At 47.5% G+C, this 71811-nt stretch overlaps 1 protein-coding gene across 1 annotated transcript; it reads right to left on the bottom strand.

Moving 5' to 3' along the window:
* Positions 1-41187: 41187 nt before the first annotated feature.
* RPN1 (ribophorin I) lies at positions 41188-70488 on the bottom strand. Its single transcript, XM_041763559.1, has 10 exons — positions 70136-70488; positions 66736-66800; positions 61951-62257; positions 54633-54842; positions 53087-53279; positions 48243-48342; positions 46918-47056; positions 46538-46657; positions 42744-42989; positions 41188-41633 (listed from the first exon to the last, which is right to left on the bottom strand). The coding sequence occupies exons 1-10, from the start codon at positions 70394-70396 to the stop codon at positions 41451-41453; spliced, it is 1824 nt and encodes a 607-aa protein (XP_041619493.1). The 5' UTR covers positions 70397-70488; the 3' UTR covers positions 41188-41450.
* Between the last annotated feature and the right edge of the window lie 1323 nt (positions 70489-71811).

Here is a 71811-nt window from a genome sequence, read left to right as displayed (position 1 = left end):
CTCTCTCTCTCTCTCTCTCTCTCCCTCTGTGTGTGTCATGAATAAATGAATAAAATCTTTAAAAAAAAATACAATTCAAAGTCAGATGCATAAGGAGCTGAGCCACCCAGGCGCCCCCATGCTGTGGGGTTTTTGATGTATTATCTCATTTAGTGTTCAAAACTTCCTACTGTGCCCATCCCCCCCCCCCCTTGAACAAAGACAGGAAGTTCCCAATTTATGAACTAATTGTGTTCCTAAGACTCTTTTGTGAAGCTGTTGTTTGGATGATGGAACAGCTTTCCCACGTAAACAATGTTGGAGACAGCAGTGGGCACCCCAAGGAGCCCCAAGGAGCCTGGCTTGCCCATCGCACCCCAATGGACCATCAGGCATCTGCAGTGAAAGAACTGAGTAAGTTCAGTGACCGTGGCAGTCATTATTTAACACAGGGAAAAACTGATGTTGGGGAAAAAGATGTGTGTTCATCTTTCATGCCAGCTGCTTGAGGAAGCGCCGGCCTGGAAGCCGACAGCCAACTTTCCATGCTGGGCAGGCCTGGCCTGGGAACTGGCTTTAGAGCCAGTTCACCTCCTACGAATGGTGCCAGACATCGATGGCCCAAGAATTGCCCCTGGTGGTAGAGAAGGTGTGGAGCCCCGAGGAGTCGGCCAGGCTTCGCTTTGCCACTTCCTGCATGTGTGGCCCTGGACAAACTACCTGACATCTCTGAGGGTTCCAGGTGGAAAGTGGGGACACCACAGACCTTCCTGACAGGCAGTGATGCTTCGAAGAAATAATGTGTAGCATGTAGTAGGTGCTCAATAAATGCTCACTTAGACTGTTAAAAATCATCAAAGTTCTCCAAGATACCATGCCAGGAGGAGAAAAGAAGAAAGAAATCAAGCAAAGAGAAGCCCCACATATCCTGGGCCCTGGGCAGAGCCCATAATCTGAGGAGGCGGGTTTCTCTGATCTCAGAGCTTGCCCAGCAATGAGGTGAAAAAGAGACGTGGGTAAACCAGAACTGAAACAGAAGTCTCAGAGGGACTTGGGATTTTGGAGTAGGACAAGAGGTGCTCTTTGGTCAGCCAGGAGAGTCTGAAAGCCTGCTGGTAGCCTGAGAGACTAGCTGGTAACTTCAGACAGCCGCTGACATCACAGGCAGGCAGAAGCCTAACAGGAGCTTAGCCCAGTGTGTCTCAAACTGGGGCCAGCGGGCACAGGGTTCAGACTCTGCTAGTGCACCAAGAGCTTTTAGCTTCGGAAAGTCATTTCCATAATCATTTGCATGGCTGCCTTCTAATAAAGGGCAGCCACGTACCAGCAATGGGGTTTGTCATCTGCTGATAGTCATTGAGTACAACTTTATGGCCGTAGGATGCTAAGAACCAAGGCAGGCATGGGATGTAAAGGACTCATCTATGACAAGAGAAGGGCAAGCAGCATTTATGCGTGTCATAAAAAACTAAGGCTTTGCAATAGTACAAGTGAGAAAAGTGTAGGAAAATTGAGTCATCACAAGTGGCTAACGAACGTGCCAGATTTCACAGTCTGCACCGAGGGAGCCGACACCCTTTTCCTGTTCCAGCCAGGTTGCCCTGAGACAACATCATCCGCAGCTGGAAGGTAACGTTGTCCATTTGAATTTCATCAGTCTTGTCATGTTGACTGTATTTAAATACATACATTTATTTTGGTTTTATTGTTGTAGCGGTACACAGTACAGATGTTTAGTTTCAGGTGTGCACAATTTGATAATGCTAAAGTAAAGCTGAAGTCACAATGGCCAAGAGGTGGAAGGAACCCAAGTGTCTGTCAGTGACTGAATGGATGAAGTGTGGTCTATCCATACAATGGAATACTATTTGACCTTTAAAAAAAGAAGGAGGGACACCTGGGTGGCTCAGCGGTTTAGCGCCTGCCTTTGGCACCAGGACATGGTCCTGGTATCCCAGGATCGAGTCCCACATCGGGCTCCCTGCATAGAATCTGCTTCTCTCTCTGCCTATGTCTCTGCCTCTGTGTGTGTGTGTGTGTGTGTGTGTGTCTCATGAATAAATACATAAAATCTTTAAAATAAATAAATAAATAAATAAATAAATAAATAAAATAAAATAAAAAAGGAAGGAAATTCTGACGCATGTTACGACATGGTGGAACCGTGAAGGCATTACGCCTAGCGAAAGAAGCCAGAAGCAAAAGGACAAATCTTGCAGGATTCACTTACATGAGGTCCCTAGAGGAGTCAAATACACAGAGATAGAAAGTAGGGTGGTAGATGCCAGGGCCTGGGGGAGGGGGTGGGGAGTTTGTGTTTAATGGGGACAGAATCTCAGTTTGGGGAGATGAAAGGGTTCTGGAGATGGATGGTGGGGGTGGCTGCACAAAAATGTAAATGTACTTAATGGCACTGAGCTTCACTCTTAAATATGGTTAAGACAGCAAATTCTCCATTGGGTGTATTTCAGCACGTTAAGGATACATAAATAAAATAAAGCTAAAGTTAGCACTGGGAATGGGTGAGATTTTCTTCTATGGCTGTTAAAAGATGGCCTCATACATAAGATTTCTGGGGTTATCTCAGGGTAAGATAACCTGGGGCCCAGGGCTCATCCTTCCAGGGAGGATTTTGGGGACTAAAAAATAGATAAGTCTCCTACCACCATCTCTATCTCAGCCAGACCACACAAGAAAAGCAACTCTCCATGCCTATACCAGGGGAGCTAGTGGGGCAATGAATCACCCACCAGCAATTTACAGACGTGCCTGTGCACGGCCATCACCTGGACAACTGGCAGAATGAAGATTCTTGGACCCTGCCTGGGGGCCTGCTGAATCTGACTCTCCATAAGGCCTGGAATCTGTGTTTTCCACTAGCTCCCCAATGCCCCGTGAACACTCAGCCTGCTGGGGTGTCAGGTGGGGGCACAGAGAGGCCTAGAAGAATCCAGGTCTGTAGTCACCAAGTCCATGTGAGTTTGAGCAGGCCATCTAGCCTTCTGGGTCTCAGTGTCCCCCTCTGAGCTAGGCACAGTGATGCTTGTTGTGGAGGGCTCAGTCTGAGGGTTGGTGATAACATCGACAAGATACCTGGCACATAAGGGACGTTCAACAAATGGTAGTTACAGTTAGAACTCAAGAGCCAGGAGACACCGACCCAGTTGGCACCAGCAGAGAGGTGAGAGCTGAGAATAACCGAGCGGTTCAGCATTTTCCTCCAGGGCAGCTCCCTCACAGATGGCTCCATCCAAAACGCACATGTGTTTCCTGGAGAGGAGGGAGCACCTTTAACCGGGGATGTGGACATGGGTTGTCACTTTAGCTCTGAAAAAGGGACAGAAGTTGTCAAGGGGAAATTCCCTGTTAGAAATCAGAATAGTGCTGTGGGAAACCCCTCCACTCTTTCTCTCCCGCCACCCTCATCCCCGTTCCCAGAACTGGCTTGGCCTGAGCCTTACCTCCCAACTGCAGCCTCTCTCAGGAAAAGAAGAGCCACTCACCTGGCATGCAAATCCTGCTGTGTGTTTTGAGAAAATCACTTGCCCTCTCTGAGCCTGAGATCCTCATCTCTAACTATAGGGGGAGGAGGGTGACAACCATTCATCCATTCTGGAGATTTTTATTGAGCACCTACTAGGTTGGGCTTTTGACCAGGGGCAAGGAGACCACACTGAACACGAGACATGGCCCTGATCCTCGCAGCTGAGAGTCCAGTGGGAGAGCCAGACTTTACTCAAACCACCCACAAATATCTAATTGCAAAATAAAATCTCTGCCCTAGAAAGCCATGGTTAGGCAACCTTTCTTCAGGTAACTTTTTAGTGGCGGCACCTTTTGTTTAAATAAAGGCTCACACAAAAAGCAAGCAGGGAAAGTAGATCAAAGGGAAGCTCTCAGAGGTCTCTGAGAGTATCTCCAGGACCCTGGGGCATCAAGGAGCACAGCTAGAAAGCAGCACTTGGGAGGGATAGAGGAGGAAATGTCTGCAGGTGGCCGAGCAGACAGAGTCCCAGCCCACCGCAGGCACCCGAGAAATGGCAATTCCCATCCCTGATGTTGTCATCACCCTCTCTCTCTCTCTCTCTCTCTCTCTCTCTCGGAGACAAGAAGGCACCAATTCAAATGGTGGTAGGGGTGGAGGCAGTTGGGGCTGGGGCCAGGCTCCCGTGTCCTGTAGCCGCAGAGCCCCTGGCTTCACGGATCCCCTGTCTGTCCTGACTGAGGGTGCCCCAGGGCCTGCGAGTCCGGGGGGTCACTGGGAGGTGGGGACACAGTGATGCTGGGAGCGCTGACTCTGGAAACCAGCTCGCGGCAACGGCGATTATCTGATGGAACGCTTCCTTCATCAGTGCTAATATCCATGTACTGAAACAATGAAAGGGTTTCCTATCAGTTCCAAATAGGACGTGAAAAACTCTCAGTGCTAAGAGTAGAGGATGCTAGAATAGGGCAATGGGAAACGCCTGAGTCACCGGAGGGCCGCTTTGATTCCAACGGCCCAATCGTTGAAAAGGAAAAGAGAGAGAGAGAGAGAGTGGTTCATTAATGGTCAGAAGGAGGGGACAGGAAGGACTGGCCCTTCACACGGGACCTCCCCAGAGGGCTCTTGGCCTGGAGCAAGCTGGCTGTGAGGAGGACACCCAGAGAAATGAGCTCCCGGCTTCATCCACCCCATCCAGCCTCAGAGATCGTTCAGAAGCCTCACTCCATGGGCAGGTCTAATTTCCACAAATAGAAGCTTTTAAGGAAGAATTTTCGGGACGTATTTTCCTCCAAGTACCTGCTTACCGAGGAGCTGGACGGCCACAGAGCTGGCCCAGGACAAGGAAGCCTTCACCCCCTGCCTTGTCCTGGAGCTCCCAACAGATGTCCCACTCTCCCCTGAGACTCAGATTTTCTACAGGGAAAAACAGGAGAGACACATTGAGAGAGCTGCTTGCCCGACCTCTGCCCAAAGGCTTCGGGAGTGGCTCTCCAGCCCCCCTCAGGTTGGACGTGAGACCTTCCCTTTTTCCCTAAGAACACACTGGTCCATTATTCTATAAAAGAATCTGCACACACCCCGGGCAAAGCAGAATGGCCACTAACTTCACGGTAGCTGTGTGCGCTCATGCCCAGACTCCGAAAGTAAACTGTCCCTCACGGTCAAACCACGGCCCTGGCTACTGGCTTAGAAGGTAAGAAGGAGCCTTCTGTCCCTGAGCCTAGGGGAATCTCCTGGCCTTGCCCTTCACTCCAAGGACCCTACCTCCCCTGGAGCCTCTGTCAGCCCAGGGAATAATTCAGACCAGAGTCTCACTGACATAATGATGATCTTTGGGGTCAGAAATTATTGTAATTAATCACTTTCCTCATTGTCTTCACTCGCTGGCTATATTACACTGTGCCCATCTTTTTTTTTTTTTTCAAAGATTTTATTTTTATTCATGAGAGACACAGAGAGAGAGAGGCAGAGACACAGGCAGAGGGAGAAGCAGGCTCCATGCAGGGAGCCCGATGTGAGACTCGATCTCAGGACTCTGGAGTCACACCCTGAGCCGATGGCAGACGCTCAACCGCTGAGCCGCCCAGGTGTCCCCATTGTGCCCACCTTTAAGCTTCCCAAGTGACACCGGATGTTCGAACCTTCGAACCTCTGTGTGAGTATCACTCGGGTGCCTTTCCAGGCTCACAACCGGGAGCCACACGGGGAGGAGCACGATCGTGCTGTACTTTTGCTTAGTGTTAGACAACAGCTTTTAGGAAAAACCTTTTGATGACGTGCTGGTAATTGTATGGCTCTCTTGCATAGTAGGGGCTTTATAAATATGCATCAGATGAAACTGAACCTCAGGAAGCTTATTCAGCATGTGTCATCTGGGGGTCTCCTTCCCCAGGAAATGCATGTCTTGGGGAAGGTTCCTTGGGCTCAGTTCCAGAAAGAGCTGGAGGCTCCTGAGAGAAAGGGGCCCAGCTCAGCCCCAAGCTTAGAACAGTGCCAAGAGCTCAACACATCGCAGGTGTGTGTGTGCTGGGAACTTCTTCCTGGAGCCTCTGAGGTCAGGGGCTGGGGCCCAGAGGGCTAGCTGCATTTATTGTCCATTGTCCCGGGCAGGGACAGGAAGCACTTTCTGTTCCCAATTGCTTGGGTGGATTAATTTACAGTGGGGAGCTCAGGGTTGGCGTGCCAGCACCTGTTTTCCCCTCCAAGAGGCCAGCTTCCGGCCGCAGAGGGTTTTTAGGAGGGGTCCCCCTCTGCACAGACACAGCCTCCCCCAGAGCCCCTCGGGCTGCTGCTCCTGCCACGTTCCCCCATTGCCCTGTGGGGCACCAAACAGCAGCTGGGCTGCAGCTGAGGCCCTGGGAACCCAGAGGCCTGCCTGACTGGTGCACTGCCCGCTGAGCCGCCGCCCACTCTCAGGGGATGGGGAGATGTTTAGTCCCAGGGGGTACACACCACGCTGGTCTGATAAGGAATAATGACAACCAAACCTCAGCAACAGTGTCTTCCCTTTTATTGAGGATCCACTCTCTCCCCCCAGTTCAGTTAGGTGACATATGCAATGCTCCTCTCATTTTCATTTTGCTGGGGCTTGTGAGTCCCATTTACAGATAAAGAGACTGAGACTCAGAGAGGCTAGCTATATAGATCAAAAACAGCAGGGAGGGGTTCAAACTCAAGTGTGTTCCAGGTCCCAGAGGTGTCTCTCAAACACCAATGCCTGCAGGAGCCAGGCAAAGCACACAACCGGGAGATGCTGCTCTGCTCCAGCCTGCTCCAGCCTGCTCCAGCCTTGAAGGAAGATGGGCTCCGTGAGGCCAGGTTTCTACGTGGAATCTCCACATTTTTCCACATTACAAATTGTACAAATTTATAAACACTGGATAAGTGAGTGGAAGCCTGTCAGCAGGTAACACATCCCTGCAGGCCCTACTTGGCACTTCTGCTCTGTGTCATGATAGCAATAACAACAGGGAGCACCTTCTGCATACAGGCACTGCCAGGCCCTTCCCCCACAGTGGTCCATTCACTCTCTCTGTGTCCTCCCTCTGCAGCAGACACGACAAGGAGACTGGGGCCTTAAAGGGAAACCAGTAGGACAGCAGCACCTAGACACTCCCAGTTTGCTCACTGCATTCCTGCCTCCCTACATCAGATTCTTTTATTCTTTTTTTTTATGATTTTATTTATTTATTCATGAGAGACACACAGAGAGGGAGGCAGAGACACAGGCAGAGGGAGAAGCAGGCTCCCTGCGGGGAGCCTGATGTGAGACTCGATCCTGGGTCTCCAGGATCAGGCCCTGGGCCCAAGGTGGTGCTAAACCGCTGAGCCCCCCGGGCTGCCCTACATCAGATTCTCATCACTGTCCATCTAGGAGGCAGAGAAAGAGTTTTGGAGTCTGGTGGAGCATGGGGATGCTGGCTGGATTTCTGTAGGTCATTTTCATTCTCCTACGATGGCCCTGAGAGCATCACCCAGACACCCCCCACGCCCCCACCCCCCGTCCCATGCACACCAACTGCTAGCTAGCACTGCTTGGATTGGCCAGCTTGCTCCATTTCGCTCTGAGCATGATGCCATCACATTTTCCCAAAGTAAACTTGGCTCCCTGACCCAGGTGGCCCCAAATGGTTCCACATCCCCTCTCTCTGCCCCTCTGCCCTGCTGCCATTTGGAGGGCTGCAGCCACTCCACTTGGCCTGCTTCCTCCTACCCCAGGCGGGGTGGACACATTACTGCATGGCCCCAGATCCAGGTTTGCCTGCCGTCTCCCTGAGTGACAGGGCTGCCCTTTGTGGAGGGGGAGATTAGAGGCAGGCTGGGGGCCGCGCAGCCCTCGCCAGGATGACAGGAGACGTCAGCCCCGCACGCATGCAGCACAGCGCAGAGCGAGGAAAGCCTTGACAGGCCTGGAGGGGATCCAAGGGGGAGCGTGAAGGAGGGGGACACACTCCTCACACACAAAGGCCGGGCCTGTCTTCACACCTGCGGGATGAACAGAACCCAGGAGCTGAGGGAGAGGTGGGGGCCATGGGGGCATGAATAATTCGCTCTGAAAGAAGCATGTCACAGGGAGATAGCTCAGCCAGACACTTCAAATAAAGGCAAGCAGCCGCTGTGACAGGGGACATTCTTTGCCACCGATGCGCTGCTGGGACCTAAGTGCTGAGATGTCGTGAAAGAAAAGCGCCTTGAACCCTTCATAGTTATTTTTATTAAAAAAGAGAAGGGGGGGAGTACCACCACCGAAGCAGGGATGAGCCTGTGAGCCCTGAGAAAGGCCAGATAATGAATTCTGGCACCTTAATTTTACCTTTGTTAGGAAGACCAGTGCTTGCTGGACACCCTGAGGAGCGCCCAGGAACCAGGTCGGCCCGTTTTTCCTGCCTCTGCACCTTCAGCCACCTGGCTCCCCTGGCCTGGGTGCAAACCTCCAGAACCAGCTCTGATGACTTCCTCAGGTGCGGACCACCCCGGCCAGACCCCAAGTTCTAGCCCCCTCGTCCCCAAATTCCTGATTTGGTACTCAGCGAGTGACCTTACCTTTTGACATATTGACCCCATCTACCCAGCCAAACCTGCAGAGCAAGGGCCTTGTCCAGGTCTGGTCTATGTCACCCAGTGGAGCACAGCGTCCTACATACAGTGGCAACGCGCTCAATGTCGATGATGAGGACAATGACAGTAGGGTTTCCTCTTGGGAAGATGAAGCAATGAGGCTGCAAAAATATTCTAGTGAAAAACTCACACACATACACACCCCCAACAACCATCCATTCAAAAAGGAATAACTAAATACGCTAGGATAGAGGCCAATCTGGGACTCCTCTGGGGCCACTGGAAAGAGAGTGGCTGACCTGAGTGCTCAGGCAAATGCAGAGCCCAGAATTCGGAGGAAGAAGCTCCAGGATGGCAGAGAGAGCTCAGGAAAATGTGCAGAGCTTCTCCCCAACTGTGACCTGGGCCTACCTCCTCAGACTCTGGATAGAGATGGAAGAAGGAGGGCGGAAGGACTTTCACTTTTTTCAGTGTATATACTTGAGTTTATCTTCATTTTCTACATTGATTACGTCTTACTTTTGTGACTTAAGAGAATTCTTAATCCACAGGGTTTAGCCAGCGCTGAACCTCTCCCAGCGGGGCTCCAGGGCGGGTCTTTGCCCAGGGAAGAGAGCAGAGGGGTCGGAGAGGCCACCGGGGCTCCAGGACTCCGGGAGGTGGAAGACAGCGGGGTGGGCCAGAACCCTGGGGAAGCGGGCTGCTTACACTCCATCGTCAGAACAGGTGACGTGGTCCTGAGAGCTGCAGGGCAGGCTGGGAAGCTCATTTTGTAGCACAACAGTGTAGCTCTATTTATTTTCTCGTCTCCTTCCAAACTACAAGTCTTGCCCTCCCAGCACAGAGGTATTTTCCTGAATAAGGAGGGTCCCCCCCTAATAAGAGCTCTGGTGCTGGCTATCTATATTTACTATCTGTCTCCAGGCCCTTATTTTTCTCTCATAAGTACTGTAGTGCACTACATGGTTAGGGATCGAACATAAAGAACACAGTTCCTGAAACAAGAAATTAACCAATTTGATTGTGCAGGACAAATAAAAGCATAAATAAATAAATAAATAAATAATAAATAAATAAATAAATAAAATGCCTAATCTGAACGAATAGAAAGATTCATATACCAAAGCAGATCTCTGGGAAAATGTCACCAGTTTTATTCTCTTGGGCTTTCTCTGGCCAGCAGGAGACACAAAAATGACCTGGCCTCTGAACTTCTCACCTTCCTCTTAGTAAGCATTGAGACATTGAGACATTCAGACCAACTTACAAATCCTGTCCCTCCACTAAGGAAATCATGAATGGTGGTAATTAAAGGTAAGCTTCCAAACCTTGGAGAAATAAGGTTGAGAGCAAGAGTCATCTTAGTGAAAGATGGTGGAACTTCCTTGCCAGCCTCCTCCTCAGTTGACCTATGACGGCATTATGGACAGATGAAATCTGCAGGTCTGAGGCTGGAAACATCTATAGAGCATTGAGGAACTCTGAGGATATCCCAGGTGCCTTCTTGGGGATCTCCCCACCCACACTCCCACCCTAGCACCCCATCCAGCCCCTGCTCCACAGTGCACTCCTGTAATTTCTCAATCAGACAATAGCTTAATTTGGTTTTTCTGACTCCAGCTTCTCCCCTGCCCTCCCCCTCCACATGGCAGTAATGTTTCTAAAGCACAAATTTGATCCTGTTTAAAATACACAAATGAGGAGGGCCTGGGTGGCTCAGTCAGTTGAGCATCTGACTCTTGATTTTACCTCAGGTCATGATCTCAGGGTCCTGGGATCGAGCCCCATGTCAAGCTCTGTGCTCGGTAGAGAGTCTGCTTGAAATTCTCTCTCTCTCTAAAATAAATTAAATCTTTTTAAAAATTAAAAAAATATAATAAAATTCCCCAAAGAAACAAAGCCCCAAGACAAGTCACCTTCCTGACCTGCCTCCACCAACTCCCCAAGTCTCTTTGGTCTCAAAGTGCCCACTCTACAGTAGCCCCTGAATCCCTGCAGTCTTCCCACCTGGGCCACCCCAGATGCCAAAGTCACTGCTAAAGCACAATGTTCTTCAAGAGGTTCCTGCAGGGTCTTTCCTAAATCTTTTCATTTAAATGCTGCACCCATGCTTCATTCTCCCCTGATCTTGGATGCTTGTGTCCAACTCTAGCCATGTCATCTTATCATTCAACACAATCCACGGGCAGCTTGCCTTTTCACTTGCTCCAGGGGGCTTTCTGATGCCTCGTCTCATGCACAACAGAGACCCCTGACTCCCTGATAATACATTGCAATCATCTTGGGAACTTTTAAAGCTATCCTGGCTGAATTCCTCTGGGGTGGGGGTATTTTAGGAAACTCTCCAAGGTGATTCCACTGTGGGTACGGGGTGGAAGCCCCTGATGGAAGAGCAGGGTGTGCTCAGAGTGGCCCTCCAACCAGATCTACTGAACAGAACCTCTATTTTCACAAGATCCGCAGGTGACTGAAACACATTAAAGTCTGAGCATCCCTGCTCTGAACTTATAAATGCTGAAGATGAGCACGTATCTATTCCTTATTCTGGGTCAATACCGACAGGAGCAGGCAGGAGGGAGGTGGCCTGTGAGAGGCACTAAGGAGAGCTGGGGACTGTGGCTAATGAAAGGCACCACAGCTGTGCCCCCCACCCATTCTTGCCCATCAGGATCCAAACCCTGGGGACCGCCAGAGAGTCCTCTTCATCTGGAAAATCCTGAACTCCAGGTGAAACCCACTCCCCTTTCAATGTTTCCCTAGCACACATCCCTAACACAATTTCCTTACTTGCTGCGTTTATTGTTTCTTATCTACTCCCCTTCTAGAATGCAAGGATTGTCTCTTGTGCTTACTGTTGTGTCCCAGGGACTTAGAACTATCTCTGGCAGGGAGTAGGTGCCAACAAATAAATGTGGAAAGAATTTACTGCGCAGGTCAAGCCAGAGCACATCTGTGGCTGACATGTAGCTGGTCATTCCACAGCTTTGTGCAAAGGAAGCTAAGCCCTGGTCCTCTAGCAATGGCACCTGGGCTGGGAGGCCCTGAGGCCAAGAAGCTCATCCTCAGGAGGATCTAAAAAGCCAAGCTTCTCTCTTCTCCATGGGATCATAGTCATGGAAAAGGCTCTGGGAGGGAGGCCTATGAGAAGTCCCCCTATGAGCCTTGAGCCTCTGAAGAGTGCTCTTGTGAGAAACCAGCCAGATGAGCTCTGTGAGATGACCCAGAAGTGGTCATTTTATCTGACTTTCGCTGTCACCAAACAAAAACCTTACATTTAGACTTTTTGATATTATCTCCAAGTAAGGTCACACTTACAAAAGCCTTTTTTTCTTAAAGGTATTAGTCTATGCAATGCAAACACTTATAAGATCTCCCAGTTGCCACAATGCTGTTCTGTCTTGCCTTCATTGCTTAATATTCTAGAAGGTTCTCTCACTTCTGGAGGGAGGAACCCTGGATAGAGATCATAGGGCCCTTAGGGGACACTCTCTTCCTTGTAGCTCTATTCCCCCTGCTGAACAGTGTATCCCTGTCAGGGAACTCTTGGGCCTTCATGTTGTACCCCTGGGGCCGGGCCTGGAGCCCCTCAGAGAGCCTTGAGAGAACTGAATGCAAGCAAAGTCTCCTGTTGGAGGGAAGCCCATCCCCAAGCCACTCTTCCTTCAGAAGCCATCAGGCCTGCCCTGGACATACAGGATGGGGCCCAGCAGTATCCTCCAGGGCCTGAGCTCCTGGCCTGCAGCTGCACTGGAGCTGGGGCATCTCTTCCCTGAGCAGTGGCTGCCCCCGTGAGGGCAAAGACAGCAACCAGGCCTAGTCTTGTGCAGGGGAAGCTGGCCAAGGTGGGGGTGCCCGTAGAAGAGGAGAGGAGGAAGTCTGGGGTGGAGAGCTGTGTGCAGCCCACCAGGATGTGTGGGCCTCAGAGGTTCCTGCAGGATTTATGAAGGAAGACCCAGCCAGACTGCCTGTATGAAGGGAGGCCTGTAGTGGGAGAACGTGAGCCTTGGGGGCTCTACATGGGAGCATGGGGAAGGGGCCAAATCAGCTATGTGAGAAGTTTTACATCTTTGGTATTTGTTGCTCGTCTTTTTGTCTTTTACCCTTATTATAAAAAACCTCAAGCCTTTACAATAGTAAATAGTAAACCTCAAGCCTTTACAATAGTAAATAGTAAACTCCTTGCAGACCCATCAACCCAGGCCCAGTAATTATCAACCCAGGGCCAATGTTTTCTACCTCTTGTTGATCTGCACTTACCCGCCCCCCTTCAATATCACTGCACAGCAAATCATATACACCATAACATTTCATTTATAAGTATTTTAGTATCTTTCTCTGAAGGAAAATGAAACTTTTAGAACATAACCATAATACCTTCCTCATACCTTTAAAAAAAATGAACGCTATCTCCTTGATATTATCAAATATCAAGTGTTGGGTGTTAAATCCTATCCCCACCACCACCAAAAAATAAAAAGATATGCTGAAATCCTAGCTCAGAATGCCTCAGAATGTGACCTGACTTGGAGACAGGGTCTTCATAGAGATGATCAAGTTAAAATGAGGTCATTAAGGTGGGTCTTAATCCAATCTGACTGGTGTCCTTATGAGAAGAAGGAAGTCTGGTCACAAAGACAGACCAGCAAGGAGAAAACATCATGGGAGGAGATACAGAGAGAATGTCCTGTGAAAATTGGAGTTCTGTTGTCACAAGCCAAGGGCTGTCAGGTCAGGGGCTAAGGGAGCTGTAAGAAGCAAGGAAGAACCTTGCCCTGTTGCCTTCAGAGGGAGCGTGGCCCTGTCACCACCTTCATCTTGGGCTTCTAGCCTCCACAAGTGTGAGACAATGAATTTCTGTTATTCTAAGCCACCCAGTTTGCAGTACTTTGTTAAGGCAGCCCTAGAAAATTAATCTTGTCAATGTTTAAATTTCCAATTATCTCACAAATGTCACCATTTTTTTTAGTTTGTCTGTTGAAATCAAGATCCAAACAAGGATCACCAGTTGTGACCAGCTGATATGTCTCTTAAGACTTATAAGACGAGTTGACAATTTATTTGTTAAAGAAATTCATGTTGTTTGTCCCATGGAGTTCATGACATTGTGGCTTTTGCTGTTTGCGTCTCAGTGGTGTCACCTAGACCTCACTACTCATGGGGAGCATGTCTACAGGCCAGCAGGGTCTGCATCATCTGGGAACTTATTGGAAATGAGGAGGATCCCAGGCCCACCCCAGACCTGCTGGATCAGAACTTCATTTTCACAAGCTCACCAGTGATTTGTGCACACACCAGAGCCCAAGAAACAAACAATTCACATTCTTTTCTCTGCCCCATTTCCTAAAATTGTTGGTTAGAATTGGATGCTTGATCAGATTCAGGTTCAATTTTTTTTCACCAAGACTATGTCATAGGTAGTGATTGTTCTTCCATCAAGAGGTATATCATGCCTGGTTGTCTCTCAGTTATACTGTTAACGGAAGTTGACCATCAATGCCTAAATCCATTCATTCATTAGGGTTACAAAATGGTGGCATTTTATTTCCATTATTCCTCTTCATTCATTAGTAGGAATACACCCATAAAAGGAAAGCTTGATTACTTTCTACTATTTGATTACCCAGTGGTTGCCATGATGTAGGAAAGGAAGGATAAATGATAAATTCTTTCTCTCTTGTGTACCATTTTCAAAATGTTGAGTAGATTCCCAATGGGGATAGTGAGTTTTGTTATTTTGATTCTGCTTTTAGTATCAAACCCATGGATTTAAGCATAAGTGTTTACAATCCATTACCATTCTTTTTCTTTTTTTTTCTTTTTTACCATTCTTATTCTTATTGATACTCAGGTGATTGTCCAATCTTTGGCAAGTGGGCATCATTAGAACCAGCTCCTGAGTATTTTTAACAGAACCCTAGCATAACCCTAGATAACATAGCAGTCTTGTGCAACTGGGTGTTCCAAACTCATCTTGTGAGTCTCCTGTCCTAGAACCAGAATCAGTCATTTCTCCATGGACCTCTAGTATCATTCAGTGGAGAGGGGTGTTTAGAGACCACAATTTGAGCATAGGGGTGTTCACTGCTGTTATCCAACAACCAAGGTTGGCCTTGACTGGGGCCTTTTGTTGAATAAAACACATTTAACATTTTAACATAAAATACATGAATTCATGCTTCCAACCAAATTCAATATAATAGGATTTTTAACTTAAGCTTTTTAGTTTGGATAAGGATCTCCTTGCTCCCAAGCAACAAATCCAAGTTCACAGTGACATCAAGTATGATAGAATTAAGATACCCCATATTTGCTCATTTGCCTTGCCCCGCATGGCATGATCAGATGTGAAAGGATCTCCAGTCAGGGTGACACCTCAAGTGCTCCAGGAAGCAAGCTCTGTAGACTGGCTGGGAAGGGAGGCCTGCAGGATGACAGAATTGGCTGAGTTGGAACAAAATGACATGACGCCTTGAGGATCACAAAGGGAACAACAGAAGATGAAGTCCATCCCAGAACAGCACCAAATGAGAGGCTTAGGTAGGAGATGACAGGAAAGAGAAGAAGGCTTAAGGGGTGAAACACCACTGGCCTATGAAAGGGACTGAGGGTGGGGCCCTTCATACTTGAGTACCACCAGCACATAAAAAATTAAATGCCAAAACATGGTACCTAAATTAGAAGATATTTTAAGTGTTTCCACTTAACAAACCAAAGCTCTTATGAGAAAAGCTAGCCACAGTGTAATTATACTCACACAATATAATTAGGAGATTTATACAAATATGTATATATTAATCTGGAGCCTCTATAAAGAGTGAGAACAATTGTGAAACACAAATTTAAAGTCAAGTGAGGAATACCATCTTCTTTCCTTCAGCCATGTCAGTAAAGTTCAAACTTTCTAAAAAACAAAAACAAAAACAAAAACCTTTCTTTTTAAGGGCAGTTTTAGGTTCATAGCAAAATTGAGTGGAAAGCTTGGAAAGTTCCTTTATACTCCCTACCTCCACACATGCATAGCCTCTGCCACTGTCAGCATACCTTACCATAGTAGTGCATTCATTACACTCAATGAACCTACACTGACACATCGTTATCACCCAAAGTCCACAGTTTACACGAGGGCTCATTCTACTGGTGTTGACAAATGTATAAGGATATGCATCCACCATGATAGTATCTTAGTGAGTAGTTTCATTGTCCTGAAAATCCCCTATGCTCCACCTATTCATCTGTCCCTCCCCACAACCCCTGGCAACCACTGATCTTTTTATTTCTCCATAGTTTTGACTTTTCCAGAGTGTCATGTTGTTGGAATTATACACTACGTAGTCTTTTCTGATTGGCTTCATTCATTTAGTAATATGCACTTAAGCTTCCTCCATGTCTTTTCATGGCTTGGTAGCTCGTTTCTTTTCAGCACTGAATAATATCCCATGGTCTGGATGTGCTGCAATTTATCCATTCACCTACTAGGGGACATCTTGGTTGCTTCCAAGTTCTGGCAGCTATGAATAAAGCTGCTATAAACATCCATGTGTAGGTTTTCTGTGGGCATAAGTTTTCAACTCCTTTGGGAGAAGCATGATTGCTGGGTTGTATGGTAGGAGTATGTTTGGTTTGTAAAAAACCACCAAACTAGGGCATGAGGGTGGCTCAGTCAGTTGAGCGTCTGACTCTTGCTTTCAGCTCAGGTCATGATCTCAGGGTTACAATATCAAGCCCTGTGTTGGGCTCTGTGCTGGGTGTGGAGCCTGCTTTGGATTCTCTCTCTCCATCTGCCCCTTGCCCCTCCTCCTTTCTCTATCCCTCTCAATAAAATAAAACAAAATAAATCTCCTCAAGACAACTTGCACTTAAAAAAAAAAACACTAAACTGTCTTCAAAAGTGGCTGTACTATTTTGTCTTCCCATTAAGAATGAATGAAAGTTCATATTGCTCTATATCCTTGCCAACATTTGGTGTTGTCAGTATTCCAGATTTTGGTCATTCTAATAGGCATGAAATAGTATCTCATTTTAATTTCCATTTCTCTGATGACATATTATGTGGAGCATATTTCCACATGCTAATTTTCCATCTGCATACCTTCTTTTTTTTAAGATTTTATTTATTGATGAGATACACAGAGAGGCAGAGACATAGGCAGAAGGAGAAGCAGGCTCCCTGCAGGAAGCCCGATGTGGAACTCCATCCTAGGACCCCCAGAACATGCCCTGAGTCAAAGGCAGATGCTCAACCATGGAGCCACCCATCTGCATACCTTCTTTGGTGAGGTGTCTGTTCAGGTTCTTTTGCCCATTTTTTAGTTGGGTGGTTTGTTTTCTTACTGTTGAGTCTTAAGAATTCTTTGTATATTTCAGATAACAAGCCTTTATCAGATGTGTCTTTTGCAAAGATTTTATCTGTTTGTAGCTTGTGTTTTCATCCTCTTGCTGTTGACTTGCTTTAGGGAGAATGTTGAAGCTCTGAGTTTGAGACCTGCCCATGTGCAACATCAGGGTGACCTCCACCTCCACCTTCTCATGCCCCGTGGCCCCTTGGGGTGAGGAAAGGCCCATGAAGGAAAGAACTAGACCCCACAGGGAGCAGGTAAGGGGAGGCCTGCAGTTGGCAGAGTCTGTGGCAGGCTTGAAAGAGACATGGACGTGAGTGAAGCATGGATGAGAGCTGCATGTGAGGAGAGTCAGGGGCTCCCCTGAGAAAAACCTAAGTCCAAGGAGGAGGACGTTCAGAGGGTGGGGGAAGCCTCTTGGAGGCAGCCCAGGCACAGGCAGGGAGACCTGGTGCGAAACGGAGTTCAAGAAAAGTTGTTGTCCCAAGGCTGACACCACAGGGCATCCTGAAGGCAACTCCCCATGGACTTTCCTGTGACCAGGCAGGTGGACCCCAGAGCCAGCTAACCAGCAGGACCCGGGGCAGAGGCGGCACCGCTCCCACGCTGTCACCAGGGGTCCTTCTTGAGCCATTCGGAGAGTTCCTACTAGTGCGCTCTCAGCCCATTCCTCTCCTCCTCCACACCCCTCCCCCCATCCCCAGGCACTTTCAACAATCAGATCCTAAAAGGGCCAAATGCCAACGTCAAATTTTTCTATGTTCACCTACACTGCACATCCTGGAAAAACCCAGAATCCAAATCCAAACCATTCCTAGGGCCCCACGTGGGGGAGTTGCATTCCAGGGAGAACCTTCGTTTAAATATTCCCTGACTCGACAAAACGGGCCGCTTTAAGGGCATGTCCATGAAACTGTTGGCATTAGATTTCCTTTTTCAAAACCCACACCACCAAAAATAATCAAAGAGGTAAGCATGACACTAGGCTGCAGCCCAGCTGGTCTCTTCAGGCCTGAGCTGTTGCCAAGTTCACACAAATTCATCAACTGTCAAAGCAGAACTAGAGCTCTATCTCCACCGCCCCAGGAAGAGTAGAGGCTGTCACCATGCCCCTGATCATAAGATCACAAATAAGAAACCTTAGCCACATTTTCTCAGCTCCCATCTATCTGGAAATAATCCCAACAAAAAAAAAAAAACTAAATTCTAACAGTCCCAGTTCAGGATGACCTTTTCGACTGGTTAATGCCAGGAGATCTCCACAAGATCTCAGACTTGGTATGCCTTTTTGGGGTAGGAGGGCATGAGGCAGGGAGGCTAGAAAAAATGAAGGGTAGAAAGGAAGTAAGATTAACATTGAAGAGCATTCTGGGTCACCAACCTACAAATGTCACTGGTAGGAAATGTGCTGACACACACATCCCCGTGACAACTGGGCACAGAGATTCCCTGGGCCTCAAGGACACCCAACCTTTGGTGGGCACTTATGCTCCAAGGAGCGCCCAGGAGCCCCTGCCCCCAAATGCTTTCTCGGCACCTGTCACTGTGCCTGGCATGGCACCGTGAAACTTCTCACCCCCTACAGTATACACAGAGGACAACTGGAATCAGCCTAAGAAATAAGAGACTTTTCATAAGTTACAGCACATACATTGCAATGGAATACTATGCAGCTGTAAAAAGAGGAAAGAGAATCTATTCCAGAGAGACACTGTTCAGGGAGACAGATCAAGGTGCAGAACCCATTGATATTCAGCTGTAGAAGAAGAGGAAGAGGAAGAGGAAGAAGAAAGAAGGAAAGAAGAAAGAAAGAAAGAAAGAAAGAAAGAAAGAAAGAAAGAAGAGAGAGAGAGAGAGAGAGAGAGAGAGAGAAGAAAGAAAGAAAGAAAGAAAGAAAGAAAGAAAGAAAGAAAGAAAAGAAAGAAAGAAGAGAACGAAAAGAAGGAGGAGGAGGAGGAAGAGAAGGAAATCTTGCCATTTGTGACAATGTGGTTGGACCTTGAAGGCATTATGCTAAATGAGATAAGTCAGAGAGAGAAAGACAAATGCTGTATGGTCTACTTAAATGTGGAATCTAAAAGCAGAGAGAAACAAAAAACAAAAACCAAGCTCACAGATACAGAGAACAGGTTGATGGTTGCCAGGGGTGAGGGGCAGGGGGTGGGCAAAATAAGGTGAAGGGTGTCGATAGGTACAGACTTCCAGTTATAAAATAAACAAGTCCTGTGTGGCAAAATACAGCTAATAACACAGTATTGTATATTTGAAAGTTGCTAAGAGCATAGATCTTAAAAGGTCTCATCACAGAAAACAAATTCTGTGACTATGTGTGGGTGTGGTGGTGGATCAGTTTGTGATCTACACAAATATTAAACCATTATGTTGTTCACCTGCAACTAATATAATGGCGGTTATACCTCAATAAAAAGGTATTAAAAAGAAGGCGGGGGAGAATTTATATGCCAAATGCTTGTACGGGAAGGCCGTCTCTAGAAGGACTTCCAGGGAACAAAGAACACTGGCTGTGTCTACAGAGCGTATCTGGGTTAAGGACAGTGGAAGCAAAGGGCTTTCACTGTGTGCTCTTTCATACCTTTCAGATCTTGAATCACGTGAATGTATTATCTTTTAAGATACATTTAGATTTAGGGGCACAGAGTGGCTCAGTCGGTTAAGCATCTGCCTTCAGCTCAGGTCATGATCCCAGGTCCTGGGATCAAGCCCCACATGGGCCTCCCTGCTCATCAGGTAGTCTGCTTCTCCTTCTCCCTCTGCCCCTCCTCTTGTTTGTGCTCTTTCACTCTCTCTCACTCGCTCTCTTAAATAAATAAATAAATAAATAAATAAATAAATAAATAAATAAATAAATAAAATCTTTTTTTAAAAGATGCATTTAGATTTAAAAGAAGGGAATGAAAATGATCTATACGTAGATACCCAGAGAGATACACAAGATCATGATTAAATGAAGAACAGTTGCTAACAGGGGGTCTAGTATGAGTCAATCTGTGTGCTTTGGGGTTTTTTTTAATAAAAAGGAATATCACATATCGACTTGTAAATACATAGAAAAAGATATATACACCAGAAAACAGAGGTTCCCTTAGGGAGTCTGGAAAACCAGAGGGGTCTTACACTTCTCATTGTGTCCCCTTCTGTCCTGTTTGACCTTTTTGACCAAACATGGATGGCTGTTTTAATGATAATAATAGTAGGGGTGCCTGGGTGGCTCCATCAGTTAAGCAACTACCTTCAGCTCAGGTCATGATCTCAGGGTCCTGGGATTGAGCCCCTTGTCTGCTTCTCCCTCTTCCTCTGCCTCTCCACCCTGCTCTGCTCTCTCTCTCTCAAATAAATAAATAAAATCTTTTTTAAAATACTAGTAATAGCAATAATGTGATGGTCGAGGCAAAAGGAAAGGTATGTGGATGTAACACGGTCCTGAGCCGGTCCTGGTCCCACTGTCTCAGCAGTGGGATCGGGGCAAAGTCACTCCTTGGCGGGCCACCCGTACAGATCTCCAGGGCTGCCGAGAGGCTCAAATAAGGAGCTCAGTGCTGGGAAGGTCTCTATCTTCAGGAGCCCATCATGAAAATCTGTGCATGCAAGGCCAGCAGGTGGAAGAACTGTGATCCACATCGGCTGAATACAGATTTCCATTTTTAAAAGTGCACGTGCATCTTGCAGCTTCATAAGCTTAGGCTTGATTAGAAGAGAGTTTTTGAGTATTGAGGACAGAGCTGAGATGGGATTAAGGAGAAGAGCACCTGAAAGACGGGAGAGGACCATCAAGGTTTCACCACCCCTACGACATGCGCAGTGCCCTCCAAGGGGACCACGGAGGAGCTGTGGCGGTCTGCGCAGTGGGACAGGCGGCCTTCCCTGCCGCTGCACAGGGAGCCAGGACTGAGAAGCAGGCCTCAGTCGGGGAGGCAGACTTCAGCAGAACGGACCGCAGAAGGAGCTCTTTGCGACTTGGACTGGGGTGGACGTTTTGGGGTCTCCCACCTGAGAGGCAGGCCCAGCTGGAGCCGCAGCCAGTGCCTCCAGATAAGGGGCTTCTGCTCTCAGAGCCGGGGCCTCCTGCCTGTCTGATGGGGTGTGCGCGGGGACTGTGGCAGCGTGCTGGGGGGCGAGCAACACGCAGGGCTGACTACTCTAACAGTGTCTGGCGGGCAGTGGGTGCTCAGGAAATGTGGTTTCCTTCCCCTCGGAAAACCAAAGTGATGGAGCAGAGTTCTGTGGTCTTCTCAAGAACATCCCTCTCCTTTTCCTGGAGCCCCTTCCCTTCTGGCGGGAATCACTTGCAGAAAGCAAAACCGTGTTCACTGAAAAACACCACCAGCACGTCCCTTCACGAGATGCTTCATCGGAGCAGCAACCCTTCCTCCTCGAGAGAACTTGCCAGCCCCTGGGCGGGAGCATAGGGCTGGGAAACCACGATGTGTCCGGCCTCTGCCTCCTTCAGGCTGTGTGACCCTGCACGAGGCCCTTAACCTGCCCGTGCCTCAGTTTCCTCATTTGTAAACTGATTAAACAGAGCTGATACGGATGAAGGGATTTGCATCTGCTATCATCAGTCCCTTTGGCTAAAGAGTCTCATCTCTGTTTCACTCACTGCCACCTGCAGACATGGACCGAGGCCCCTATGGACTAGAGATGAAGGGGCGGACATGGGTGGGCAGGGGCCCCTGTGAGTGCCTGCCACTTGCCACGTGGAGGGGAGACAGGTGCCGTTTTCAGCCCCGGGGAGCCAGGAAGGCCACTCCGGCCCTCATCCAACCCACCGTGTGCTGTGTCAGGCCTCAGCAACATTTCCAACACACCCAAGTCAGCCGGTCAAGACTGAAGGGTTGCACATTTGTTAAAAATCCAAATTTTGGATTTCTCTAGGGAAAATATGGACCATCTACCAGCACTAGGCCCACACCCTCACATAGCACCCTTCAGCTGGAGCCAAGTAGCAGGCACCTCCACACGTGCTACGTGTGCTCCCCAGTTTGCCACAACTATCACCACCACCCCCCAACTCCTATTGCCACCAGGACACAGAAGCTGAGCTACTGTTTTCATTTGCCAAGGCTTATACCGTGGCTCTTCCTAGGGTGGAGACACGGCTCTTCGGATTCAGGTTTCTATCAAAAATTGGGACAATGGAGGGACACCAGGGTGGCTCAGTGGTTAAGCATCTGCCTTCAGCCCAGAGCATGATCCCAGGGTCCTGGGATTGAGTCTTACATCGGGCTCCGCAGGGAGCTTGGTTCTCCCTCTGCCTGTGTCTCTGCCTCTCTCTCTCTCTCTGTGTCTCTCGTGAATAAATAAATAAAATATTTTTTAAAAATAAATAAAATTTTTTAAATGGAAAGTAAATCAAAGGGTCATGAGTTTTATTTTACGGGAGTGAAGAATATTCATATGGAGTCAGACTGCAGACACATGTCCTGGTCACCCATGAGCAGCTAGGCCATAGCTGCTTCATCAAGTTGTCAAGGCTGTGCACTGCTCATCTCCAGAGGGTGGAAGATGCCCATCGGGTCATGATCCGTGTGAATTGTACCTCCTATAGTCATGACCTGACCCAGCAGGTTTGGCGTTTGCCAACTCAGGTGGCACATTCACGGTCAGGGTCCCATGTGTCCCGTACTCCCCCTCTGTGGTGTGCCTCTGTCTCTCATGAGAAAGCCCCAGGGCAGGGCCGAGGCTGGAAGCTGGGTCATTCTCTCCCAGGCCCTCACACTTCCTGAAAGTGCCTCAGATAATGCTGTGAAGATGACCATCAGTGGTAATGACGTGGGACCTCCTGGGTGCTTCCCATAAGCCTCTAAAAAGTGATCTAAGATACATCTTCTGATCTGTGAAACCCCCATATTCAGCCTCCACAAACAGGAATTCCCTTGTTTAAGGCTGGGTCTCATACCATCGCTGCCACAAACCTTTAAAAAAAAAAAAAAACCAAAAAATAAAAATAAAAAAATAAAAAAAACCTATCCACCTTGCCCCATGCATCTATTTCTGGAAATCTAGCCACAGAAAATTATAAAATGGAAGAAGGAGAGAGAAGGAAAGAAGGAGGGAAAGAGGGAGAAAAGGCAGGAGGGAGGGAGGTATGGAGGGAGGGAAAGAAGAGGAGAGGAAAAGTTATATCCATGGAAAAGTTCACTGGGCAAAAATATGCCCAAGCGATCTCAGTGGGGATGCAGTTTGGTGGGAAAAATTTTGTTTGTTTTGTTTTCATTATTTTGAAGACTTTTTGCAATGTTATGTTGGTTTAATAATTCAGGCTACATCAATGGAGTCTTAAAACTGGAGGCATCTCAAGGCTTCCAGGCTACCCCAGGACCTCCGTCACCATGAAGCTGGTGCTGAAAAGCAGACCCTGGAGGAAAAGTACCCAGGTTCCCACCCGGCTCCTCCACTACCCTGCTGAGGGTGGCTGGCAAGCTCTCTACCTCTCTTTGGCTCCGTGTCCTTATTTTTAAAATGGATACAATAGCAATATCTATCTCGTAAGGTTGCTGCAAAGACCAAATGAGTTAATTAAATGTAAATGTATTGATGAGAGACACAGAGAGAGAGGAAGAGACACAGGCAGAGGAAGAAGCAGGCTCCTGTAGGGAGCCTGATGTGGGACTTGATCCCGGGACCCTGGGATCACGACCTGAGTGGAAAACAGATGCTCGATCACTGAGCCACCCAGGCACCCCAGTAATAAGTCCTTCTAAGTTGCTATTAGAAGTGGTAACAATGGATTGTGCTAAGATTTCTGACTCACCAGCTCACCCCCAAAGCCCCACCACTCTCCAGTATCACCTTGCCCATCTTCCACCCTCAAATTTATCCCCAACCCCGCTCTGCCCTGACCTGCCTGCAGCATTCACCTCCAGCTCCAGGGTACGGGCAGAGGAGGAAAGATGGGGTGCCACAGGGCCACCCCCACGGCCACTGTGCCCCGCAGCTGCCTCCTGCCAGACCCTCTGGCCCTCTCCTGCTTCTCCAAGCCCACATCTCAGCTTTCCCACGCCTTGCTTATGATGAGCCCTCTGTCCTCAGAGCCACCTCTTCTTCAGCCTGTCCCCAACTTTATGACCACCGTCCCTCAAGGGGCAGACGTGAAACTCTGAGCTGAAGTCAAACAGCAGAAGGAAACTCTAATTCATTTTATTTTTTATACTGATATATCAAAGTAAATCACCTAGCTCATGTCGCGCCACCCCTGCAGCTCCAAGACACGTCCTGAAAAAGTACCGTCTTTTCATACATAGCTGAAATAAATCATCACTAGCAAAATCATATTTCATTGATGCCATCTAATAGTTCAGAGACAAATTCGGAGGCCTCGTTTTAAACTTGTAATGTTTCTGTTCATCTTTTTTTTTTCAACTCTGTCGAACATCATTGATGGGGACCAGCAGAGGTGGTAAAATGTGGGGAGACCCTGGGGGGCAAGTCCGTGGGGGCTCCTGACAGGGGAAGGGGTTAGAAGGTGATATGGCCTGGCCAACGAATATTACAGGCACAGGTCTTCTGATCCAGCAAACCTACTCCTAGGAATATATTTTATGGGCATTTTTCCTGTTGACCAAAGATGTGTATATAAGGCCATTGGTATCAGTGTCACCAGTGGAGCCAAAGACGGGAACACTGAGGGGAGAGCCCAATGAGCTTGGGGCTCCATCCCGGAAGGACCCAGGGCTCATGACCTAAGCCGAAGGCAGAAGCTCAACCAACTGAGCCACCCAGGTGCTCTAAAGGAAAAGTTTAAACACCAAAACAAGAGAACAAGGCAGATGACTATAACCAATAGTCACAATCTCCAAAACAAAGGGAAGCAGGTGCCACAGCTTGTGTGACAGGTACCTTCCGCCACTGCTAACACAATAGGAAGGGCCATGGACCTGAGAAGGCAGGCGTGCAGACCCCCTAAGGAAGTGCTCAGAAGGGCCACAGTGGGGGGATAGGGAGGTCATCTTCGTTTAAAGGGCAAGGAAAAAGAACTGGGTCTGGGGACTCAGCATAGGGGACTGGCCAGAGGGACAGGAGTGCTGGGTTTGCTAGGACCATCCTGACTCCAAATGCTCCATCACTCTTGTTCATGCCCTCAGACGTGGCCAGCTGGGCATCCCAAGGTTGGGCTTGCTAACTAGATAGCCATGGTTTGGGCATGTGGCCCGATGGCCCTGCCAGCCCTGTCTTCCCCTCAGCCCTGAACAGGAAGAAGGGCTGGTCTCCCGAGCTCAGGACCTGAAGCCCGTTCTTCACAGGCTGGGCTGCCACCGAGCTTGGCTACAAGGCTTTGCAATGATGCCCCCCCACCCCCTCTGCGCTCCACACCCCAGGCACTCGGGCCTTGCCTGGACTATGCTGCCCGGGAGCATCTTGCTGAACAGATGGCCCAAATCCCAGGCCCTGTGGGAAGGATATCCTGTGCCAGCCAAGCCCAGGCCCCATTATCATGTCCCACCCCGGGCTGAGGCCTCCTCACTCATGGTCGTGGTTGGTGGGAAGCCTGCAGAGGAGGAGATGTGATTGGCTCCTCCAATCCCTGCCCTGCTCAGGCCCTCCAACGAGGTGGCTTCCTAGAGGAAGGGTCAAAACACTTCAGAGGATTTTAGGGAGTGGGAAGCAGAGTGTAGACTTCTTGCCCTGCTAGTTTACACCCCTCCTGTCAGTTGGGGCTGGAATAAGAAAGAAGCTTCTTCTCATGTGCCTCCTCTTGTCAGCTGACATGCTGCCCGGGTGCTGAGATGGGAATTCAAGGCACAGTCCAAACTTGAAGGAAAGAGTGTATTGGTGGCCAATGGGCCATGTCTGCCCGATGTGGAATGGGGGACTGGCAGTGTGCAGACCGCGTATTTGTCACCCTTGAGGTGATGGTCTCTCCTTTCTCCGAGTTGTAAGCATAACCTCCAGCCGAGGGACACCTGGGTGGCTCAGTGGTTGAGTGTCTGCCTTTGGCTCAGAGGGTGATCCTGGGGTCCTGGGATCGAGTCCCACATCGGGCTCCCTGCAAGAAGCCTGCTTCTCCCTCTGCCTATGTCTCTGCCTCTCTCTCTCTCTCTGTGACTATCATAAATAAATATTTGAAAAAAAATTATAACTGCCAGTAGAGAGATGGGGAGAGGTTATCAGCAGACTACTACTACTACTACCCTCCTAGCTAACAGTTCTCAAGTACCTACTCTCCCCAAGGCCCTTTATGGATACTGTCCCCATAACAGTCCTAAAAGTATGGAGAGAATTAGGAAGGGCTGGTGCCTACCTCATCTCTGACTCTCTGGTGAACTGAAGGGTAAGCATCATAACCCCATTTTACAGCTGAATCAACTGAGCCTTACGAAGTACTCATCAAGGTCCCACTGCTAGTAGGTGGTAGAGTTGGGAGTGGACCCCAGCCCTTGGCGCTCTGGACAGCCCCCCCTTTGCTTCTCTCCTGCCATCCCAGGGCCTGGCATCCTGCCACCTTTCCTGAACCTACCCCCCAAGTCCCCTGCAGACATGGGGGGTGGGAGGGGGGCATCTGTCTGCAAAGCTGCGGGTGCTGCTTGGAGGGGCAGCGAGGTGGGCAGGGACTCACCACCCCCACAGTGGACGGGGGCCACCCTGCATCCGTTACTTGCCCCCAGCCCAGGCTCTGCCCACCACACAGCAGTGATAGATAGTTTGTGAAATACCCCGAGCTTGCGGTTGACCAGAATTCTGAAATAATTCCATTGAGACCGGAATTCATGCAATGTTCTGTATCCTGATGTGGTAAAGAAGGCAGCCCGCGGGGGGGGGGAGGGGGCAAGGGGATGTGAAGGCCCAGGGATGGTAAGGCAGCCTCTAGGCCCTGCAGCAGGGGCTCCTGCCGCCCCCCCTCACCCACGGGCTCCGGAAGGCCCATCTGACAAGCGGAACCCTGATAAGCACCACCTGACCAGGAGGCCCCAGGCAGAGAGATTAATGCACAAATTGTCAACAACCTCCCCACGATGCACCCCCACAGGGGGAGCAGGGGCAGATGGGGGGGCACTCTGGGAAAGGAGGGACAGAGAGGCTTCAGGCAGAGAGAGGCAACAGGACAGCTCTGCTCGCCCCAACCCCTCAGCTCGGCCTCCCTCCGCAACCTGCAGCCCCCAGCCATGGGTGCCCCAAGTGGGAAGAGGCCAATGCACAGGGCCAAGAGAGCATCATGGTGGCTCCATCAGTCCCAAAGTGGCTGTGGGCCTGAGGAGGGCCTCGCTGTGCAGGGGGACACAGTGTTGCCTTTGGAGCTCCCCCTTGGCCTGGAAGCTTCCCCACAGGTGTGGTGACTCTCGGGCCCTCAGGCCAACAACCGACCGTAGCCTCAGGGCCCAGGGGCTCCTCCCAGCCTCGCTGGACGGAGAAGTGGCTTCTCCTTGCCTGACGCCTCCTCACCATGCTGCAGGGCATCCCTTTACTCCTGCAGCTGGGCAGTGACTCCAGGCCCAGACTCAGCAGGAGGAAGGCAGGCCCAGGGGTGGCTGTGGGGTCACCACAATTCGGGGTCTCCTTCACATGGGCCAGTAGGTTTAGGCCAATGAAGTCTCCTCTCCTTGCCTGGAAACCCAAATCCTGAGGGCAACCCCAGGGGTCTTCCACAAAGCAAAATGCATCCACTGAAATGGCTGCCCCAGACACGGAGATAATAAGAGCCCCATTTTTTAAGGGAACAAAACAAAACACAACCTTTTCTCTGAAGAAAAGGATGGTCCTCGCCAATCAGACACGGCAAAGTGAAGGCTCATCAGTGTTGCATTTGCTACATGGGTATCCAGGCTTCCATCTTTACAACATGAAGGCCATTCTTCTAAGTTGTATTTCCAGCTTTGTTTTAGAAGCTTTGAGCCACCTGCATCCCCATGTGCCACAGGCCCCAGCTCTTCCACTCACTCCCTCCCCTGCTCTTCCCTGCAAGCGAACCTGAGTTATGCTGGTTCTTTTTTTTTTTTTTTAATTTTTTTATTTATTATTTATGATAGTCACAGAGAGAGAGAGAGAGAGGCAGAGACACAGGCAGAGGGAGAAGCAGGCTCTATGCACTGGGAGCCCGACGTGGGATTCGATCCCGGGTCTCCAGGATCGCACCCTGGGCCAAAGGCAGGCGCTAAACCGCTGTGCCACCCAGGGATCCCTATGCTGGTTCTTTACAACTGTCACTCAGTGCTCTGTAGAACTAGCCATGCCACATGGCTGCCCCACACCGTGTCGACCTGTCCCTGGCCTATGTGTTGTTACAAGCCAGTCCAAGCCCCATCCCTCACCCTGGAATGACTCCCTCGTGTGTCTGAATCCCTGCGTGGGCAAAGTGCCCCAGGGTCCACCTATCCAGGGACACTGGCATCCACAGCAGGACAGGCTGAGGGGGCTACGCTAGGTTGGACCCTCCATGTGCAGAGATCTCTATCCACAGAACAGCAAGGATCCAGAGCACAAATCCCAATGGCGTCCCAGGTAACACCTACCTGGAAGAGTGGCTCCTGGGGATCCTGGGGAAGCACAGACTCAGGGACCTCGGACCAGGCAAGGGGTGCTCACAAGTGTGTGGATGGGAGTGGAGGGTGGGAACACAGTCAGTGTGCAGACTGGGCACCAGAGGCAGCTGTCACTCCAGCCCAGAGCCACCAGGTGGGAGTACAGGCCCCCCATGACCTGATCATTTTTTTCAAGAGATCAAAAATTCCAATTTTTAGGGGCACCTGGGTGGCTCAGGTGGATAAGCATCTGCCTTCAGCTCAGGTCATGATCCCAAGGTCCTGGGATGGTCCCCCACTGGGCTCCCTGCTCAGTGGGGAGATGGCTTCTCCCTCTCCCTCTGCTGCTTCCCCTGCTTGTTCTCTCTCTCTCTCTCTTCCCCTGTCAGATAAATAAATAAAAATTTTTTTTTTTAAATTCTGATTTTTAGGGAAGATCGCCTGGCTTTTAAATGTTAAAAATTCATTTAGCATTTCATAATGGTAATAACATTTCACAGGAAAAGAAAATACATCTGCTGGCCAGCTGGGACAAACACAGTCAGCAGCAGGGAGATTCACCAGGTCCCACACACATATGGCCAGTGTCGTGAAGACACAAAAGCAGCCTGGGCAACATCTTCCGGGTGTGTGCTCTGGGCCTAGTGCAAGCTGGTGCCGGGCAGCCACCTAAATCAGACCCTGTCCCAGGCCTCAGGGTGGTAGATGCGGAGCGGTGGAAAGAGAGGTCATGAGGTGCAGAAAAACAGGACGAGCATTCTCATGCAGGCATGGGGAGTTTTCTGGGACCTCACAAAAAAATATCCAACAAAGTTTTCCTCCGGGAGAGTGGTCGGCAACGGCGGGCAGGTAGGAAGGTAGAGGCGTCTACTTTTCTCTTCTGATCTGCTTGAATGCTCACCCCGAGCATGTAGTACTATCCCAACTCTTAAGAACCAGGATAAGTGTTTAATGAATGTCTGCAAACCCATGCAAGGATACTGTTAGGACATTGCATCTCAATTCACTGAATGCCCAGCAAGGCAGCGACCGTCCTCATCTAGGAGAGAGAACAGCGGTGCCATTAAGTCTTCCGAGGGGTAATGCTGGAAGCTGGGTTTTAGAGAATGAAGAGGAGTTTCTCCCAGACAGACAAGGAAGGAAACTTCCTCACAGACCAAGGAAATCAGTCTGTTGGGGCCACTGGGGAAGGTTGCAGTTTGAAGGATAGACAGGATTGGAATGGAAGAAGGGATTAAGATGGTGTGGGTGGCACGTGCATGGACCTGCAGCCTGAGAAATGATCCCAACACATGCCAGGGACTGCAGCTTGAGAACATCCTGCGTCCTCACAGAACCTGGCTCGGAGTAACCTCTCAGAGGTCCAGGAGGACCTCGGTCTGTCACTAGAGGACAAACGGCTGCCTCGGGCACCCTGTCCATGGTGTCTGTGCAGGTTCTCAAGGGAGCCGGGCCCACCCATTGGTAGTTGCAAAGCCCCAGAGCAGGCCAGCATGACTAGCCCCCAACTAGGAGCTGGTCACCGGGTCTGAATCTGGCCAGAAATATTCATCACAACAGGGGGACCTTTTGCTGTCTTTCCCTAAGCTCCAGTTTCCTTAATAAAACCTCCAACTGTGGGGTAATTGTGAATGACCAAGAGCACAAGGATGCCAAATACCCACCACACGTCCTGGCTTGGAACGGAACTCTGACGGTGGCTGACATTTACCTGACACCCACTTTTTTAGTGCCCTACCACCATCAATCCGTCAAGTCTGCACAAGCAGAGTCGAGCCCTGTGTGGCAGTTCCAGTGACAACCCACATGACAGATGAGGAAACTGAGGCAGGCAGGGCTACACACAGCCAGTGAGTGTAGAAGCCAGGATCTGAACCCCGACCAGCTGGCTCCAGCGTCCAGGCTGTCACTCACCACACCCTGGTGCCACGTGTCTTCATCATTCCAAAGTAGTATATGGCTACCCTCCATAGAGGTCCTCTGTGCCAGAGCACAGGCCACCAACTGGCAACCCACAGTCCGCATGAGATGCCCAGATGCCAAGGCCTCCTCTGGGTGGAGAGAGGTGTGAATTTCCTGGGCGGGGGTGCCCTCTGGTGGCAATAAGGGCTCAGAGTCCCCGGCAGCCTTGGAGGGTCTCCGGAGCAAGGGGAGGCAGGTCCAACTCTTACCTGAACCTGGCTCACACTTGGGGGCTAGGGCCCAGTGGCCCCACTTTGCAAAGGGGAAACCGAGGCCCTGAAAATGGAGTGGTAACTTTGTCCAGGGCCACAGAACAGTCCATGGTAGAACTGCAGGAAGAAGCCAGACTTATGTCTAGCAGCTGGCCTGTGGAATGAAGTGAGACACCAGCACTTACTGAGCACCCACTGTGTTCTCTGTGCACACGGTCTCCCATGACCCCTGCTACAGAAAAAATTATCCACGACACTCACTAAAGACAGGAAGAAAGACTTTAGGCAAGGGTGCCACTGCAGGGAGGTCTTGTAGTGGGGGAGTGATGGGGCTCGACCCTGAATACAACAAAGAAAGGGGAATTTATGGGGCAGGGGGTGTCAGTGGATGGAAATGAGGAAAGGGAACTATCAGGCGAAGGGGTATTTTTGCTGAAGGCAGGCCAGGGGATCCAATATCTCCTGGGGCATGCTGGGGGTGGGGAGACTGATCAGAAGATTCTGGCTAAAACTGGATGTTGCAGGGGCACCTGGCTGGCTCAGTCAGTGGAGTGTGCAACTCTTGATCTCAGAGTTGTGAGTTCCAGCTCCACGGTGGGTGTAGAGATTGCTTAAAAATAAAAAAATCTGGGGATCCCTGGGTGACTCAGCGGTTTAGCACCGCCTTCAGCCCAGGGTGTGATCCTGGAGACCCAGGATAGAGTCCCACATTGGGCTCCCTGCATGGAGCCTGCTTCTCCCTCTGCCTGTGTCTCTGCCTCTCTCTCTCTCTCTCTCTCTCTGTCTCTCATGAATAAATAAATAAAATCTTTTTTAAAAAATAAATAAATAAATAAATCTTTAAAAAATAAATAAATAAAATAGGGTGTTGCAGAGGAACACAGAAGCCACAAAGTCAGGGCCTCACTGAGAGGAGACTTCATCAAAGAGAGTCTTCGTTGCCGCTGTGGCAATCCTGGGGTGATCCCATCCTATGGATGAGATCCAAGGCTCAATGCCAGGCTGATTCCAAAGCCAAGCTGTGGACCAGCTTCCCGGGGAACTGCATCGGAATGGCCCCTGTGTTCCATAGGGTCCAGGGGAGAGTGGCGTAAGGCAAAAGGGACTCTGTTTCTCCTCTGACACAGGAGCAGAATTAGATGGGTGCCTGCCAGCATTCAAGCCTCACCTTCACACCTTGTGCCAAATGCTCTGGTGCTGACCAGCACCTGGCCCCTGCCAGTTCACTTGAGCCTAGCAACAACAACAGCCCTCAGATTTAGAAATATTACTGCCCCATTTTATGAGTGGGGAAACTGAGGCCAGGGCACTTGAGTACCTTGCCCAGTCACACCACCAAGTGTGGCGAAGCTAGCAGTCCACCCCAGGGGCCTGCCAGGAGGCCGCCTGTGCCCCTCAGGTCAGTCTCATAGTCTCACTTAGTTTTACTGAAACTTTGTAACCTACCACTTCGCTGGCCTAAATAAAAGGTACTGTGAAAAACAAGCAAAATGTAAATCAAATAAAGGCATTCCATTTGGCTACAGAGTGGTGAGGGGAAGCCTGGCCTTTGGAAGCAGCTCCGTCTTTGCGAGGAGATGACATGTTTTGGGGTCTCAGAAGACCCACAGCTGCTCCACTAGGTCTTTCTGTGAGCCCCACCTCCTGAGTCAGCTTGTCCAACCTTGCCTGGGGAATTGCATGTCCCTATGACCACTGTGGTCGCTCCAACAGTGGGCCTGGCTGCTCTCTGGGGACGCTGATGCCTCAGAGCACACTGGAGCTTAAGACCAGGGCTCCCGCCTTGACCAGACCAGGTGCAGCACCAGCACTGTGTGGGCAGCACCACATAACCCCTGCTCTGCAACCAGACCTGCCCAATGGCTGTGTGGCCCCAGAAGACACACTTGTCTCTGGCTTCCAGTCCTCACTGCAAATGGGAATGAATTACACCTGCCAGGTTTGTTGTAGGGACCAAACAGAACCCTGGACAAAGTATCAGAATAGGGGGATACCCATGCACCCCAATGTTTATAGCAGCAATGTCCACATCAGCCAAACTATAGAAAGAGCCCAGTGGTCCATCAACAGATGAATGGATAAATAAGATGTGGTGTGTATGTACACACACACACACAGGAACACTACTCAGCCATCAAAAAGAATGAAATCTTGCCATTTGCAACAATGTGGATAGAAATAGAAGGTATTATACTAAATGAAAGAAGTCAGGGAAAGATAAATACCCTATGATTTCACTCATATGTAGAATTTAAGAAACAAGAGATGAACATAGAGGAAGGGAAGGAAAAATAAAATAAGACAAACAGGAAGACAAACCATGAGATTCATAACTATAGGAAACAAACTGCTGGAGAGGAGATAGGTGGGAGGGGTAACTGGGTGATGGGCATTGAGGAGGGCGTTGGATGGAATGAGCATTGGGTATTACATGCAACTGATGAATCACTAAATTCTACCTCTGAAACTAATTTGAAAACAACAGAGTGCCACCACTGGTGGGCAGAGGGGGGAGCAAACTGGTGGCCATCCTTGCAGAGCCTGTGACTCACCAGTCCTCCGTCCCAGCTTCTTTGGCCAGTCCTACTCCCTGAAGCCTCCTTTGGGATAGAGGGAAGATGAGATGTGTGGGTGTCCATCACTGGGAATAGCGGTTAGGACACAAGAGAAAATGGGCAGTATGGGCATCCAACACAGCAGTGGGAGGTGTGACATGAGGGAAGATGAGGGCTGTATGCGGGCATCCACTACTGGGAGTGGGGAACGGGATATGAGGGAAGATGAGAGTATGAGTGCCCACCACTGGGGGTGGGGGTGGAACATGAGGGAAGATGGGGTATGGGCATCCATCAGAGGGTTAGGGGGTGGGGTATGAGGGAAGATGAATGGTGTGGGCACCCACCACTGGAGAGTGGGACGTGAGGGCGGATGGGTGTCCACCACTGGGGGTTAGGGGGTGGAACATAAAGTAAAGTGGGGGTATGGGCATCCATCACTGGGCGTTGGGGGGTGGGACATGATGGGATATGGAGGGTGTGGGCATTCACCACTGAGGATAGAGGGTGGAGAGGTGGAGGACACACAGTGAAATAATCTGGTATAGAACATTGTGGAAATACACACAGCAACACGGGTAGACCCCCAAAATTGAGCCAAGTGAGATCAACAAGAATCAGATTATGATCTAGAGCCGAGTGGACACACCTGCATGAAAACACAGCACACGCTTTACCAGGACACATACACATCTTAGGACATACACTCTACACAGGGGGGCTGTGCATGGGGACAGGGGATGGCAAGAGGGTCAAGGTGAAGATACTGTGAGGACAGAGGCAGTGGGTCCCAATTTGAGAAAAAGATACAAGTAGAAAAGATTAATAACAGAATGCCCAGCACAGAAGCTAGCCTATCAGACCCTGGTTAAAGCCTAAGTGCCCGTGCCCATGTCTGTCATGTGGGAGCCTCGGCAGCCAAGACAGCCATCTGTGCTGAGCCCATAGTGGGGTACTGTGGGTCCTGAGTAACAGGTGCCAGCGCCCCAGAATCACAGGACACCCAGGCTAGGAAGGACCTTTAAGACCAGCTCTGCCAGGACCTGCAGGTCACAAGCCCTAAATGGGCCCTAAAATCCTCCTCTGACACACACATAAGTGAATCACAGAGACTATGCATTAAGTACACACACTGTGCAGGGATATTTACTTTCATATTTTTCATGCTCATAACAGGTATCATTTGGCCCTCTGGGTGGACTTGAGTGACTTGAAGAACCAAGAATCGATTCCACATAGGTCTGATTCCGTCCTCTTCCAGCTGCCCCAGGGCTGCCTTCCACCACCACCACCACCACCACCACACACACCCAGGAATTCGCACATGTGCACATGCACACACACAGGTCATAGCCTAACAGAACACCTTTCGGAAGCTGCCTCTTCCCCTCCCATGCCTGAGTGCACAGGTAGCCCATCCCAGGCCTCACGCCCCAAGTCGCCCTCTCTAGCTCTGCCAAGTTCAAACGGGTCTCCTCCTCAGGACCCAGTCTCCACCCCTGACAACACTCCTACCCCACCCCCATGCTCCTAGAGTCCTCACCTGGGTCTCTAGGGACTCTCCTGGCTCTGAGCACCCTGCTCCAGAGATCGGGCCTCACAAGCAGGAAAACCTGGTTTTTCTGGAAGTGCTCTGGGAGCCAGTGGGTGAGAGGCTGTGCCTTTGTAGTGCTCCTGCAAGTCTCCCTCACTATGTCCACAGACCTAACTCTACTGCAGGCCTCATACCATGCACATAACCCAGGCCCTGCTAATTGGGATGGCCAGGCCTGAGCGCTTCTGTGCCAGGCCTTAAGGGGGATGAGTCAGAGTCACAGGAGCAGGGGCTGTGATGGGGTAAACAGACAGGTGCCCTCCATTGAGAAGCGCATGTGAGCCAGGAAAGAGGAAGGGATGGAACAGTTGTGTGATGGGAATGGTGCATGTGAGAGCCCCATGCAGAGGGCCTGAGGGTGCAAAGAAGTGTTTCTGTTCCTCCCCTGGAGCAGCCTGTTAACCCCAAAGGAGAGAAAACAAGGTGAGAAAACAAGGGCCAGAAAGCAAGAGCGCCAGGGGGGCCAGAATGCCAGGCCTACCTGCTGTGCCAGCCCTCCGGGCTGCAAAGTAAGGTAATAGCACCTACTGACAGAGGCTGAGGGCAAACAGGGGTGGACGCGTAAAGCAACTAGAGCAGCAGCAGTACAAGCTGCATGCCCTGAGCGCTGTCATTATGACTGAGTCTGTGGCCTTTGAGGGTCCGACAGGGCAGGGACTTTGCCCACTCCTCACCTAGCATCTGGCATCTATGACTCAGCCCAGTGGGTGCACATGTCCCTATGACCACTGAGTGCGTGTGCCCAATTGCTGGATGGCTGCATGCCTGTGGCCTTCTCTGCCCCCCATGGGGGTACACAGGAGACAGACACAGAGAGAAAGTGTAGGTCTGCAGGCTTAGGAAGGATCTGCTCTGCTCAGAGCCCCTAGGGCTGGATGACATGGCAACAAGGAACCAAGCCCAGCTCTGGGAAGAAGCCAGAATGGGGGGGGGGGGGGGGGCGGGGGAAGGAGAGAGGGTAGCCCTGTGCCTCCCTCCTCGACTGAGGCTCCTCCCTGCCTGACAGGCCCCAGCATCCTCCAGTGCCCTTGCTAGGAGGGCCCTCAGACATCTGTCATTGTGCAAGAAGACTTGAGTCCTAGAGTGGAAAGCAACTTGCCCAAGATGGCCCAGGAGCTGGCTGCAGATCTGGGACCCAGCCTCCATGCCCAGGACCTCAAGTGGGGCACTGTGGGAGCCCCGTGAGCACCTGAACCAATGAGTAACAGACGCTTATAAAGGCACTTTGCAAACAGCTGAGCTCTTCCGACAACAGGGTTACATGCTGATCATTCTAATACCTGTTGCGGAAAGAAACTCCATTCCGTGGGCCACCGCTGTGGAAGGCTGTCACTTGGTCCTTCCAGACCTCCCAGTATGGTCCCCAACCTCCAGGTGAGCAAGGTGAGGCCAGAGAACAAGCCGAGTCTCGAGTGGGTCACTCAGGCAGTCAGGAGCCTGGGTCACGACCACACCCCGACGCACAGGGCTGGGGAACACCACGACCTCCACGACCTCCACGTCGTGAGGACCACGAGGAGCCTCAGGGGGCAGGCCTCAAGCCAGAGCGGAGGCTGAGGGTCTGGGCTGCCCTGGAGGGATGGGCGCCATGACCGGAGCTTCTGCAGCCAGGGTGCTGAGGCGGGGCAGGGCGGGGCGGGGAGGGGAGAGGCCGCAGGGCCTCGGGCATTCCCTCCAGAGGTCCTGGCTTCCTCTGCTCCCATTTCAGCTACCCCCATCCCTGACAGCCCTTCAGACCAAACCTGTTTCCTACAGCCCCCTATCTTGTCCTTCCTAGCATCCGTCACTACCTGCAAACATCTGCTTTCGAGTTTCTTTCTGAGGTCACACGCGATTGTGCCCTTTTAGGCACAAGGTCCGACACGCCGTAAATGTATCTGTTAAGTGAATCACAGGTGTTGTTGTGACGGCTTTTGGACTCTGCTCAGAGTGAGCCCCAGTCCAGGGAGGCGAGCAGTCCACTGCACCTCAGAGAGCGCCGCCAGATGCCCGGGGGGAAAGGAAGGCCGCGGTGAGGTGAAGCCTAAACAGGCCTCTGCGGCTCCTCGGAGGCGGCGCTGGGCAGCCGACCCAGTGGCTCAGACCTCCCTGGTGTCCCCTTCAGCCCTCAGCCCGTCCAGTCCTGCTCTGGGGGCTCCCTCTGTCCTGGATCCACAACCTTTCCCTCCCACAGCATTTAAATGCACTTTCTCAGCTTCAAATGAATCTTTCTGGATTTCATCTCCTGAATGGAAGTCAAAACTGGGGGCTGGAGTCCAGCCCCCCCCACATGCAAATCCTTCAGGCCCTATGCCCCTGTCCTGTCTGCTTCGTCCGGTGGCCAGCACTACTACGGTTTTGTTCACTTCTGTGTCCCCTGCATTTCCTTCTGGGCCTGCCACAGAAAACACAGAGCCCATGACCTGAGGGAGCCTGAGAATGTAGAGGGCTGGGTGGGAGGCCCCGTGGAAGGACTGGCCCCAGGAGGGGAGAGGATCTGGGTCAGGTCCAGCCCAGTCTCTCTTCCCTCCATCATCTCCCAAGCCTGTCCAGGCAGGTGACAGAGAAGTCCCCAGATCCCAGGCCAGAGTCCCGGAGTCCAGCCCAGCTTCACAATGGCGCCAGGGCCTGGTCCAAGGCAGCAGGCCTGTGCGGAGGCCATGGGCCCTGGGGTACGCTTGGGGGCGTTTCCTGTCTGGGCCCGCGGCCCCCAACCGCTGGCAGCGCGGTTTCCGGCAGGGCTGCGGCCGGGCCCTGCACTATCAGCTCGGCACCAGACGCCCGGTCAGGATACTTGTGGTGAAACTGTGAGGGTGCACTCAGTCCTTTGGGGTTTTCTCCCATGTCAGCCTCCAAGACAAATGAAGGAGAGAAAGTGACATCCAGCCCTTCTCCAGCCATGTTTTCCCCCTTCTGAGCCGGGGGCCAGGCTGTGGGCAGCGGCTGCAGGGGCAGCTCAAAGCTGCGCAGTAGAGGAAGCCAGGGCTGGCCACGGGGTCAGGAGTCTCGGCCAGGACTGGACAAATGGGATCGGCCTGGGGGTCTGAACGATGCTGGGGAAGCCCCAGGTGAGCACTCCCCTCCCCCTGCCATGAGGGCCAGAGTGGGCAGGCTGGGCCTGAGGGACCCCACCCTATACCGGGGGTGGGGGGAGGAGTGGGGGCGAGGCCTGGGCCAAGACTGCACACCCAGGACCCCAGCTCACACCTCGGGACTTACAAAGGAGAACACTGGGGCCCTGTGTGCCACGGAGATCAAGAACCAGTGAGGCAGAGGGCTGTCCACGGGCGAAGATGCTACGCCTGAGTTAGGGATGCGAGGAGCAGGGGCAAGGAGAGTGGGGATGCCTCACCTGTGGTCCCCGGCCCTGATGCTGGGTGAGCCGTAGGCTCTGGCCAGCCCAGCTGTACCCAACCCCTACAGGATCTGGAAACCCAAGTCCTCCTTGCCCTTCGGCAGCGCCACGGCCTGCCTTGCGCTCGGACCCCAGACCCAGCTGTAGCCCAGGCCGGCCTGTGGTTCCCGACCCACACCCCTAGATGGCGCCACAGCCAGGGCATTGGCGTCGAGGACACTCCGAGCTGCCCTGCCTTAAAGTGGCTGCAGCCCTGCACATGCGCGGCTTCCCTAGCCCAGCCGGCCCTCTGCGCCTGTGCACGGGCCTCACTTCCTGGCGCCCCCACTGACGTGCCCGCAGGTTCCACCGTCACAAGGGCGCGGGCGCAGGCGCGGGCGCAGGCGCAGGCGCGGGCGCAGGCGCAGCTCCCTCCCCAGGCCTGCGGGCGGCCCACCGGCCCAGCAGAGGGCGCCCGTCGACGCAAGCCCTTGCTTCCTGCCAAGTTGTCTTTCCTGCTCCAAAAGGGAGAAAAGATTGAAGGAAATGCGGAAGGGAGTGGGGGCTGCCGCCAAGCAATCGGGCAACTCCAAGGCCGCCACGGAGGCGCAGCTCCGTCCCACCTAGGGGCGCCAGAGCCCGGGTGCCTGTGGGGCCGGGCCCACGAGAACACCACGGTCAACACCCCTCCGGCGCCGCCTCCACAGCTTCCAACCCGTGAGGCCAGGACAGCCAAGGCCGCCCCCGCGCTCCCGCCAGAAGCCCTGACTGGCGAACGGAAGGAGGTTCCCTGATGCCTTGGGACCGACAGTTAATGCTTAGCGAGCAGTTGCCCTAGGACACTTCCTGGCTGTGCCCTCACGTGACCCAGCCTATGAAGCCCATCACCGAGCACTGCTCCATTCAAGGAGGAAACGGACACCCCAAACTCCCGAAGTTCCTATACAGTCCGTGTGAACGCATGCCCAAGCCTTGAGCCAACCTCCGTATCCACGACCTCTCCTTTCTTCCGACCCCGTAGCTTCCCACTGCCTGAGAAACCTCAGCCCACCTTTTTCTCATTTTCCAGCAGGCCCTTCCCACAGGCCCTGAACACACCTGCATCTCCCCTCTGATAGCCTCCAGCTGCACAGGCCCCGTGGCCCCGTCCTCGCCCCTCCGTCTTGCACCCTATCTCTGGTGCACACCATCCACCTTGGAGGAAGCCCCACGTAGCTCCCACTCCCTCCTTCCCACTGTTCCACCCACACAGTGAAGGACCGCTTCAGTGACCTGCTCCCAGCACGGGCTGACCCCTCCCGGCCTTCCTCCTGCACAACCACTCAGCAGCACTTGCTGCTGCTCCTGCTAAGATCACGTCTCCCCCTGGTTTCCATGACACCACATGCTCCTTACTCCCCAACCTGTGTACAAGTGGGGTGCTCCAAGCGGCCACTCTACTTTGAAGCCATACATTCAGTTCTGGGTGTCTTCTCAACACCCTTCCTAGACACCCTCACCCACCACCACCCCTACCTCACCATTTCCACATCCCTTCCACAGCGTGTTGAACAACATCCACATTGATCATTTCCACACCAGGCCCTTTCTTTGAACTCCAAGCCTGAATGTCCAACTGCCCCCAACATTCCCACTTGGAAGTCACAGGCACACCCACCTCACCCAGTCTGAAACAGAACCCATCATCATCCTCAAAACTGGTCTTTACTAGACTTCTCCATGTGAAACGGTACAACCATCCCTCAACCCACCCCAATATGTCACACACCATGAGTCACATGCTAATCCGAAAAACCAGCTGGTAACGTAAGGCGACCTTATCAGACGAAACCCCTGCCCCATTGGAACTAGTTCCAGCAATTAAACACCTCTCAGCTGTGGTATGATGTGGAGACAGAGTGGAACAAGAGGACCTGACTAGGTCTGGGACATCGTGGAAGGCCTCCCTGAGCCAATAACCTTAAGCTGTTACCTGAAGGGTGAGCAGCAAATCTAAGTAAAGACCAGGCACAGACCTCAGGCAGAGAGAAAGCCTGCACCCACCTACATCTCTCAGCTGCGCCCATGTGGGCACATGGCCCTCCCTGCCCAAGGTTTTGTCCCACACCTATTTATGGCCTTTAGCAGTGTGTTCTCAGCCAAAATACAAATCTAAGTACGTCTCACACTGGTCGGTCTCCCCTTGATTTCAGGGTGAAACCAGAAGCCTTGTCAGACCTACAAAGCCCGAGCTCATCTGGGCTCTCCCACCTCTGCAGCCTATGCCATACCCCCTCCACGGCTCTGGATTCCCTTCAGGTCCACAAGCCCCAGCCTGTCCCAGGGCCTTTGCACATGCTATGGCTATCTATATAACTCCTATAGAGCCCAATTCCAAAGTCACTTCCCTAGGGAAACTGCCCAATTCCCCTATCCATCCAGAGTAAACCCAGTATTCTCCAGTAAATACTGTCAGGAAAACCCTGTCCCTTTCCTTCATGGGGTTGTCACAGTTTGTGATTATGAATTTGGGTCTGATCATCTGACTATCTGTCCTCAATAAGAACCCCTGTTCTCTGGGACGCCTGGGTGGCTCAGTGGTTGATTGTCTGCCTTTGGCTCAGGGTGTGATCCTGGGATCTGGAAGGGAGTCTCACATTGGGCTCCCTGCAAGGAGTCTGCTTCTCCCTCTGCATATGTTTCTGCCTATCTCTCTCATGAATAAATAAATAAAATCTTTTTAAAAATTATTTTAAAAAAGAACCCCTATTCTCTATTTCATCCATCACTGTGTCCTTAGTGCCTTGTACAGCATGTGATGCAGAACAGACAAAAAGTGTAAGAACAGAGCCCTCACTCTCAGACTCTGTCCGGTAACCCTACATAGCCCACATTATCTTTGTGGCCTCACTGTTCTAACATGTAAAATAGAAGTAATGCTTGCCATGCAAACGTGCTCTAAGTAAATCCACTATTTAATAAAAAGCACTCGATAAAAGTACTATCCTCAACGTAAGTTATGAGATTGTCGCCAGAACAAATGTTCCCAGTCCCTGCTTTATTTTCATTTGGCCACGCATACTTTTAAAAAAAACAACACACACACACACACACACACACAAAACACACACTCGTAAAATACCCAAACATCATCAGGTATTAAAAGGGCAAAACACAAGGGGCTTACGGGATGAAAGAATATCCTAGGCTTCAGAACAAAACAATCAACTACTGAAAATTTCTTTGTTCAAAACACAAAGATATTTTGTTTTTAATGGGGTTTAATTTTTTTTTTTTTTAAAAAAAAGGAATACTTTTAAGACAAAAACTAAGCTGCTTATGTTGCCTATGGCAGGGCCTGGCCTCACTTCCTTGAAGACCTTTTATAAAATACAGATGCCAGCATTCAATGGCCTTGCTGGTGGCCTTCCCTCCTTCACCCCCAAACTGCCATCTGAAAGTGCAGCGCCCTGGGCCCATGCTGATGATAACGGTCAGAGGCTACAGAGCATCTAGAATGTGGTCGATCTTGGTGACCAACTCCTGCCGCTTTCCAGAGATGAGCTTCTCATTCTCAATGTACGTGTCTTTCTTGAGCTTGCCGGCCACCAGCCGCTCAGCTTCCACTGCAGACTTCAGCACCAGCTCCTTGACCTGTGCATCCAGCTTCTGCATCTCGCTCACCTGGCCGAGGCAAGAGCAGGGCAGAGCTTGAGAATGGTCCTCCCACCCACACTCAGCAGGGTCCACCACCTCCCATGCCTACAGACCCTGGAGCTCCCAGGGTAGAGGGGCTGGCTGTGGCAGGAGACAGGCCTGGCTTCAAATGCCAGCTCCACTTTCTATACCTTCAAGCTCTGACCTCAGACCTTAGCTATAAAGGATTGTGAGGATCAAGTGGAAACATTACGGGCAATGTCCTGGTGCGGTGCCAGGTACACCTCTTCCCTTTGGCTAGCCAAATTAGGTCCAAGGACTCAGGCAAGACTAATGGCAGGGGTGTGCCAAAGAGACTGAATGATCACCAGCTGGCTGTGAGGCTGAGGACTTCATAATCACAATCACTCAACATTCAGCAATTACTTAGTGAGCCACAGTACTAGGCACTGGAAAACTGCAATCAAGAGAGATGAGCCATTTTGCCTTCATGAAGCCACCAGGTAACACTCGAGCACATAAAGAAAAGAGCTGCAGATAAAAGGTAGGTGCAATGAAGAGCACAAGGTACGGGGAGGGAGTTCTGGGAGCAGCATGTGGAGAGGGGCTTGATCAGGGACTCTGAAGGGCACCTCTTCCTGTACAGGTAACAAGAACCACAAAGCACAGCCCAGGTAGGGTGCTCAGCACTTTATATGCACTAACTCATTGTGCACTCACAACACTGTGAGGTACTAAGACACAAAGAAACAGAAGTTTGGTTACTTGGCCAGATTTACAAAGTCTGAGTCAAACACCTGATTCTAAGTGTAGCTTCTTCTCAGCACACAAGAGCAGTCTGGAGCTGTGCCCAGTCCACCCTCTGGGAGAGGAAGCCACTGCTCTCAGTAGCAGCCAGGTGGAGAACAGACAGTGACACGGAGGCTAGCCGAGCCTTCTGAATCAGCCAGTAACCGAGATCCCAACCTTCTTATTCCACCATAAGGGTCGGCACCACAGGACAAGGCAAAGTAAGAGCTGCCCGGCATGTGACCCACACACAGCAGCCCCATGGTGCTCTAGAATGTGGAGGACAATCCCTAGAGGTGTGACAAGAAGGGCAGAGAGCTGAGTGACTCTGGGATGGCACACACTTACTTTGTCACACAGGTCGGAGCCCTCTGTCTTCAGCCTGGACTGCAGCGACGCAATCTCACTGGTCAAGGCCTTGTGTTCTGTCTCCAGGCTCTTCTTGCCGCTGTTGAGGGTGGACACATCCCTCGACTGCTTGTACCTATTGATGGTCTCATCAAAGTGACGGTAGAGACCTATTCTCTTGTTGACCAGGGTCAAGACCTGCTCTGTGATGCAAGCCACCTTCATCCTGGCCTCTGCAGCTGGATCCTGTGGGGGAGACATCATGGGTGACAACATCTAGGCCTGAGCCGGCTCCAACCTTGACCTCCCTGAAAGTACCCACCACTGGCTGTGCAAACAAGAAAAGCCATCTTCTTGGAAAGTCAGAGAATCAAACCTTTGTGGATGTTAAATCTTGACCAGTTCAGCATAGGGCAGGACAGGGGACACAAAGATAAAGAAGACATTCACTTCAAAGCCCCACAGCACAGAGTGAGGATGGGAGAAAGGCTACTAATGCTAGAACACACCACAAAAGGGACAAGAAAGGGAAGAAAGAGCTCAGTGCAGGTCAGGGAAGGCTTCCAAGACTTTTATTAAGTCTCTCTCCTTAAAACCTTCAAGAGTTTCCTAGGGCCTGAAGGATAAAGCCCAAGCCATTCACAACCTGTCATTCACAACCTGTCATTCACAACCCTTTAGATGAGGCCCTACATACTTTCCGGAATTCTCTCTCATCACATGTCTACTCAAAAATTCTGACTTGGCAGCTCAAAGGCTGAATCTGGTCTGCAAATGGCTGATTTGGCCCACAATTGGTTTTTTCTCAATAAATTATCAAAGCTTTAAAATAGGGAGATGTATACATAAGGAACTGATTAAATAAACTGACCCATTCATTCAATGCAGTACTCTGTAGCTATACAAAAAATTAAAAAAAGATAAGATCTCTACAAACTAGCATGGGTAATTCTCACAATCTGTTTAGTGAGGAAAAAAATGACAAAACATATATGGTGCTTTCTTCATTTTGTGCAAGAAAGAGGAGAAAATAAAGTATCTGCTCATTTTTGCAAAATAAATCATAAAAGATATCCAGAGACTGCTCAAATTGCTTATCTAAAAGGCAGAGTTTTACAATTTTACAATCAAAATTAAATATTTAGAGTGCCAGAGAGAGAAACTACAATAAATTCAAACAGAAATAAATGAATCTAGCTATATTTCATATGAGTTAACATAGAAAAACTAAGCTAACTACCTTAGAACACAGTACTCGACAAGATATTCTCAGTCTAAAGACAAAAAGGACTCCTAACAAATCTTGGGACTCTACAGATAGGCCTGGTGTTTGTGGTGGCATGAGTGCAGCAATTCTGAAACTATTTTGTGTGTTTATGGAATTCAACGAATATATAAATATATTGATATAGGGTCCAGGAGAGAAGGAAAAACGGTAGAATGAGGAAGGATGGCAAGAACCCTGTGGCATCAGACTGGAGTGAGATATCAGTGTTAACTGCTATTGTAAATACCATACATTTCTCCCCTAGCTCTGTCTGCTGGAAGGCCCAGACACAGCAACACCCCAAAAGCAATGATCACACCTAGCCCCCAGATCCTGCTCTCTAGGTATCATTCCCCTCTAAAAGGAACCAGGGCTGACTGGAGAAAGTACAGGAGGCTATGCCTTAAACACACTGTTGTGCCCAACAAAAAGGAAGTACTCTAAAAAATGACAAGACATGAAAAAACCAGACAAATCTAAAACAATTTGAGCATCAAAATAAGTAGCACCAGGGGACAGTAGCCCATAGAGTAAAGAAGCCAGGAGTCCTAACAAGTAACCAGCCAACCAGGAAGAAAAGCTTCTCCTTACAGAACAGTGCCAACAAAAGGAACCAGTTTTTCAACCACCACACTAATAACAGATTCAGATAAGAATCAATACTAAATGCTATGACTAATGAGTAAATGTACATGAGAGTATTTATATAGCCTCAAACAGATCATACCTTAATTGCAAAGAGAAAAACAATGAACTTTGGGGCTGCGATAGATCTCTGGACCTGGGATAGAGCCTGAAGTCAGGCTCCCTGGTCAGTGGGGAGTCTGCTTCTCTCTCCCTTCTGCTCCTCCCTACCCCTCATGCTCTCTCTCACTCTCTCTCTGAAATGAGTAAGTTTTTTAAAAATCTTAAAGATGAAAAAAAGTAACTTTAACATGAAGAAATTAGGTAGACATCCGCTTAGCCAAGTAAGGAGAGTTAACATCCCCAGCACTGAGACCAGCTGACATCAGGTACCCCCGATGTGATGCGCTGCAAATGCAGCATCACTTTATAGCATTCTTGCCACAAATGCATAATCTGAATTTAATCAGAGAGAAACAGATGATACACCTAAGTTAAGGGACATTCTACAGAACCGATGTATACACGCCAAATATGTCAAGGTCATTAAAGACAGAGAAATGCTCCAGAGCTGTTCCAGATTAAAGGAGACTAAGGAAATGTGGCAACTAAATGCAATGCATGATCCTCAGCTGGATCCTGGAGGAAGAAAAACAACTGCTGAAAATGTTATGGTCCCTAGGACAGTCCCCCAAATCTGAACACAGTTTGCAGGTTGGTTAACAGTGTTACAGTGACATCAAGTTTCCTGAATTCGATCATTCTACTGTAGTTAAGAGAATACTCTTGTCCCTGGGCTACATGCACGCTTTCGTACTCAACAGAATAAAGGATATAAATGTCTACAATCTACTCTTAAATGTCCAGGAAAAATAACTAAATATAATGGGAAGGCCGAATGTTAACTGTTACGCCTAGGTGAAGAGTATACAATCATTATTTTTGCTATTCTTGCAAAGTTTCCATAAATGTAGAATTATTTTAAATAAAAGTTTTAAAAAACCAAAGCAGGGGTACCTGGCTGGCTCAGTCAGTGAAGCACGCGACTCTTAATCTCAGGTTCATGAGTTTATTTTATTTTATTTTTTTTTATTTTTTTTTTCTTTTAATTTATGACAGTCACACACAAAGAGAGAGAGAGAGAGGCAGAGACACAGGCAGAGGGAGAAGCAGGCTCCATGCACCGGGAGCCCGACGTGGGATTCGATCCTGGGTCTCCAGGATCGCGCCCTGGGCCAAAGGCAGGCGCCAAACCGCTGCGCCACCCAGGGATCCCGGTTCATGAGTTTAAACCCACACTGGGGGTGGAGCCTACTTAAAAAAATTTTTTTTAATAAATTTAAAAATGAAAGCATTTATAGCTTAAAAAGTGGGGCCATTTCATTAGTAAAACCTACACTCAGCCCTTCTGTATGACAAGGCTTCCTAGCAGATGACTCAGTGGGTAGCCTCACTGTTCTACGGAACCAGGTTGGATCAACATCTTTGCTACATGTACCCTACTGCTCCCCTTTGGATTCCACCAAAGTCGTCCCTGCTGTTGCACAAACTGTTCCTGCCAGGTGAATGCTCTTCCCCAATTTCTCTGCCAGTCACATCCTCAGGGAAGCCCCAACATGAAACACACACTGCTAGCTATCCTATTTCTGCAGTGCTTGCTTGCCTACCAGCAGCACCCTGTCTCACAGAACACTGCATGCTCTGTGATCATAGCAACAAGAACAAGGTCTCTCTCTTTACGATAAGGGTCAGCATAGGCCACAGGCAGGGAGGGGCTTCTGGGCAAGAGGGTTCTGTCTCGGATTTGCTGTGAGGACCAATGCTCAGTAAAGCTAATGAAACAAATTATCAAAGTCCAAAATGACTAACCAAAAACGTGAGCAAAAGGCCAAGGGGTGGGTACCTTTGTAATGGAAAAGTCCAGCCTGACGTAGATGATGACAGTGAAGAACAAGATGTAGAAAGCTGCCACTACAAGCAGTGGCTCCTGCAGCATGAGCACCTTGTTGAATGTGTAGTGCACCTGTAGGGGCAGAGAACGGGGAATGGGCAGGGATGAGGGGGACTGGCTTCCACACGTCTGCCTAGGGGCAAGAGGGGCCCTAGCAGGCCCACCATCATCCAGCCCGCCCACTCACCCCCAGACTGTACTCAAAACCCAACAGCCCCAGGAGGGAAAAGATAAAGACAGGCAAGTGCCTGGCCCCCAGGACCCCATAGGAAGGCCCGAGGACTTCCTCGGGGAGGAAGACACAGAAGGCAGAGAACAGTGGAGTCACTTACCACGATGTCCTGAATGTGCTGCTCCACCAGATTTTTCTTATAGGCAACAATCACAGGGCGGCCAAACGTGTCTAGGTAAGTGTAGTGCAACTCATCTGGGGCCCGACTGATTTCATAGGGACTGTCAACTTGGATGTTCCTAGATGCAGGTAGGAATGAAATACAGCCTAAGACAAACCGCACTGACCAACAAGTTCTTTAGGGTTGGAAAATTCTAATGCCCACGGGGGCCTTTCAAGGTCACTAAGTCCACACTCCACTCTGCTCCCCTCCTGGCACCACAGACCACCAGACCTCCTGAAACAGCTGACCCGCTGTCAGAATACCCTATTAGACCATTCTACTGCTGAGGTAACGACCAGCTCCCTGCATCTTGCTCTTGCTAGTGCTCACCAATACTGGCCCACTCCTGGAGGCACACCACCCACACAGCCCGCCAGCCTGCTGTGCACTCCACCCAACAAGAACTTCTTGGGAACTTAATAAAGCCTCTGAAAAGTCACTCCATAAGGTATAATGGAGACATGTCCTGTTTTTGTCTGCCTGGATCCACTCTCCCTCCTCTGGGTTCTCACTATAGTTTTTGCTAGAACTTCCCATCCTCCCTAGAATGTCCTCCACAGGGGAGCAATCAAGGTGCCGATCTTTCTGGTTACCAATGGACATGTGACCCAAGAGAGGGCAAACAGAAGCTCCCCTTGAAGTAGAGTGAAATGCACAAAGACACACATAGTTGTTTATCACTCATGCCAAGGGTAGGTCCTCTCTGAACAACTGTCAGTTTCCACCACCTGGATTTCCAAAGATGTTCTGGCTCTGCAACTTCTGCTGCCATTTTATAAGACATGCCTTACCCTTCCAAATGCACTCCTGTCTGCTTAAACTGGCCAAAGACAGCACCTACTGTTTGCAAGCACAGAACCCTAACACAAGATCAGGACCTCACTTTCGGAACCTAGTTTGACTAGTCCAGGATAAAACAATGCCATTGTTGCACCGCTCTTCTTTTTTGTATTAATGCAGCACAAGAGCTACCTGGCTGTCCGGACTCTGCATTCTGTCCTGCTGCAGACCATCCCATCCCCTTTGGATGCTACACCTGTCATGAAGATGGACTCTGTTCAGGGAATATATTTCATAAATCAAGCTTGTGCCTCATTTGAGTCTAACTTGTCTGTTTAAAGTCCAGTCAGAAAGTCCCTATAGAGCTCTCAACTATGTGCTGAGCGCCTACTCAGCGCCCCCAGAACACAGCTTCCTCTTGAGGTACCACAAGGCCACTGCCAGAGAAATGGGAAGCAGAGGAAAGGAACAGTCACACCCACTTGGCCCCTTCAGGCAAGATGATCTTCACTGTCAGAGAATCTATCACTTGCTCATCAAACACATGGTCCACGAACCTCATCTTCAGTGCATACTGGTCACCTGAAGAAAGACAAAGATGTGCAGGCATGTGAAAAACAGAGGAAGTGACACAGGAGCTAGGGGGCAGCAGAGGATAGGAACACTTGCTCTTTACACAGAGAAGAATAGAGATACTATCTAAAGTTAACAGACTCCGAGATTCTGGGAGACCAAGGTGGTGGTGGCAGCATACTTACGGGTCTTTCCCAATTTTTACATAAAGACAGAACAACCACACAGCAAAACTAAAAACCCACAGAACATATTTATAACAAAACGAGGTAAAACACAGATCTCCAAGGGGCCGGGGGGGGGGGGGTGTTATAAACTAGTGTACATAAAGGAGAAAGTAGAGGAGACAACAGGGCAAGTGACAGACCTGAGAAGAGCAGAGCCCCAATCAGGCCACCCTGTTCACCAGGCCAACTGTAGAAGAGCGGCTGGAGTTCCAAGGAGTCCTCCCCTGACCCCACATGGTGGGTGAGCAAACCAGGCCCAAGGAACTGCCAGTCTAGAGCAGTCTAGTCCCTGAGAACTTGGAATAGCCATCAGAGCTCCACTCCCAGGACAGCACCCTACTCAGAGGAAAAACTGCCAGAGGAAAAATCAAAATCAAGCCTAACATGGACAGCAGAGCTACAGGAAACTGAGCCAGGGAGGGCTCCAAAAGGAAGCCACCACATTCAAATCAACAGAGAACCTAGGCAATTACAATACCTCCTCCTAAAAGCTCACATTAAAAATGAACAGAAGGGCACCTGGCTGGCTCAGTTGGGAGAGCACACAACTCTTGACCTCAGGACTGTTGAGTTTGAGCCCTACACTGGGTGTGGAGCCTACTTAAAAATTTTTTTCTTGGGCAGCCCCAACGGCTCAGGGGTTTAGCGCCGCATTCAGTCCAGGGTGGGATCCTGGAGACCAGGGATCGAGTCCCACGTCGGGCTTCCTGCATGGAGCCTGCTTCTCCCTCTGCCTGTGTCTCTGCCTCTCTCTCTCTGTATATCTCTCATGAATAAATAAAATATTTTTTTAAAAAAACGTTTTTTTTCTTAATTAAAAAAAATGAGTAACAGAAAAAGGGGGCCCCTCACTGTTTTTAAAAGTTACAAAAAGAGAGAACATCCCAAGTAAAATGAAAAACATGCCAGAAATTCATGCCACAGAACTGATTAAAACTGTTCCCACGGGGAACCTGGGTGGCTCAATTACGTTTCCAACTCTTGGTTTCAGCTCAGGTCATGAACTCAGGGTCGCAAGATGGAGCCCCGCATTGGGCTCCATGCTGAGTATGGAGCCTGCTTAAGATTCTCCTGCTCCCACTCTCTCTTAAAAACAAACAAAAAAACTGCTGTATTTCAAAACAAGCTAAAGCCATTTAAAAAATGACACAAGTGGGGATCCCTGGGTGGCTCAGCGGTTTGGCGTCTGCCTTTGGCCCAGGGCATGATCCTGGAAGTCCCAGGATCTAGTCCTACATCAGGCTTCGTGCATGGAGCCTGCTTCTCCTCTGTGTCTCTGCCTGTCTCTCTCTCTCTGTCATGAATAAATAAAATCTTTAAAACAAATGACACAAGTCATAAAAGAGCAATATAAACCAGAATTATAGAAATTCAGAAAACGGACAGAAAGTAAGAAAAAATTCAGAGAAGAAATTTTAGAAATAAAATTGTTTTAGAAATAAAGGCTATGGGGCAGCCCCGGTGGCTCAGCGGTTTAGTGCCACCTTCAGCCCAGGACCTAATCCTGGAGACCCAGGATCGAGTCCCACATCGGCTCCCTGCATGGAGCCTGCACTCCTTCTGTCTGTGTCTCTGCCTCTCTCTCTTCTCTCTGTGTGTCTCTCATAAATAAATAAATAAAATCAAGAAGAAAGAAAGAAAGAAAGAAAGAAAGAAAGAAAGAAAGAAAGAAAGAAAGAAAGAAAGAAAGAGGAAAGGAAAGGAAAGGAAAGGAAAGGAAAGGAAAGGAAAGGAAAGGAAAGGAAAGGAAAGGAAAGGAAAGGAAAGGAAAAGAAAGGAAAGGAAAGGAAAGGAAAGGAAAGGAAAGGAAAGGAAAGGAAAGGAAAGGAAAGGAAAGCTATGCTAAAAGGAATACAAGTGAAAAAACACAACAGGCAATGTCTTGTAATAAAAAGTAAAAAGAAGCAAAGTTTTCAATGAAGGAAAGACTCAAGAGAAACTGCCAAATATTGAAAACAGGCAAAGACTCAACATAGAATAGGAGCCCCAACGGAGAAAACTTACAAAAAGGTTTCAGACTGTAAGCTAAAACCATAATGCTAACCCAAGAATAGCAGCACAGCAACCACATGTAGCCAAAACATGTTCTACAAAAGTATTAAATTTTAAAGAAAGAATCCTTTTCAGTATTTATATAAAAAAGACTTAGAAGGGTAGGTGACTTAGAAAGGGGAAAAATTAGATCATCAGACTCTGACAGCGACATTTCATACCAAAAAAAGTAACGTATTTAAGATATTCAAGGAAAGACGTGTGAGCCAGTGATTTTATGTTCATCAAAATAGCTTATATGCACAAAAGGCACAAGCTGTTATCAACTATCAACATGTAAGAACTCATTCCCACAAGCCTTCCCCAAGGAATCTACCAGAGAATGAGCTCCAGAACATGAAAATGACGAGAGTCATTGGTCACTGTAAACACTGATGGGGTGAGCATTAATTAGAGTTACTGCAGAGATAAGTCTAGAGTTCAAATGGGAGAGGTACGCTATCTGTTCTGACAAGAGAGATATTCAGTATACGTACAGCACACCAAAACACTAGGGTAGGATCAGGAGAGGTCATGCCAAAAATAAATAAACTTTTTTCAGTAATCATATTGGAAATGGTAGCATGACCACTTTTATTCTGAGACTGCCGTAAGTGTGGGATCAAACAATTGTGAAATGCTCTCTAATTACGTCACTTCTCCTCCTTAAGAACAAGGACTCTCAATATAGAATCAGATACAGACAAAACATATGAGCAAAATCCCTACAGTCCACACTATTAAGTAACTATATAACTTCACAATTTTCTTCCACATAGGTATAATACACACCTAGCTCTGTCAGCTGAAAAGGCCTAGATATTGACCAAACTCAGAACAATATGCATTTCTAGTTCTCCAACTATGGTCTTTTTTTTTTTTTTTTTTAAGATTTTATTTACTCATTAATGAGAGATACAGAGAGAGAAGCAGGCTCCATGCAGGGAGCCCAACACGGGACTCGATCCCAGGTCTCCAGGATCACGCCCTGGGCCAAAGGCGGGCACCAAACTGCTGAGCCACCCAGGAGTCCCTCCGACTGTGGTCTTAAAACATATTTTTCCACAAATAGAAACTGGGGTTTGAGGAGAAACAGGTGATTCCAAGTCTCGGTCAGAAAATACCCAAGCGGGACCAAGAATTATCTTTTGTACAGCACCAAGGGAGGTGAAAGCTTTCAGCTTGTAAGGAATACACAAAGGCATGATGCCTGGGTGGCTCAGTAGATGAGTATCTGCCTTTGGCTCAGGTCATGATCCCAGGGTCCTGGGATCGAGTTCCGATCAGGCTCCCCACAGGAATGCATGGAATTGCCTTCTGAGTAAGGAGTCAGCAAAACCTCTTGACTATAGGTTACAACTGACTCAAGGTCTGCAATAGATAAGCAGAAACAAATAAATCAGGTGGAGGAGGGAACTATGGATTAAGAGAAACCAACAAAACCTCAAATTTTTCAAAAAGGGCAAAACTAAAGTAGAGATTAGAGAAACATACAGTTGGGTGATAAAATTGGAGAAAGTCGAGAAAGTGGAGACTAAAAACCAGGGCAGTAAACACTATTGTGGGGAAGGAAAGCTGGCTGGTTCAATTCAATGTCTTGGCCTGAGTGAGTGGTGGTTATAAGTTGTTCTTAGAATCAGTTACTGAGGGCAGCCCTGGTGGCGCAGTGGTTTGGCGCTGCCTGCAGCCCAGGGTGTGATCCTGGAGACCGAGGATCGAGTCCCATATCGGGCTCCTTGCATGGAGCCTGCTTCTCCCTCTGCCTGTGTCTCTGCCTCTCTCTGTGTGTGTGTTTCTCACGAATAAATAAATGAATCTTAAAAAAAAAAAGAAAGAATCAGTTACTGAGCTATACATTCGTTTGTGTGGTTTTCTCTGTTTAAAGACTTGAAGAAAATATGGCAAAATGATTACAATAATTTGTTCTAGGTGCTTGTGTAAAAGTGTTTATTACTCTCTGATTTGTTTCTATTTTTTAAATACCTCAAATTAAAAGAATTGAAGCAGTTGGAGGAGGAAGAAGATTTTTCCCGGACTGTTTGAACTGGCTACTGTATGCCTGTATTACTTTTACAACAGTAATTTGTCCCCACCCAGGAGAAGTTGTTCCTAATACCCCAATCTTCCAAAAAATGACAGTACTCTCTTCCCATCAAAAATGACTGGCAGGGGGATCCCTGGGTGGCTCAAGGTTAAGCGTCTGCCTTCAGCCCAGGGCGTGATCCTGGAGTCCCAGCATCAAGTCCCTGCATGGAGCCTGCTTCTCCCTCTGCCTGTGTCTCTGCCTCTCTCTCTCTCTCTCTCTCTCTCTCTCTCTCTCTGTGTGTGTGTGTGTGTGTGTGTGTGTCTCACAAATAAATAAAATCTTAAAAAAAAAAAAAAAAAAAGACTGGCAATTGTTAAAACAAAACAAAACCACCACTAGAAATAAAAATGCAGGAAATGAAAGAAAATGAGTGCCTCCCCTTTCTATTCCCTAAATACTAAACACTGACCCAAATTATAGAGGTACTCATAGCTTGGGAGGTTGTAGCCAACGATGTAATGGGTCTTCCACCCGCCAAACAGAGGGAAGCGAGGCCGGATTTCCATCTCTACCGAGTCATCCAAAATAAGGAGGTGGCTGGTGGAAACATTGCCAATCTCATCCCGGTAGTAAACATCCTGGGCAGCGGCAGGGAGGATGGTCTGCAAGAGAGAGGACAACGCCTTCTAAAGCCTCCAGAAACTTACTCACAGGAGATGATCCTAAAAACAGAAGACTTTCTGTACCAAGAGCCTTCCCCATAGCATAGTCCCCAAACTGGGAATAACATAAGCCTCCCAATCGAGGTTCCAAAATTTCTAAATAGTGCAACTATTTCTCAATCATGGCAGGTAAATAGCTAATTCTCCTAAACAATAAATAATGAAGAAAATTGTAAATACTTTAACAAATACTGAAGGACTAATACAAAGATAAAGGTAATTGCTAAGTTACTCTGCAGGGAGAGAAACTAAAAATGAAAGAAACTATATCCAATCACTAGGTGATAGGATCATGGAGGGGGTTTCCCCACCTCACATTCTTTACTGTACCTTCCAAATCTATAAGTATATTTCCATAATGAGGAAGAAATATTCTAACACTTCATTCCCATAATGAATCCTTCTGTAATACTTAAGTACAGTTGACTCTTGAATAACACGGGTTTGAACTGCACAGGTCCACTTTTATGTGGATCTTCTTCAGTAAATACAGTAAGTACTATAAATGTATTTTCTCTTATGATTTTCTTAATAACATTTTTTTCTCTAACTTAATTATAAGAATACAGTATATAATACATACAACATATCAAATATGTGGTAATGGTCTACTCACGTTAATAGTTAAGCTTCCAGAAAACAAGAGGATGCTAGTTAAATTTTCAGGGAGTCAAACGTTACACGCAGATTTTCAATGTGTAGGGGACAGGTGCCCCTAACTCTATGTTTTACAAGGGGGTTTTCAACTGCATATGTTTTCAGTTTTCAACTGTACATGAAAATACAAGATTTCATTTATAAGACTAAAGATACATACAATTTCATGTGCAATATGATAAAATCTTTTTAAGAGTATTATAAAAGTAAGAAGAAATATTAAAATATGAGCAATACTAATTCTGGGTGGTGGTATGGTTTTCCCTTTTTCTATTATTCAAATTTTCTTTTAAAAACATGGCCTACTTTGGTGGGCCTGGCCAGCTCAGTTGGTGCAGCACATGACTTTTGATCTCAGGGTTGTGATTTCAACCCCATGGTGGGTATAGAGATTATTTAAAAATAAAATCTCTTTTTTAAAAAATGGCCTATATATAAATGGAAACTTTTTTAAGATTCTTTTAGTTAAAAAAAAAAAAAAGACTCTTTTTGTTGGTCCCAACTGTGAACTACTTGAACACCTTGAACTCCAATCGAACCCAAACAATGGTCCATATTTAGACACTTTCAAAAAGCCAAAGCACAGATATGATAAAATGATACTTTCTCCCAATGTCTGAGCTGCATACCCCATACCTTAAATGAGCGGATGGACGCTATTCCACTATCTGGCTGTCTCTGGTAATCATAGCGTGAAAAAGGTCCCTTCAGCACAGCCCCTGTGTGCTTCAAGTCCACATTTTCTTCCACAGCAATGTTACCCCAGTGAGACACCTCGATGACTCGGGTCATGCTGGTGATGGTCAGGAAAGGGCTGTTGTTCTCATAATGTACTTTAAAAGTATCCTGGAGAGGAAGGAAACAATTCCAATTTTGGGTGACGGATAAATCAACACTAGTTTCAAATACTACTGGAGACAATACATATATCAGCAAAAGAATGGCTCAATTATGGGATGGTTAATGTGTGCTATATTCTAAAGTGATGCTTACTAGGACTTTTTAATGGCGTATGGAAATAAATACTCATGATGTTATTACTAAATAGAAAGGGGCAGCCCCAGTGGCTCAGCGGTTTAGCGCCACCTTTGGTCCGGGGCGTGATCCTGGAGACCTGGGATCGAGTCCCATGTCAGGCTTCCTGCATGGAGCCTGCTTCTCCCTCTGCCTGTGTCTCTGCCTCTCTCTCTCTCCCTGTGTCTCTCATGAATAAATGAATAAAATCTTTTAAAAATAAATAAACAAATAAATAAATAAATAAAATAAAAAACAGGCTACACAAAATTGTTTTAGGTTCTAATATAAATACCATTTGTATTTTAGAAACAAAAACTTCTACATGCCACTTATCTTAAAGCCACCATAGGAGTAAAAGAACAAAAAGAACCTGAAATGAAATACAGAAGAATCCCAACACAGGCAGAAATCAGAGTTCTTAGATTGTTTCTACCTTCTCCTTGTGGTTTTATTTTCAAAATTTCTAAATTGAGTTTTTAAAATTGCCTTTTAACTAATTTTTGCAGTTTTTTTTTTTTTAAAGATTTTATTCATTTACTCATGAGAGACACTGAGAGGGAGACAGGCAGAGAACACAGGCAGAGAGAGAAACAGGCTCCATGCAGGGAGCCCAATGCGGGATCTGACCCCGGGACCCCAGGATCACGCCCTGGGCCAAAGGCAAGCACTCAACTGCTGAGCCACCCAGGTGTCCCTAATTTTTGCAGTTTTAAAAGAAAATGAAATCTTAAATTGTAATTAAGAAAAATTCTGATGAGGTCATATATATGATCTCATAAAGGCATAATGTCTACCCAATAAGCTAGCAAATAACCTCAATACTGAAGATGATTCATAGCACTGCTGGGTTTTTCTAACGTGGAGAAAACTTACCTGGAATATAGTCCCTGGAAGAGAGACTTGTTTAGCTAACTTGTTGAGCTAACACAAATATACGTGTCCAGGCAGCCCAGGTGGCTCAGCGGTTTAGCGCCGCCTTCAGCCCAGGGTGTGATCCTGCAGACCCGGGATCGAGTCCCGCGTCGGGCTCCCTGCATGGAGCCTGCTTCTCCCTCTGCCTGTGTCTCTGACTCTCTCTCTCTCTCTCTCTGTGTATTCTCATGAATAAATAAATAAAATCTTTCAAACAAAACAAAACAAATATAAGTGTCAGTTACTCTTTCATGAGCGTTAAACAAACGCATGATCATTTAATCCTCAACACAATGAGCTAAGTACTACTCTGCGTTTTACAAATTAAAAACACCAAGGTCCAGCAGTTTCAGCATATTCAAGGTCATAAATAAATCTAAACGGCAATAGTAGGTCTTAGGGTCTTCAACATTTTAGCTCTGGCTGTGCACTCCTCTGCAGTAAATACTGCCTCCCAGACAGTTCTCAGAGAATTAAAGGATACACCTTTAGAAATTCCTCCACTTTGCCAATTTTACCACTGAAATTACTATTAAATCTTTCTGGTCACTGAGTAGTATGAGTGCCCTTCTATGAATACATACTTGGAACCTTAGAAACGGAATCTGAAAGGACAAGAATAGAAAAACACCCTTCTTCCCCCAAAAGTCCATGAAAAAGGACAGTTTATTAATTCTCATAGCTCCTGCTACTTTATTCACTCATTCTATGAGTAAATTCTTTTTTTTTTTTTTTTTCTATGAGTAAATTCTTAAAGGTTTAACTTCATAGTACTTCATAGTATTTAATGCCAATACTGACAAGGGTACAGGAAACTGACAGTTTCTGACTGCTGGTGCCATAATAAATTCGCTAAATCTTTTGAAAAACCACTTGGCAATATACCTCAAAAGATTTTTAATTTTGGGCAGCCCGGGTGGCGCAGCGATTTAGCGCCACCTTCGGCCAAGGGTGTGATCCTGAAGACCCAGGATCGAGTCCCTGCATGGAGCCTGCCTCTCCCTCTGCCTGTGTCTCTGCCTTTCTCTCTCTCTCTCTCTCTCTGTCTCTCATGAATAAATAAAATCTTTTAAAAAAATTTTTCTTAATTTTTGAAAAAGATTTGAGAGTGACAGCACATGCGTGGGGGGTGGGGGGGCAGCATAAGGTACAGCAAAGGGAGGGAGAGAATTCCAAGCAGACTTCCTGCTGAGCACAGAGCCCAAGGCAGGGCTCAAGGCTGGGCTCAATCTCACGACCCGGAGAACATGGCCTGAACTGAAATCAAGAAACTGTTCAACCAACTAAGCTACCCAGGTCCCCCACATTAAGAGATTTTTAAATGTTCATATGCCTTGATTTGAAAACTTTTACTTCAGAAAATCTATCCTATGACCAAAAGACACATGAAAAGATGCTCATCATCACTTATAAGGGAAATGCAAATTAAAACCACAATGAGGGAAGCCTGGGTGGCTCAGCAGTTGAGTGTCTGCCTTTGGCTCAGGGCGATTCCGGAGTCCAGAGATCAAGCCTGCTTGTCCATCTGCCTATGTTTCCACCTCTCTGTGTCTCTCATGAATAAATGAATCAAATCTTTAAAAACACACACACACAATGAGATATCACCTTAGAACTTAAGGTGATAAGATATCACCTTAGAATGGCTAAAATCAATAACATAAGAAATAACAGGTGTTGGGGAGGATATGGAGAAAAAGGAACCCTCAATGCACTGCTGGTGGGAATGCAAACTAGTGCAGCCACTGTGGAAAAAGCATTAAGGTTCCTTAAAATGTTAAATACAACTACCCTATGATCCACCAATGGCTCTTTTTGGGTATTTGCCCAAAAAATACCAAAACACTAATTCTAAGGGACACATGCACTCCTATTATTTATAGTAGCATTATTTACATTAGCCAAGAAATGGAAGCAGCCCAAGCGTACATTGGCTGATGAATAAAAATGTAGTACATATATATTCACACAATGGAATATTATTCGGCCATTTAAAAAGAATGAAAGCTTACCACTTCCAACACAGCATGGATGGAGCTAGAGCATAATGCTAAGCGAAATCAGAGAAAAACAAATACCATGTGATTTCACTCATATGTGGAACTTCAAAATAAAGCAGCAAATGGAATATGTAGATAGAAGTCAAGAAACAGACTCTTAACTATAGAGAACAAACAACAAAATGATGGTTACCAGAAGGGAGGTGGGTGGGGGGATGAGTTAAATAGGTGATGGGGATTAAGGAGGGCACTATTGTGATGAGCACTGAGTGTTGTATGGAAGGGTGAATACTATGTTGTACACGTGAAACTATTACACCATATGCTAACCAACTGAAATTAAAGTCAAAACTCAACTTAAAAAAAAATTTATCCTGAGACTATATAAAAAGTTGTATGTAAAGAGATGACTACTGTAGTGTTAAAGAGAAAAAAAGCTAACTGTCCAACATAGGAAACTTGGCAAAAAAGCTTTAAGGCATCAAATTATAGGATCTTATATGGCTATTAAAGATACTTTATAGGGGTGCCTGGACGGCACAGTTGGTTAAGTGTCTGCCTTTGGCTCAAGTCATAATCCCGAATCCTGGCTTCCTGCTCAGTCCGGAATCTGCTAATCCTTCTCCCTCTCCCTGTCTGGCACTCCCCTACTTGTGCTCTGTCTCCCTCTCCCTCTCTGTCAAATACATAAAGAAAAAAGAAAAAAAATGGTTTACAAAGGTAATGTAAAATGTTTAGAGAATATTCTAAGTGGTAAAAGTATCATGCAATACTTTAAACACGATAGGATTTCCATATTAAAAAGCGCCTATGCTTAGAAAGAAATGACTTAGGTACTATTATGTCAAAAGTAGAGGTCAACTGGTGTCAAATTTTCCTCTGTATATGCCAGTCTCTCATGAGTATTTTATTAATTTAAAATGGAGGAAGAAAGTCCAAAATCCAAAAGATGTAAAATTTAAAAGCCAAAACATTAGAAAGATAAACCAAAAGCTAATATGAATGCTCTCCAAGAAGAACAGATAGAAGGGAGAAGTGGAAGCAAGAGTTCTCTGAGCCTACCTTGTTACAGAATTTTGGCTGTTTTCATTTCAAAAAATTGAATCAATTAAAAAAAATTCTTAATAGTGGAATGACCCAAAATGAACAGCTCTATGTCAAACTAACATCTGAGACACCAAGAAAACAATTATTTCAAATGACATTAGAACAAATTATTTTGACTGTACATCCTCAGTGATACATGTTCTAAACAAGAGATTGCAAAAGAAGTCTTAAATATCCTTGTATTTTAGAGATGATAATTAAGTACGTAGGCTGAAATGACACGCTTCCTAAGATTTACTTTAAAATATTACAGCAAAAAATAAAAAAATAAATAAATAAAAAATAAAATAAAATATTACAGCAGAAAAAAATAATAAATAAAATAAAATAAAATAAAATAAAATAAAATAAAATAAAATAAAATAAAATAAAATAAAATAAAAATTACAGCAGAGGGACAGCCAGGTGGCTCAGCAGTTGAGCGTCTGCCTTCGGCTCAGGGCATGATCTTGGAGTCCTGGGATCGAGTCCCACATCGGGCTCCTTGCATGGAGCCTGCTTCTCCCTCTGCCTAGGTCTCTGCCCCTCTGTGTCTCTCATGAATAAATAAAATCTTTTTTTTTTTTTTTTTTTTAATTTTTATTTATTTATGATAGTCACACAGAGAGAGAGAGAGGCAGAGACACAGGCAGAGGGAGAAGCAGGTTCCATGCACTGGGAGCCTGACGTGGGATTCGATCCTGGGTCTCCAGGATCACACCCTGGGCCAAAGGCAGGCGCCAAACCGCTGCGCCACCCAGGGAACCCAATAAATAAAATCTTTAAAAAATAATAATAATAGGGCAGCCCCGGTGGCGCAGTGGTTTAGCGCCGCCTGCAGCCCAGGGCGTGATCTGGAGACCCTGGATCAAGTCCCACGTCAGGCTCTCTGCATGGAGCCTGATTCTCCCTCTGCCTGTGTCTCTGCCTCTCTCTCTCTGCATTTCTATGAATAAATAAATAAAATATTTAAAAATAATAATAATAATAATAATAATAATAATAATAAAATATTACAGCAGAACCTGGGTGGTTCAATCAGTTAAGAGGCTGCCTTCAGCTCAGTTCATGGTCCCAAGGTCCTGGAATAGAGCTCTGCATCAGGCTCCCTGCTCAGCAGGGAGTCTGCTTCTCCCTCTTCCTCTGCCCCGCTTCCTTGTTCATGTGCACGCGCTCTAACTAATACATGAAAATCTTTAAAAATAAATAAATAAATAAATAAATAAATAAATAAATAAATAAATAAATAAATATTACAGCAGAGAAAAAAGAAAGTGTCGATAAGTGTGGCAATATTCTGATACCCACAGAGTTGAAGTGATAGGCTATGGGAGTTTATTACACTATTCTCTACACTTCTGCATTTCTTTGAACTTTTCCATAACAGTCTGTTTTAAGCCTTGACCGCTCCCTCTATGTTTAAGGCCCAACGCCTAGGCTCCGCGAGGCAGCCAGCTTTACTACCCCAGCCACCCCAGTCAGTATAGTGCCTGGTCTCCCATCTCCAGGTCTCTACATACAACGCCTTGTTCCCTTCTCCCCCAGCCCCCACTCCAACTCTCTATACGCTACCTCCTTATTCTTTATTATTATACTTTTTTAATGTGAGTATATTTGCTGGAATTGTGCTACATACAACTTGGCCATCCACCCTAGAAGCCAATTTATTAATCTAATCTTAGAGGAATCATTTAGTTTCACCAATTGTTTCATCTATAGCCAAAGATTTTTAAATTTTTAACTATGTTTTTAACTATGATTCAAAGAAATGATCATATTTATTATTTAATACACTATCTACAAAGGCTAGGAAATAAGATGGTCAGTCAGCAAGCTATTCTTCCCTTCCCTAATCCCCTCCTCCTCCACTTTGTTTGCATTTAAAAAGTTAATGTCTCTAAGCTCGCATTTTATTTCATAAGATTTACTTTAAAATATTACAGCAGAATACTGTACTGTAAGTACAGTACTTTTAGTTTAAGACTGAGCCTTTTCATCCAGAGGACTGGTATACCTTAAATAAATGGTAAAGTGGAGAAAAATGGACAGGGCATGCTCTCCCCAGCTCCTCTCCTTCGTCTGGCATACCTGCCCATGGGCAGTTTGAGATCTCACTTCATTTGCTGGCAAGACCTGCACGTGGAGAAACTTGCCCTGGCCCATCTTATTTGTATGGACACTTCTGTTTCAATTTGGAGCTCAATATTAGGCAACACCCAGCAGTACCTACAGATAAACTATCTTCTTCAACCTAGTCTTTACCTGTAATAAAGCTACATTATTTTTTCACTTCCAACCTATCTCAATACTCTTGTTTCTCAGTATGTACAGAACTCAGGAAGGGGGAAGAGGACTACTGTTTGTGGGGTTCCCTCAGAGACCTTAGCAATCTCCATTTAGCACTGTCACTGGCTAATAGTTGGCTTTGACAGATCCTAAATGCTGATGCAATAATTAAACTAAGTTCATGTGTCATTGCTTCAAAAGTCCAAGTCATGAAGTTTGAGATTCATCTGTCATGTTTTTCCTCTTTAAAAATCTTCCTAAACCTCCCAGCCTCCATCTGTCCTCCCAAAATGAGAAAGGGAACCCCCATGGAGAGGCATTTCACAGTTGGTGAAGATATTTGGGGATGATCTTAAAAATGACTTCAGGGACACCTGGGTGGCTCAGCGGTTGACCATTTGCCTTTGGCTCAGGGCGTGATCCCGGGTCTGGGGATCAAGTCCCGCATTGGGCTCCCTGAGAGGAGGCTGCTTCTCCCTCTATGTCCCTGCCTCTCTCTGTCTCTCATAAATAAATAAAATCTTAAAAAAAAAAAAAAAAAAAAGACTTCAGATTTACGCCCATCTCACATCACCGCGCCTATCAACTAGTAGTCACTCCAGAAGACATTCAGTGAAATAGACAGGGACAGACTGGACCCCACATGAGCCTACCTGACTATAAGCAGGGATGTCTCTGAAAGGTCCATAATCCAGGAGGTCCTCAGAGCGCGTAGGGTTTCCCAACTTGGTGTAGCTCTCTACATTTCGGGAGGCAAGCTTCACACGCATCGTCTGTGTCTTCGTTGGATAGGGAGAGTAGAAATAATGGTTCCCCTCAAACACTACAAACTGTTTCTCTGACTGTGTGATCTGGGTTGGATATGGCTGAAGCACATGGGTATAGACTGTTTCCACAATGACTGAGACCTTGGCCCCAGGATCAAGAGCAACTGGGAGCTTGACTGTGAAGAATCTCCCACTGGAGGAAGAACAAGGCAAGAGAATTAAGAGATGAAGGTAACTGAAAAGAGAGGCAGCAACTCACCATCACAGCAATATTTTGTACCCAAGACGAATGCAATTACCTTTAGGAGATCACCTCCAACCTATTAATTTAAGCCTTTTTAGATTAATGTCTGGGTTATCATTTCACATTTGTTTATAATAATAAAAGTATAGGAGCACCTGGGTGGCTCAGTTAAACATCCAACTCGTGGTTTCGACTCAAGTCATGATCTCAGGGTTGTGAGATTGAGCTCCCCAAGTCAGGCTCCACACTCAAAGGAGAATCTGCTTGAGATTCTCCCTCTTCCTTTGCCCCATCCCCACTCTCTTCTCTCTAAAATAAATAAATCTTTAAAAAAAAAAAAAAAAAAAGATGGGACGCCTAGGTGGCTCAGCGGTTGGGCATTTGCCTTTGGCCCAGGGCGTGATCCCGGGATCCGGGATTGAGTCCCACATCAGGTTCCTTGTGGGGAACCTGCTTCTCCCTCAGCCATGTCTCTGTCTCTGTCTCTCTCTGTCATGAAAAAATAAATAAAATCTTTAAAAAAAGAAAAGTATAAAACAACAGGATAATGGTTAAAGCATTCCAGCAGAGCCACACAGCAGAATATTGGCAGCCACTAAAAAAGATGTTTGGATCTGTGTAGATATTAATCATTTCCATGTACCATATAAAATAACAGAAATAGTTTACAAATGACACAGTATGACTCCACCCTAAAGTATAAACATACACAAATGTGAAGAAAAGTATTCCAATGAATGTTTCCAAACTGTTAATGCTGTGCTGGGGAGGAGAATAAGCTTCATTTTATTATTCTTTTTCAATTTGTTTAATGAGCTTATATCACTCTCTTAACTAAAAAATAAAGCTACCAGCATTTTTTTTTAAGATTTTATTTATTTATTCATGAGAGACACAGAGAGAGGCAGAGACACAGGCAGAGGGAGAAGCAGGCTCCTCACAGGGAGTCCGATGTGGGACTCGATCCTGAGACCCCAGGAACTCACCCTGGGCTGAAGGCAGCACTAAACCGCTGGGCCACCAGGGCTGCCCAAGCTACCAGCATTTTAAAGAAAAAGAGATGGCTTTAAACTACTGAGATCCATAGGATATTAACTCAAAAATGAATCTGAGTTTTCTAAACCAGGAGATAACTTTTGGTAGACCCAGAAACTGTTAGTGGAAAATTAAAGGCATTTAACATACTTCCTTGGAATTTGTCCTCCAAGGTCAGAGAATGGATCACTTTTCCTGATGCGGCCTTACAAAATTGTAATCTTGCATGTCTTTATCATCAGTCACACCATCACACACCCTGTTACTACTCTGAAGTACCTACTCTAAATATAAGCCCTACACCTTCTCCCAGGGCCGTCTTAACCAATTCTTGGCTTCAAGTTCCATATCTGCTTCTTGTCCCATGCTCTGTCCAGAGCACTAAACTCCTATTTTCAAATCTTCAGCAGACAGCTCCAACAACCAAACCAAAATACCTAGTAACAAAAAAAAAAAAAAAAAAAACCTAGTAACATTCATGATCCCAATTCCTTACTCTGCTAATACTACTACCATCTGACCACTTTTTTGTCAGATTTTGTTTATTTATTTGAGAGACGCAGATCACAGAGATAGAGGGAGAAGGAGACTTGCCACTGAGCAGGAAGCCTGACGCAGGGCTTAATCCCAGGACTCTAAAATCATGACCTGAGCCAAGGGCAGATGCTTAACCCACTTAGCCACCCAGGTGCCCCAATCTGACCATGTCTTTTTTTTTTTAATACTTTATTTATTTATTCATGAGAGACACAGAGAGAGAGAGAGACAGAGAGACAGAGACACAGGCAGAGAGAAAAGCAGGGAGTCCGATGTGGGACTTGATCCGGCACTCTGGAATCACGCACACCCTGAGCCAAAGGCAGATGCTCAACCACTGAGCCACCCAGGCGTCCCTCTGACCACTTCTAAACCAAAACCCTCTGGCATGTTCTATGCCTCACTTTACTCTATCCCCAAGGGTCTGGATAATCCTGCCTTAGAATGTATCTCATATTCATCCCTTCCTGGCTTCCCATTGCAAACAATTCCCCACAGTTCAAACAATTCCTCCTTGCCAAGATTATTACCTGTCTCACTAACTGACCCAATCTCTTTGTCCCTCTAGCCCATCAGCACAATATCTGATACAATACCACTTTAATTTTCACATGAAATGTCCCAGCATAACTGAATCTCACTTTAACAACATTTCAGTGCTCCAAGATATCAATTTTCAGAGGGGCCTGGGTGGCTCAGTAAGTTAACTGACTGACTCAGTTTTGACTGACCTATCAGGGATTGAGCCCCTCTCAGGCTCCGCGCTTAGTGGGAAAGCCTGCTTGGGATTCTCTCTCCTCTCCCCCTCTCCCCCTCTCCCCCGCTACTCCTGCAGGCACTCTCTCTAGAATAAATAATACATTGAAAAGAAAAGAAAAGAGAACTATCAATTCTCAGGGTACCTGGGTGACACAGTCAGTTAAGCATCCAACTCTGTTTTGGTTCAGGTTGTGATCTAAGGGTCCTGAGATGGAGCCCCGAGCCCTACATGGGGCTTCATGCTCTGCACGGAATCTACTTGAGATTCTCTCTTCCTCTTCCTTTCCCTCTGCCCCTCCGTCTCATGCTCACTTGTGCACATACACTCTCACTCTCTCTCTAAAATAAATAAATAAATAAATAAATAAATAAATAAATAAATAAATAAATAAATAAATAAATCTTTTTAAAAAAGGAAAAGAAAAAAGATCAATTCTCATTGCAACTCGGGAGCATCAGCTAATGAAGGCTTCTGATTAATAAAAGACTAGGTGGACAACACAGATCTGATGATACTGGTGTCCAGGATTCTTTCATGGATCAGAACAATGACATGTAAGTTGTCATGTTAGGGTTGCAGGATACATAACTTGTTTAATGTTGCCATTAAGCTTTATGTAGACAAATTAATAAACTTAAAATTATCCCATTTATATGCTTACGTAAAATTATGTATAAATGCGCACATGCATAAAGAAAAGTTATTACCGTCATATTCTCATTTTTTAAAAATTCAAAACTAATGAGAATATAACTTTAAAACTGCCAACCAAACAAAACAAAAACAAACACTGCCAAGCAAGGAGACCAAACTGACACTTTCTGAATCACGTAAGGGCCAACAGCTCTAAGGTTCAAAGGTTTGCTGGTCAAGAATCAAGTATTTTATTTCTGCTTATGATTACAGCATAAGCTTAGTCCATTTGCCTTCAGTTAAGAATCACTGAGCTAGGGGCACCTGGATGGCTCAGTCAGTTAAGCACCCAACTCTTGATTCTGACTCAGGTCATGATCTCAGGGTTGTGAAATCGAGCCCTGCATGGGGCTCTGTGCTGGGCAAGGAGTCTACTTATAAGATTCTTTCCTTCCCTCTCCATCTGCCCCTCCCCTCCTCAAATAAATTTAAAAAAAAAAAAAGAATCACTGAGCTAAAAACATTTCTTCCTCCCACATCACTCATTCAACAAATATTTCAATGTCTACTAAATACCATGCAAAATCCTGATAACTGTTGAGGCTGAGTGATGATATATATGAGGATTCTTTATTCAATTCTTCCTGCTTTTTATACAATTTGGAAAATATCCTTAACAAAATGTTTTACAATAACTACTAAGTGCCAGGCCCCTTGCTAGGTGCTGAGGTTAAAGCAGAGAACAAGGCAAGTCCAACCTCAGCCTTCAGAGAAGCTTGGTCTATCTCCTTCAAAGAAGTATCATGTTCAATGCTCTGAAGGCTCAAGAGGTGGTAAGGGGGGTACAGTTGGAAAGAGTATGGTAGCCAACAAGAGATGGTAGGCTATCTACTGAGACAAAGAGCTTGGAGTTCTCACATACTGGATCTCCATACATTGTTTGGGGATCTCTATCCCCACATACATTAGCAGACCTAATCTGGTGTGGAAAGTAGCTACCTTCTGGGAATCCATTGGTGGCTCAGCGGTTTAGCGCCTGCCTTTGGCCCAGGGCGCGATCCTGGAGTGCCAGGATCGAGTTCCGCGTCAGGCTCCCAGCATGGAACCTGCTTCTCCCTCCTCCTGTGTCTCTGCCTCTCTCTCTCTCTCTCTCTCTCTCTGTCTATCATGAATAAATAAATAAATAAATCTTTAAAAAAAAGAAAGAAAAGAAAGTAGCTACCTTCCTGTAAAACAAACTGCCACTGTTGGGGGCAATTTTAGCATTAGTGATCAAAAAAGACATAAATGGGTCAGAATATATTATAGCCTGTTGCTCACCTACCACACACTGTATTAATTGGAACAGTGTCTAAAACACCAGGTACTTCCTCAGCAACTCTCCTACCTTATGATTCCAACTGATATGATAACCTGTAACAAGAAGAGGCAAGATATATAGATATTCTGTTTGGGAGCTTACCTTTTACCCTTAATTTTGGTTTCTCGTACTTCCAAGTTGTTCTCTTCCTCATCTTCTCCCTTCACCTGTAACAGGACAAAAGAGACTATTCTTTTTATTATGTCTTTCAGTCTCTACATTTGAGTCACCAAGTAACCAACTGCCTCAGAATGTCCACAGTAAAGTATTCAAACTACAAAAACTTTTTTTTTTTTTTTTTTACAAAAACTTTTTAAAGATAATTCTTTTGTAACAATTTTTTTCATATGAAACACAAGAACATGGTCAAATACTTTTGCACTGAATAAGCTGTATAAAAAGCTCTATACATACATAACATTTTTCCTGAATGACCAAATTCACACATGTAAATAAAAATTATACTTACACTTTACATTTCCAAATATAAAGGTGACATTTTCTTCTCCATTTACATTCAAATACATATTTGCATAGAAAATAAGTATTACGATTTATTGTTATAGTAGAAAAGTCTCACACATGGCCAAAACTGGTTCTACCTGCATAAAAGTTAACAGTGGCATAAATCCAACAGCCACTGCTTGTCACATTCCCTATTCTCATCCTTCACTTCAACAGGATGTGTAGAATCAGGAAAAGAATGTTAACTCCAGTAGGCTGCATAGTTTATCTGAGAAAGAACAGACACCCTGAATCATGAGACTGTGGAGCAGACTATAAGGAAAAACTTATACCCACCGCTGATCACTTTGCCAACCCAATCTCTGAAGAAAGAAAAGAAAAAACAGAAGAAAGGGTAAAACTACTTTTGGGGCTGAAGCATTTGTTCACAATAGGATACACATAACTGTAATGAGGAATAAGCTATTTTTAGTATTTTAAAATGTCTAAAGTGGGCACCTGGCTGGTGGAGCATGGCACTCTTAATCTCGTTTTAATTTAGAGCCTCCCACTGGGCCTAGAGACTACTTGAAAAATAAAATCTTTTAAAAAATTGTTTTTAATTTAAATAAAATGCCCAAAAGTAATCATACAATCATCCTCTCAATAAAGTTCTACAGGCTAATAAAAACAAGTTTCATCACTCTGACTGAAATCTTATCACAATGGTAACATTCTAGTATATTCCTACTTATCATTATTCGTCTTAATAAAAGATATTAATGAAAGATCAGAGGGACACCTGGGTGGCTCACCAGTTAAATAAGCATCTGCCTTCGGCCAAGGCGTGATCCTGGGGACCCAGGATTGAGTCCCCACATCGGGCTTCCTGCATGAAGCCTGCTTCTCCCTCTGCCTATGTCTCTGCCTCTCTCTCTGTGTGACTCTCATGAATAAACAAATATTTAAAATAAATAAAATAAAATAAAAGATCAGAGAGACGAAGATTTCAAATATAGGGTCCATATGAGAGGAAAAATACTAAGATGGATCCTTGGTAGTAAGAAGATAAGGAACCACTAAATTCTCATCATTAAACATCACTCTCATGAATAAAAAGATAAATTTCTAACCAGTTCCTAAAATTCTACATGGAGGGCTGAAGAAAATCCACTGAAGGGGATCCCTGGGTGGCGCAGCGGTTTGGCGCCTGCCTTTGGCCCGGGGCGCGATCCTGGAGACCCGGGATCGAATCCCACGTCGGGCTCCCGGTGCATGGAGCCTGCTTCTCCCTCTGCCTGTCTCTGCCTCTCTCTCTCTCTCTCTCTCTCTCTCTCTGTGACTATCATGAATAAATAAATAAAATCTTTAAAAAAAAAAAAAAAAGAAAATCCACTGAAAAACTTCTAACAACCTTACCAAGGCCTCCAAATCAACTGTTGAAAAATATACACCCTTTTTGCTAAGTGTAACATCCAGTTCCGTTTCCCATTGGGACAGGGCTGTAAAGGAGCACATATACTCATTTAACCTGTTTCATGAGACTATAAAATTAACAAATGATTTTGAATAAATCTGGCAATGCGACTGCAGGTCTTATAACCCAACACAATCCTACCTCAGGGCCGTCTAGGCCAAAAGAGGAATTGGGGTACAGTGAAGAGCACACAAAGTTTGAAGCTAACCTAAGCCCTGATTCTCTCATGGCTCTGAGAGCTGACCCAGCGGGTTTAAACAACCTACTCCTAGACAGGCACTCCTCACCTCAAAGGGCCGTTATGAGGGCTAAGAAGAAAGTACTCAAAACACCTACCACAACACCCATAGAGCAGACTGCCAAGAAGACAAGCCTGCAGCATTCTCCAGCATGATGGCAGATACCTCCTGCAGCTGTCTTGTTATACAATGGCAACTTCAAGACATCAGTAGTTGTAGTTTTTACAAAAGAATAGGATCTAACACTCAAAACACTAAAAGTGGCAGCACACATTTATATGAAGTTTTGATGCATCTTTACATAAACCCGAGTAAAAGTGTGCGTTCCATCATGGACAAGGAATGAAAAGGAAGAAGAGTCCTTTCAGAAGTATAATCTCTATAAACCCAGCTTTATAGAGCTCCATATTCAGTTGGAGAGTAAAACCTACTTAGAAGAAATGTGACATCGTAATGACTATTCTCAACAAATAACTGCGTAACCACTTACTGGGTGTTGATTAATGAAAATAGTAATAAAAAGCAAACCTAAGACTACGTAAGCCAACATTTTCCTTCCTTGGGAGTCGTGGAAGTGTGCACTGAAATGCCGGGAAGTACATAAAGCAAACTTCCACGCCAGATTCTGCGGAAGTGCAAGAACAGGAACTGGGAGGGGAAAGGGAGCTATCTGGACTTGGCCTCTGTGTACAGTTCAAAAGACGTTTTATGACCTACATGACTTTTTTTTTTTTTTTTTTCAGATTTTATTTCTTTATCCATGAGAGACACAGAGAGGCGGAGACACAGGCAGAGGGAGAACAGGCTCCTCACAGGGAGCCTGATGTGGGGCTCGATCCCGGGTCTCCACGATCACAACCCGAGCCGCAGGCCGGCGCTCAACCCCTGGGCCACCAGGTGTCCCAATTTGTAGGACTTTTTAAAAGGCGAGGGACAAAATTTTAAAAGCGGTCATTAGCAACCTTACGAATATGACACCAACAATGGGTTCAAGTTACAAACGGGAACATGCACAGCGTTCGGTTTCTGACTGCACCTACTAGGGGCCAGACGCGGAGCCAAGGGCTCACTTCGTCCCCCAGCGGAGCTCCTGAGCCAGGTCGCGGGGAATCCAAGTCTGGGGCACACCCGACCCGCCGGGCTCTGCGCGGAGGCGGCCGCTGCCCTGGCCTCCCGGGAGGGGGCGGCAGGGGGCTCGCGAGGCCCGACCGCCCGGGGCCCCGCCGAGCAGTGCGGCCCCGCCAGCGGCTGCCCACGTGGGCGGCGGCCCGCTCCTACGCTGACGTGTCCACCGCCTGGGCGCGCCGGCCGCGCGCGGAGCCCCGCCGCTGCCCGCACTCACCTGCACGCCGAGGTGCGCCAGCCGGGCCTCGAGCTCGGGCTCCAGAGCCAGGAGGAAGGAGGCTGCGCGGGCCGTGGAGCCGCCGCCCGGGTGCGCCAGGACCACCTCAGCCGTCACCTTGGCCAGGTGGCTGCTGAGATCCACCGTGCGCTTCACGTCCTCGTTGACCAGCAGCGGCGCCTCCGGGGAGGCGCTCTCCGGCGCGGGGGCCCAGGCCCCGAGCAGCAGGAGCAGGAGCAGGCGGGCGGTGGGCACCTCCATGACCGGGACGAGCTGAGCTGCAGGCCGTGCGGAGCGCCGCCGCCCCGCCTCCGGCCACCGTGCTGCCGCTCATTGGGCCCGGCCTGGCGCCACAAGATGGCGGCGCCCACGGAGGAAGGATCCCGTCTCCAGGGCAACGGGCAGCCCGCGGGGCGCCGGAACGCACGCGCCTGCGCCCTGGCCAATGGCCCGCCTACGCTAAGGTCGCTTCCGCTCCTTGGGGCAGTAAAACTTCGTTCAAAAGCTTAAGCAAAAGTGTAAGCAAAAATAGGCTATTTGCGCAGTCTCAAAGTATCTCCCCTAAAATATTTAGTCATTAGAAACAGGAAAGTATTAAGTTTGCCTTGGAGGATCCTACCAACCACTACCTTAACCAAATGATTAAGGTTAATATAACCAATTATAGAGTGACGTCATGTACCCCCTGATAAGATATACCCAGAAGGGCACCCCACTTGTGTCCTGTTGTCATAGAATTGCTGAAAATGCACAGGCAACCTCCAGGCAACCGTAAGAAACGTCAGACAAACCAAAAGCATCTTGACTTCAACCGGACGACACCCAATTTGAGACTTCCATCCTCCAGAACTGTAGAGATCATAAATTTGTATCATCTTAAGCAACTCAGTTTGTGGTAATTTGTTACAGCAACATTAGGAAACTATTACAGAAGGTAATATCTCTAAGAGCAGAAAGTTATCATTCCAGGATCCCAGTGTGTGAATAAATGAATAATGTGAATAATTTATGTGAATAAATTAATGTGAATAAATTAATGAATAAATGAGCTTTTCATTATAAATATTATTATCCTTGCTTTATAGATGATCAAAGTCAAATATCAAAGTTAGAGGGGATCCCTGGGTGGCTCAGTGGTTCAGCACTTGCCTTCGGTCCAGGGCATGATCCTGGAGTCTCAGGATCGAGTCCCACATCGGGCTCCCTGCATAGAGCCTGCTTCTCCCTCTGCCTGTGTCTCTGCCTCTGTGTGTGTGTGTGTGTGTGTGTGTGTGTCTCATGAATAAATAAATCATATATATAATCAAAGTAAATACCAGGTTGTTTGGAAACCTGGACTCTAAACTAGAGCTCTTTCCACTACCCCCACACCCTTGAATAAAACCCCAGATTCATATAGACAAAAAGAAACATTAGGGATTCCAATCTAATCTTTATTTAACAGATATGAAATACAGGCCCAGAGAGGGTACCTTATCCAAAATCACAGCTCTCCATGAGCAGAACTTGGACAAGGAAGCCAATCTCATAACTCTCCATCAAAAATGCCAGAATAGGGACACCTTGGTGGCTCAGCCAGTTAAGCCTCTGCCTTTTGCTCAGGTCATGATTCTGCCTTCCTGGGATTGAGCCCCATATGGGGCTCCCTGCTCAGCGGGGAGTCTGCTTCTCCCTCC

The sequence above is a fragment of the Vulpes lagopus genome, chromosome 7, assembly GCF_018345385.1.
Source record: "Vulpes lagopus strain Blue_001 chromosome 7, ASM1834538v1, whole genome shotgun sequence".
NCBI lineage: Eukaryota > Metazoa > Chordata > Mammalia > Carnivora > Canidae > Vulpes > Vulpes lagopus.
This window is presented reverse-complemented; position numbering and strand designations above follow the sequence as displayed.

Bases quoted from the DNA above. Each gene is read 5' to 3' on its own strand.
- RPN1 (XM_041763559.1), bottom strand. From the start codon at position 70,396: ATGGAGGTGCCCACCGCCCGCCTGCTCCTGCTCCTGCTGCTCGGGGCC. The intron at 62,258-66,735 runs GTAAGCTCCCAA...TTCTTCCTCCAG, and splicing joins ACCAAAATTAAGGGTAAAAG to TGGGAGATTCTTCACAGTCA. The intron at 47,057-48,242 runs GTGGGTGTGACT...ACCTGCATCTAG, and splicing joins ATCTTGCCTGAAGGGGCCAA to GAACATCCAAGTTGACAGTC.